General features: G+C 39.6%; 3 protein-coding genes across 4 annotated transcripts; all 3 read left to right on the top strand.

The window, feature by feature from the left end:
- Nucleotides 1–16,044: 16,044 nt before the first annotated feature.
- Nucleotides 16,045–25,954, top strand: LOC114567998 (low choriolytic enzyme). The gene is made up of 10 exons (XM_028597361.1): nucleotides 16,045–16,117; nucleotides 20,138–20,168; nucleotides 20,265–20,330; nucleotides 20,722–20,874; nucleotides 21,400–21,520; nucleotides 21,610–21,788; nucleotides 22,943–23,024; nucleotides 24,052–24,176; nucleotides 24,470–24,533; nucleotides 25,516–25,954. The coding sequence occupies exons 1-9, from the start codon at nucleotides 16,055–16,057 to the stop codon at nucleotides 24,523–24,525; spliced, it is 876 nt and encodes a 291-aa protein (XP_028453162.1). The 5' UTR covers nucleotides 16,045–16,054; the 3' UTR covers nucleotides 24,526–24,533; nucleotides 25,516–25,954.
- Nucleotides 25,955–38,817: 12,863 nt separating this feature from the next.
- Nucleotides 38,818–50,207, top strand: LOC114567835 (low choriolytic enzyme). Of its 2 annotated transcripts, none has more exons than XM_028597104.1 (10): nucleotides 38,818–38,882; nucleotides 42,027–42,057; nucleotides 42,156–42,221; nucleotides 42,503–42,655; nucleotides 43,304–43,424; nucleotides 43,514–43,692; nucleotides 46,238–46,319; nucleotides 47,818–47,942; nucleotides 48,236–48,299; nucleotides 49,278–50,207. In XM_028597104.1, exons 1-9 carry the CDS (start codon nucleotides 38,820–38,822, stop codon nucleotides 48,289–48,291), a joined length of 876 nt encoding a protein of 291 aa, XP_028452905.1. In that variant the 5' UTR covers nucleotides 38,818–38,819; the 3' UTR covers nucleotides 48,292–48,299; nucleotides 49,278–50,207. The 2 variants fall into 2 exon arrangements, with proteins under 2 accessions (XP_028452905.1, XP_028452820.1); XM_028597019.1 differs by having other exon boundaries at nucleotides 42,141–42,221.
- A 16,208-nt stretch (nucleotides 50,208–66,415) lies between these two features.
- LOC114569005 (low choriolytic enzyme) lies at nucleotides 66,416–71,778 on the top strand. The gene is made up of 9 exons (XM_028598793.1): nucleotides 66,416–66,482; nucleotides 66,606–66,693; nucleotides 67,703–67,766; nucleotides 67,898–68,053; nucleotides 69,593–69,713; nucleotides 69,800–69,978; nucleotides 71,048–71,129; nucleotides 71,459–71,583; nucleotides 71,689–71,778. Coding segments are annotated over exons 2-9 (807 nt in total). The 5' UTR covers nucleotides 66,416–66,482; nucleotides 66,606–66,615; the 3' UTR covers nucleotides 71,691–71,778.
- The last annotated feature ends 311 nt before the right edge of the window (nucleotides 71,779–72,089 follow it).

The following is a 72,089-nucleotide window of genomic DNA, read 5'->3' as shown; positions in this document are numbered from 1 at the left end:
GTTTGAACCGAAATGCAGACAGCTGAGGGTTCACACACTGAAACAAAGTGCACATTTCTTCACTGCATTCTGCTGCAGATATTTTGAACTCACCTCGGACCCTCTTTGTGGATTTGTGCAGCTGAGGTTTCACTCCAGGTTTTTACACATGTTGAAATATGCCCAAATATGGATTATCTGGGTAGGAGAAAGCTAAAGATGCTAAAGACTTGAAATTTAATGTCAAGTTGTCATGACAAATACATCTTCTGTTAATGTCAACCTGGTTAATGTCAAGTTGTCATTACAAAGACATCCCAAACACATTTAATGTCAACTTGTCATGACCAGGACAACTTCTTTGATTAATGTAATGTAAAATAATGAAGACAACCCAAACAATGGCAACTTGTCATGACAAAAACCGAATAACACTTAATGTCAGAAGTCAAAAATGTTAATCACTTGTTTATGATGTTTATGACATGTTCATGACAGTGTCATGTCATAGTTATGACAGTGTCATGTCACGATTATGTTGATACCTTCACATAAAGTGTTACCAAAGTTTGTTATTGTTCCAAGCAGTGTGATTCAAATGTTTCCCTCTCCTTACTCCTAGCTGTCCTTCATTTGTGATTAAGTTCTTTCTGCATATATATATATATATATATATATATATATATGTAGTAAGCAGGGATTTATACATGGGAATTAAGTGGACAGCATTGTGACCAGAAGACCCTAAATTTGTCCAGAATATTTGTATCTCTGGTATAACAATACACATATTGATTGAACCAGTAAAGCAGACTCAAGTTTCCAATGATTAAAATCACCTAAAATATGAAAATCCTAAAATGTTTTGGGTGTCTGTGTCCTACAACCTCTTGTTAGCTGCACTGAACAGTTTGGTCAGGCACTGAGCTGTCATTCTAAAGCACTCAAAAACAATGGGGATGCACCCCAGAAAGGCCTGCCCACGTGATAGGTTTGTGTCAGAAATACAAACAAGAAAGCCTGGAGTGTGGCTGCAAAGCTGACAGAGAGAGCAAAAGTCTTATCAGTGAGAAAGAAGCAGAGCAAATAGCTGAATATTTTTAAACAAGTAAAAGACTAATAGTTCACGATCACAAAAATAATTTGTTTACATGTTTTTACTTTTGAGATGACACTTTTTTTGCTTCAGTTAGTGATTTTTGTTTGAAGTTTTGTTTGAATATTTTGGCACAGATCTAATTCCACAGTTACAAGTAAAGGGCCAATAGTTTACGATCACACAAATTATTTGTTTGCAAGTCATGCCGACCTTACACCAAACAACTTTTCAAGCGATTCCACTGTCGCAGACTAATTTCCAATATCGGAATGAAATCCTGAGAGTCTTGCTATAATTGGGATGCTCCCATTGTCTCAATCGTTTGGTGTAAAGTGGTCATAAAACTCAGTCCCAGTCAGTCCTTTTCCCGTCTTGATGTTCCGGCAAAATCAAACGTGTTTAATACTATCCTAAGTTTGAACGCTTGGTAGTGAAGTTAAATTAGGTAAACATTGTCAACAACCAATCCAAACAGGAAGCAGCAAACGGCTAGAGCCAGTGTTGTTTATTACTGCTATGGCACCGTGCTAAGCTAAACGCTAAAGAGGCAAAGTTGACGATTTTCAACCCTTCTGAAGCGCATCATCCAACGGGAGTTTTACAGGCAGATAAACAGAGACATCCAGGTAATGCTGCCATTCATCTGCATGTACGGCAGAACAGAAAGTTGTAATGTGTGACTCTGCAAGATCCCCAGTCTTTACATATTATGATCTTTAAAGCCCATGTTGCAAGGTTTATTTTCTAACGATTTTTTGCAATTTGCTTGTTGGTAATAAACATTTAAACTGTTACCCAACAACATCAAATACAATAGATATCACAAAACGGAATAAAATACGAAAAAGTAGTACTTTTTTACAGTGGTTTCTCCTTTCCCCCACAATGCATTGCATGACATCATGTTGGGGAGACGACAGACGAAAGACCCGTCTCGGTTCACTGTCCTGGTCACGGTTTCTGCCACTGGTCTGGCAAAATATGGCTTTTGGTCTCAACCGAGTCAATGTGTCTTTATTATGTGTATAATAATATTGGGGGGGAAGTGAAAGGCAGCTTGGACGGGGATGCTATTCGGCTTGTCATAAGTTTAAACAGCTAGCTAACGCTACGCCGACGTTTTGTTAACGTTAGCGCAACAGTGTTAGCTTAGACTGCTAGTTAAATACCGGTATTACAACTGCATTCGGAGCTATGTCCACGTTGTCAACACAAGACATGTGGCGTTAGTGCTCCTTTTGTGCCATACTTTTATTGAATGAAATATTAAGCTTCGCTCCTACGAAATAGGTGTTTTTTTGTAACATTACACACAAAGCTAACTGGCTATAGTTAGCCTGTACGTATGCTAGCGGGATTAGTTAACGTTGCATAGCCAGCCAGGAACTTCGGCAATCGGCAGTAGTTTCGGCGAGCTAACCGCGACAGTATGTTGCCCACAATCAACCTCTGCTGTTAAAAGCAGTCAATCTGCAGGGATGTTTTGAAATGGAGACACATGGATGTGTTAGCTGTCGAGGTTAGCTCGCCGAAGCTGCTTGCTGGATATGCAACGTTAGATAATGTCCGCTAGCATACATACAGGCTAACTATAGCCAGTTAGCTTTGTGTGTAACTAACAAAAACCATCTCGTAGGAGCGAAGTTTAACGTTTCATTCAATAAAGTTATGGTACAAAAGAAGCACTAACGCTACAAGTCTTATGTTGACAACGTGGACGCAAATATAGGAAACTCTGAAGGCAGTTGTAATATTTACCTAGCCGGCTAGACTAACGCTGTTGCGCTAACGTTAGCGAAACGTCGGCGTAGCGTTAGCTAGCTGTCTAAACTTGTGAAAAGCATCCCCATCCAAGTAATAAATAAACACCAGGCAAATATGTTGTTACTGGAGCTAGTAGGCTACCATCAAAACGTGAGATATATAATCGTGATATCAATCATATTTATGTGTTTACAACCATCGGGGGATTTCACAGGTGGGACTGGCAAGTTAGCACATAGCTAGCATGATGCCTTGTATTTTCTAGATCTAGATAAGTTTACCGGTACATAGCTGAACTAACGGCATGATCACTGTCACTAGATATAAATAAAACATTGACTTTCACTTGGTGCTATTCACGGAGAGTAAAAAACCCTCTTCCAGGGTTTCATCTCAGTCAGTCACCATAGTTCTAGTACTAGACTGATACACGTCTCCCCAACGTGACGTCATCACCGAATTCCTGAAAAAAAAACACCATCCATCCATCCATCCATCTTCGTCCGCTTATCCGGTGTCGGGTCGCGGGGGGAGCAGTTCCAGCAGGGGACCCCAAACTTCCCTTTCCCGAGCAACATTAACCAGCTCCGACTGGGGGATCCCGAGGCGTTCCCAGGCCAGGTTGGAGATATAATCCCTCCACCTAGTCCTGGGTCTTCCCCGAGGCCTCCTCCCAGCTGGACGTGCCTGGAACACCTCCCTAGGGAGGCGCCCAGGGGGCATCCTTACCAGATGCCCGAACCACCTCAACTGGCTCCTTTCGACGCAAAGGAGCAGCGGCTCTCCCGAGCTCCTCACGGATGACTGAGCTTCTCACCCCTCTCTCTAAGGGAGACGCCAGCCACCCTCCTGAGGAAACCCATTTCGCCGCTTGTACCCTGGATCTCGTTCTTTCGGTCATGACCCAGCCTTCATGACCATAGGTGAGGGTAGGAACGAAAACTGACCGGTAGATCGAGAGCTTTGCCTTCTGGCTAAGCTCTCTTTTCGTCCAACGGTGCGATAGATTGAATGCAATACCGCACCCGCTGCGCCCGATTCTCCGACCAATCTCCCGCTCCATTGTCCCCTCACTCGCGAACACAACCCCAAGGTACTTGAACTCCTTCACTTGGGGTAAGGACTCATTCCCTACCTGGAGAAGGCATTCCATCGGTTTCCTGCTGAGAACCATGGCCTCAGATTTAGAGGTGCTGATCCTCATCCCAACCGCTTCACACTCGGTTGCGAACCGATCCAGTGAGTGCTGAAGGTCGCAGGCCGATGATGCCATCAGGACCACATCATCTGCAAAGAGCAGCGATGAGATCCCCAGCCCACCAAACTGCAAACCCTCCCCACCCCGACTACGCCTCGATATCCTGTCCATAAATACTACAAACAGGATTGGTGACAAAGCGCAGCCCTGGCGGAGGCCAACCCTCACCTGAAACGAGTCCGACTTACTACCGAGAACCCGGACACAGCTCTCGCTTTGGTTGTACAGAGATTGGATGGCCCTGAGAAGAGACCCCTCACCCCATACTCCCGCAGCACCTCCCACAGTATCTCCCGGGGACCCGGTCATACGCCTTCTCCAAATCCACAAAACACATGTAGACCGGTTGGGCATACTCCCAGGCTCCCTCCAGGATCCTTGCGAGTGAAGAGCTGGTCCGTTGTTCCACGACCAGGACGGAATCCGCATTGTTCCTCCTCAACCCGAGGTTCGACTATCGGCCGAACCCTCCTTTCCAGCACCTTGGAGTAGACTTTACCAGGGAGGCTGAGAAGTGTGATACCCCTATAATTGGCACACACCCTCTGGTCCCCCTTTTAAAAGGGGAACCACCACCCCAGTCTGCCACTCCTTTGGCACCGTCCCAAACTTCCACGCAATGTTGAAAAGGCGTGTCAACCAGGACAGCCCCTCCACCCCAGAGCCTTGAGCATTTCTGGACGGATCTCATCAATCCCGGGGCTTTGCCACTGTGTAGTTGTTTGACTACATCAGTGACTTCCGCCTGGGAAATCGACGACAATCCCCCATTATCCTCCAGCTCTGCCTCTAACATAGAGGGCGTATTAGTCGGATTCAGGAGTTCCTCAAAGTGCTCCTTCCACCGCCCTATTACCTCCTCAGTTGAGGTCAACAGTGTCCCATCCTTACTGTACACAGCTTGGATGGTTCCCCGCTTCCCCTCCTGAGGTGGCGAACAGTTTTCCAGAAGCACTTTGGTGCCGACCGAAAGTCCTTCTCCATGTCTTCTCAAACTTCTCCCACACCCGCTGCTTTGCCTCTTTCACGGCAGAGGCTGCAGCCCTTCGGCCCCTTCGGTGCCCTGCAACTGCCTCCGAGTCCTCCGGGATAACATATCCCGGAAAGACTCCTTCTTCAGTCGGACGGCTTCCCTGACCACCGGTGTCCACCACGGTGTTCGTGGGTTACCGCCCCTTGAGGCACCTAAGACCCTAAGACCACAGCTCCTCGCCGCAGCTTCAGCAATGGAAACTTTGAACATTGTCCACTCGGGTTCAATGCCCCCAGCCTCCACAGGGATGCACGAAAAGCTCCGCCCGGAGGTGTGAGTTGAAAGTCTGTTGGACAGGGGCCTCCTCCAGACGTTCCCAATTTACCCGCACTACACGTTTGGGCTTACCAGGTCTGTCCAGAGTCTTCCCCACCCCTGACCCAACTCACCACCAGATGGTGATCGGTTGACAGCTCTGCCCCTCTCTTCACCCGAGTGTCCAAAACATACGGCCTCAGATCAGATGAAACGATTATGAAATCGATCATTGACCTTCGGCCTAGGGTGCTCTGGTACCAGGTACACTTATGAGCATCCCTATGTTCGAACATGGTGTTCGTTATAGACAATCCATGACTAGCACAGAAGTCCAACAACAAACACCCACTCTGGTTTAGATCAGGGAGGCCGTTCCTCCCAATCACGCCTCTCAGGTGTCTCCATCATTGCCCACGTGTGCGTTGAAGTCCCCAGCAGAACAATGGAGTCCCCCACTGGAGCCCCATGCAGGACTCCAGTCAAGGTCTCAAGAAGGCTGAATACTCCGAACTCCTGTTTGGTGCATATGCACAAACAACAGTCAGAGTTTTCCCCCACAACCCGCAGGCGTGGGGAGGCGACCCTCTCGTCCACCGGGTAAACTCCAACACAGCGGCGCTCAGCCGGGGCTTGTGAGTATCCCCACACCCGCCCGGCGCCTCACACCCTGGGCAACTCCGGAGAAGAAAAGAGTCCACCCCTATCCAGGAGTATGGTTCCAGAACCAAGACTGTGCGTGAGGTAAGCCCCACCAGATCTAACCGGTGGCGCTCCACCTCCCGCACCAGTTCCGGCTCCTTCCCCCACAGAGAGGTGACGTTCCACGTCCCCAGAGCCAGCGTCTGCCGCCCGGGTCTGGTCCGTCGAGGCCCCTGACCTTCACTGCCACCCATGTGGCATCGCACCCGACCCCAACGGTTCCTCCCACAGGTGGTGGGCCCATGGGATGGAGAGGGAGTTGCCACGTAGCTTGTTCGGGCTGTGCCCGGCCGGGCTCCGTGGCAAACCCGGCCACCAGGCGCTCGCCGACGAGCCCGCCGTCTGGGCCTGGCTCCAGACGGGGGCCCCGGGCTTCCTCCGGGCAGGGTCACTCCATCTCTGCTTAGCTTTTGCATTCGGGTTTTTGAACCATTCTTTGTCTGGCCCCTCACCTGAGACCACTTTGCCTTGGGAGACCCTACCAGGAGCACAAAGCTCCAGACAACACAGCCCTCAGGTTCACAGAGACACACAAACCTCTCCACCACGATAAGGTGATGGTTCACGGAGAGGAAAAAAAAACACTAATACCAAAAACGACAAAAACCTGACAAAAACTGGCCTTTAACACTATTTGGAGACATTTTTAACAATGATATACATATATTGAGTGCTATATGTATCTATTAATCAACAGTGGTGGTTAACCTGCAACATGGGCTTTAAAATTTGATGTGAGATGATTGTCTTTAGATGTGAGATGGCGTCAGACTTCAGTCTTTCCAAATTCTGTTCAAAGTCTTCTAGTAGATGGTAGGCTGTATACGTTTTACTTTGAAATTACACTTTTTTGTTTCAGTTAGGGACCTTTGCACCATGACCTTGAGCCAAACACCCCCCGCGAAGCTTTTTTCACCTGGGTCTAACATTGGGAGAGTTAGCGTAGCGTAGCGTTATCAGCTGAATAGCTTAGCGCAGGGGCTAATGGACCCACATTTGTATCTGGTAAAGGACCCCACTAATAATGCCCGAAATGATACCAAACGTCTACAGTAGTACATATAGGTTATGTACTCATAAAACAATGGATTGGAAAGTTTGTAAGTACACCAGTTTATGAAAACTTGCCTGCTGGCTTCTGCTCTCTGCTGTTATTGCTGCTGCCGGCAGTAAGACGAGTGCTTAGGGCCGTCTACAAATTACAACACCGAAAAGAGATTACTTTTTTTTTTAAAGTAAGTGCTGTAGTATAACTAGCAGGAGACAAGTAATAACTGAGTTAAGTTTGGATACATTACCATATTTAATCATTAAATTAATAAATATGTTTGTTGTATCTCTTTTCGGTGTAGTAATTTGTAGACGGCCCTAAGCACTCGTCTAACTGCAGGTAGCAGCAGCAGCAGCTGCAGCAACAGAGAGCAGAAGAGAGCAGGCAAGTGTTCATAAACTTCTGGTGTACTTACAAACTTTCCAATCCATCGTTTTATGAGTACATAACCTATTTGTACTAGTGTAGAAGTTTGGTATCATTTCGGGCATTATTAGTGGGGTCATTTACGAGATACAAACGTGGGTCCATTAGCCTCTGCGCTAATAAACTATTCAGCTGATAACGCTACTCTACGCTAACTCTCCCAATGTTAGACCCAGGTGAAAAAAGCTTCTAGGGGGGTGTTTGGCTTTCTTTAAATAACCTATTTTTAACTCCTCTTTCTTTAAAATTCTTATACTGCACTGTACATTTTATTCTTGTCTTTTAATGATTTTAAATAGTTTTTAGTTGTTTTCTAATTGCTCTTTACATTTTATTTTTTTGTCTTTTAATGCTTTGAAATTGTTTTTAATTGTTTCTAACTGTTTTTTAATGTTTCATGTAAAGCACTTTGAATTGCCTTGTTGCTAAAATGTGCTATACAAATAAAGCTGCCTTGCCTTGCCTTACTTGAGTAAATTTACTTCCTTACATCCCACCACTGAGTATACAGAGCAAAACATGAGACATTTTCCTCACTCGTTCTTACATCAATATACATATGTCACAAGACAAAGCCACATAACCTCTGTTTAGAAATGTCAAATTGTGATGAGAAGTGGTTGCAGCAGAATGGATTACGTATGATGATACAGATGATGGCATAAACCATTTGACAATCTAGAAGTGAAACTATTAATTGTCAGGTTTAATACACTCTGTAATAGAAACAATTCAATAATTTCAGCAATTTTTAATGTAGTTAATTAATTAATTTGAGTTGTTTTACAACATTTAGTTAATTTGATGTGTGTTTGTTAATGTAAACAAATGAGAAGCAAATATATTGAAGTATGTATTTGAATGACATAAAATGTAGCCCTAGTCTTTATGTTGAAGGATCAGTCAGATTAAAGATGAAAATAACGAAATTGCATGATAGTTTTTTAAGGCTTTTTTGGCCTTTATTTGAAAGGACAGCTGAAGACAGGAAAGGGGAGAGAGAGTTGGGTGACATACAGCAAAGGGCCGCGTGTCTGAATCAAACCCGGCCACTGTGGTTAGAACCGAGAACATGGGGCAACAGGTGAGTGTAGAAATACTAGTAAGCATCCTGTATTGAAATACTAACTAACATTATACTTAAAGTACCAAAAAGTACTAAAAGTAAAAGTACTCATCTTGCAGAATGGCCCTTCAAATAACATATAGTATTGGATTATAATTATTGATGCATTGATATGTAAGCATCATTAATATTATAGCTGGTAAGTCTGGGGCTAATTTCAGCTACTTTAGATACTGCTGGGTAGCTTAAACCATAATATAATAATGTATTAGTTTTATTAGTATTTTGTTTTCATCTGAATCTGCAAAATAACTAATAACTAACATGATCAAATAAATGTAGTGGAGTTAAAAGTACAAAATTGGCTTCAAAATTGTAAAGGAGTAGAAGTATAATGTTCCAAAAATGAAAATAAGTAAGTACAAATCTCCCTTACATTGTACTTAAGCACAGTACTCAAGTAAATGTAATGTTGTCATTAAGGTAGTCTCAGACAATGTTTGTCTTTTTTAATTTAGGCTTTATTTCAAATTGTCATTGTTTCTGTTTTTTGCAAGACTGTGTGTAAAGCAAACATAACATATTGCAACTGTGCCCACAATTTGGAGAAGTCATACAAACAAAAAGGCTTTCACAACTCTGCACCTCTAATTCTAACCACACAGAAGGGTTGTGTAAAGATCAGTTAGAGGCACTAGCCTCCTGCCAACCCAAAAGTAGATTTCATCAATTGCCTATAACTGATCCCTACAGAATCAGTAATTTCTAACCATGAATAAAAAGGTTGCCTTAAGCTGTAATTACACGTCTCTGAAGATTTGGGAAAATGTCTTTTACTTTTACTTACTTACATGTGGTTGGCAGTTGAAATGTATCTCATGTAATGTATCTTACAAAAGACGCAAAACAGACATGCGCAGGGTAAAAGGAACCCCAGCAGTGCCTAGGAGGTAAACTGGCACCTCTCCAGACACTGCCAGTCAACAACCCATACTTGGTCCATACAGGGACTCGAAACACAACCCTCCCTTTCATAAGCCAAGACTGAGCTTCTGTCAGGGAACCTTAATGTTAGCTTTGTTGAGGTACAATAATGCTAACCATAACTGACACACAGATATACCTTTCTCTGAGACCGGATGACCCTGAAAGCCTAGCTGCTGTTCATCGTGCGTGGCCCTTCAAATAACATTGATAAATAACACATGATTAATGGTGGCATATGCAGCAATCATCTTCATGACCTCTCAAATGAAAATCAAATTGTGAAGAAATTTCAGGTGGTCAGACAATAAAAAGGTTAGCAAAAAGTAATATTCATAAATATCCTACTTGGGTGAGCATTTCTCTCAGGCATTACTGTTTAAGTGCCTTATGTTGTTGTGAATAAAGCAACTACAAAAATGTCTCTGCAGTAAATTGTATTTTGTGTAAATGTAGTGGACTTAGTATCATTTTGCCAATCCACTACTTTAATTCTTAATACATTTAATGGTATGCCACCAATTATTAATTTTAGAGATGGACCAGGTCAGCACTTTATTTGAAGGGCCACAAACATGATGAAGCAATGAAGAAGTAATGTTTAGTTAAACCTTGTGTGGTGTTCGAGTCAGTGGGACCCATTTTCAATGTTTGCTAAAAGAATTTTGCTATTTTTTATTTCTTCTAACTCAATTTCATTGGCCTTGGCTCATTTTCTGTTAAGAACATAAAAAATAACTTATTTTCAATGACTGCACATGGTACACCTCCCCCACACATAACTATTACATATGAGGTGTTCGGGTCTATCAGACCTGAGTGTATTTAAATCTAGGTGCTATGTTGTCTTTCTGCACCTGCTATTCCCACACAAAGTCACAAAATTGTTATATTTCAAGCACTTTCACCTGTTATGATTAAGTTCTAAGAAATAAGCACTAATAATGATAATGATTGATGATAATGAATGAAAAATCTTGTTTCTTTTTTTTTTTTTTTTTTTTTATAATTGAATTTCCTTGTTTACTCACAAAATCATGATCATATGATCTCACAGGAGTAAATGGCAAATATGAACCATAAATTATGTATCTATCATTGGTAATTGAGCTTAAGTAAACCTCTGTTAAGTATTTTTACATACATTTTTTATGGCTGTATTGATTTAAAAGCCTAATAATTTGGTGGGTCCACCAGACCCGGGAACATTGGCTGTGGAACAAAAATATGAACACATTAGAAGGGTTAATTATGTTTGCTAAAAAATTTAGTTACAGAAACCTTTGAAGTGCTCCACTGACTCGATGAACCAGCTGAAACATAATGATATCCTCCACCAAGAGATCTTTGTCTTCTATGCATTTCAAAGGCCTTAGACACCCAGCATTGGCCAGATAATCTGTAATAAATCTAGTATGAACAACACAAGATTAAATATATTAAACAAACTGTTCTTTCCTGGAGGCCAGGCCTGTATGTGATGATGAAATTAGGTGATGCATGAATTTATATGAATGACATCTTTTATTTAACTCCTTTAATCACAGTAGTATATTTAGCACTGACCAAGCCTGGTTTAAACATTCATATGAAAGTCAGAAACAAATCACACAGATTGCAGAAATATAAAAACAAATATGTGGCTTCACCACACTTAATCAGGGCTCTCAAGTTTTGAAGACAGGCAAGAGTGACATTCTAAAATGCTTAATAAGCACTTGAGAGCCCTGCTTAGTAGTATTTAGATTATTATTCACTGTAATAAACATATGTAAACATATATTGCACTCTTTAATAATAATAATAATAATAATAATAATAATAATAATAATAATAATACATTTTATTTATATAGCGCTTTTCATGGTACTCAAAGACACACAGGCTAAATATTGTCACCCAGTCAGATGATTGCAACTCAGCTAGCCAGCCAGCCGATGCAAGACCGAGCATTCTTATTTAACCTATCTTTGCTGTAAAACGCCTACGCCTTCTCTCTCTTTACCCAAAGATAGGTGAAATCCAATAAATGCAGAACTATATTGCAATAAGCTGCGCACTGAATAGCAAATTACAATGTGTTTGAAATGTAATAACAGGAGCGCAGCAATGGGTACTATAATTACCAATATGCTTCCATAACTGCTGCTGCTAGCTGCTAGCTTTTTCTCCTTTTCAAAGACAAATGTATATTGTACAGTACAATATAATGTGGTTAATCAAAGGGCTTTACAGACAATGTGTCGTCTCTCTCATGTAAGCAGATTTAATTCGGAAACCTGATTTCTGAAATTATTTCACACAGCTTGCTCAAACTTGCGTGATCATATTAAATAGCACTAGCTAGCTAGTGGAGATATTGCAAAGTTTTCAATGGAAAATGGCTAGCCCGTGTTATATGTGGGTAGCAACTAGCTAGCTGCTAACCATGCTAACATGAATTTGGGGGGGACACTGCAGATAGGATGACGTTAATAAAAAAGGGGTCCTTGGCTATTCTTTTTATCAACTTACCTCTTCCTGGATTTCGACGACGATCCACCGAAACGCTGTCTCGTCTGGTCACGGGTTCCTCCGTGTTCCATTGAGCTAGCTAGAAGTAGCAGTGCTAGCCTGGAGCCAGGTCTGACTGGATTTGCAGTTCCACCCCTGAATAATCTCTGCATCTCCGAATCAGAGCTCTGTTGGACTTAATTTAATTGTCGAGACATCGTTGACAATAGCTCACCATTTCCTAAAATATTATTTAGAAGACCCATAGCTTCAGTTAGCCTCTCTCTATCCATTACAGCTCCACTTCAGCCAAACTATTATAATGACAGTGCCGGAATTTGACCGTCAAATACCGCTTCTTCTTTGTCAACCAATCAGGAGCTGAGTAATCAAACTCCCTTCCGTTTCAATCAAACTCTCTCACGCACACTACTATACTCTCTCACACACACTACTATACTCTCTCACACACACTACTATACTCTCTCACATATACTACTATACTATCTCACATACAATGCTATACTCTCACACACACACTACTATACTCTCTCACACACACTACTATACTCTCTCACATACACTACTATACTCTCTCACTTATACTACTATACTATCTCACATACAATGCTATACTCTCACACATACACTACTATACTCTCTCACATATACTACTATACTATCTCACATACAGTGCTATACTCTCACACACACACTACTATACTCTCTCACATACACAACTATACCCTCTCATACATACAAGGATTATAATAGCGTGTGTGTATGAGTATAGTGGGGTATATGCAAGATTATGATAGTGTGTGTAAGACAGAAGTATGAATTACCTCCTCTCATACCAAAACACAACCACACAAAACAATAAAGACAAAAAAAAATTATAAATGTGATCTCACAGGGATAAATGGCAAATATGAACCATAAGTGATGTATATATCATTGGTAATTCAGCTAAAGTAAACATCTATTAAGTATTTTTACATAAATCGTTATGGCTGTATTGATTTAAATGCCTAATAATGTGGTAGGTCCACTAGACCCGGGACGATTGGCTTTGTAACTGTGATTATAACACTACAATTCAGTATTCTTTTGTCTGTCACTTGAACTACAGACTTTCCAATGAAAAAGACATGAGCATCATCAATAGTGGGGTGGTGATGGGGCAGTGAATATGACACATGCCTTTGGTGTGGGATACCGGGGTTCGATTCCCACTGCGATACATCAACCAATGTGTCCCTGAGCAAGACACTTAACCCCTAGTTTCTCCATAGGCGTGCGACCTCTGACATATATATAGCAATTGTAAGTTGCTTTGTAATAATGTAATGTAACATAATTGTAATGGGTAACACTTTATAATAACCATCATTAATAGATGGTAAATTAATAGTTAATTCATCTTTAGTTAATTGTCATTTAACTGTTAGCAAACAGCAATTTTACTGTTAACAAACAATGAAATTATAATTAATAATGTTTACTAGTTATCAGTAGTGCTGTAAATTAACAGTTTATTGTAACACACATTATATCCCTCAGATACTATATTAGGTATCAGGTAATGATAAAAACATGTTTGTTAACCTTTAAGAAACCATTTTTAAAACATCTATAAACATTACATTGATAGATGGACCAGATATTCCTAACACTTTGTTAAGGGTTACTAGTTGGTTTGTAAACCGTCTAGAAACAGTGTCTGGATGGTTATTATAAAGTTGCAACAGATGACTATAATACCTTGTTAAATAGTTAATAAATACTTTGTAAACCATCTATAAACATTATTTAGATAGATAGTTAATACTTTGTCAGTGGTTACTAGTTGGTTTGTGAACTGTCTATAACCAGTGTCTGGATGGTTATTATAAAGTTAAAACAGATGACTAATACCTTGTTAAATAGTTAATACTTAGTAAACCATCTATGAACATTGTTTGCATGACTATTGTAAAGTTGCGACATGACATGTGACACAACAGATTACTAATAAAACCTTTATTACAAAATGACATGTAGAATTTTACAAACATGTACAAGTACCAGCATTGGTTATCAGCCCAGTACCAGTAAAAAATTCGGGCTGTCCTGATACTGTACTTCAAAATGTAACCGTGTACAAATTGCCACACAGAATAAAGTAACTGTTCAAGATCCATTGAGTAACTTATAAAAATAATATTATATTTGCATAAACTGTCACTATATCCCGACACTAGCACATTAGACAGATAAGCTATGAAAAAAATCATGTTCCTCTGCCTCCTTCTGGTGCTCCTAATGGCATAAAAAAGCAACCAATCAGAGCTGGAGTTTTTAACATTGTCAGTGAGAGCTTGTGATTCTCAATCAAACTGTCAAACTAGACATGGCTGATCAATTATGAATAAAGATTCTGTTACTGTATTGCCTATTGCTTGCCTCAAATGTTTTCAGAAACATATTTTAAAGTTTAGCTTTAAAATGAGAAAGTCACCACTAAAATATGTTTCTGAAAAATAATAGGCAATACACTAATGGAAACCATTGATTCAAATTTGATCAGCACTGCCTAGTTTGACAGTTTGATCACAGTTCAAGAGCTCTCATTGACACTGCGTTGAGACTCAGCCACGATTGGTTCTTTTCTTCGGGCACGGTGGAAACTTGATATGCCATTAGGAGCACTAGGGGGAGTATGTGAAATAGGATTTCTTCACAGATTATCTGTCTCATTTTCTGCTGTCAGGATAAAGTGACTAGGGTAAGTTTCAGCAAATATGAAAAAAAATATGATCAAAGTTACTTACTGAAACTTTACATTTTTTAAACATCAAGTAAAGTGCTATTCGTAAGTTTTTCATGCTTGTATTGAAAAAAAGTGGTATTGGTGCACCTACAATTTTACGGTGTGGTCTAAAATTTAAAAAGGGCAATGACCATACATGAACAATAAATGAACATGCTAAAACCTTTACATTGCATAGTCTTTTGTGCACATTACAATGTCAACATCACTCCAGTCAGCTGCCCAACCGATTACTTCTGCTCCCTCTTATTATAGGCTATGAGCTTACCCACCGCTTTAATTTTAGCTATATTGGCCCATACTTGTGGATCGTTGTTAATGTCTTCACATCTGCTGAGGAAGTCAGCTATTTTATGTCTTTTGTTGTATCCTTCCATTAGTTCTTCAAACTTGTGGGAAGATATGGCAAGCTCTGGAATCACCGCTTTAGACCTCACTGTCAGCTCTGTCATTGTGCACATGCTTCATTCTCCCAATTTCATTCCATGGTTGAATGCCCTCAACACCCTCTTGATTTACAAAGTATTTATTAACTATTTAACAAGGTATTATAGTCATCTGTTGCAACTTTATACTAACCATTCAGACAGTGTTTCTAGACAGTTTACAAACCAACTAGTAACCCTTAACAAAGTGTTAGGATTATCTGGTACATCTATGTAATGTTCATAGATGTTTTAAAAATGGTTTCTTAAAGGTTAATACCTAATATAGTATATGAGGGATATAATGTGTTACAATAAACTGTTAATTTACAGCACTACTAATAACTAGTAAACATTATTAATTATAATTTCATTGTTTGTTAACAGTAAAATGACTGTTTGCTAACAGTTAAATGACAATTAACTAAAGATGAATTAACTATCAATGTATCTATTATCATAATCTATTAATGATGGTTATTATAAAGTGTTACCATGTAATGTAATAATCCAGCCTATCACCGACAAGATGGTTGGGGGAGGGGGTGGGGGTTAGTGTGCTGTAACTGCCACTTTCAGTTCATCAGAACATGTCTTTGGTGAGCAGTATGCCATATTAGGAAGAAAGTTAGTTGGCTTTCACACCCATATAAGTTGGAACACTCCCCAGTTCTTTCTCAGTCTGCTGCTGCTGCTGTCCTTTAACCATGATGCTCCAGGCGGCTGTGCTCAGTGTCCTCTTCTTCTCTGTCCACAGTTTTACTATACAGGTAAACCTCATCAGACACTTTGCATTACTTTCTCTATAATAAGATAAACACAATTTGAAATGAAATGTAATACATTCTGAAATTTAACAGTGCATAGTTTAATTTGTCTAGGATCTGCAGTACAGTCTGCCTGCTCAATGTACAGTATCAGGGACTTTTTGTATTTAATTGTGTGGTAATTTATATGGAAACTGTTTGTAAACAAAGATAATTTGGTAAATTGTGTGGAAGCCCTGTAAGGCAAGGTGAAAAAAAAAATTGCGATGTTGGTCAAACCAAAATCAACTTTAAGATTATCTCTCGTGAGATACGGAAGAGGATTAGGGCCTCATATAAAAAATGTATTTGAGTTCTGAGTTTAAACTTGTAATTCTGAGTGATAGTCAGACTTAAAACTTAGATACAGTAAGTGATTGCAAGAAATTAGCTTTTTCTGCCTCGAAAGATTTTCATTGCAATTTTGAAGAAAAAAATGCTAGTTTTCAAAGTCAAGTCAAGTCAACTTTATTATCAATTCTGCAATATGTGCCAGACATACAGAGCAATTGAAAATACGTTTCTTTCCAACCCATGGTGCAATAAGGACACGTACAACAAGTATAATATAAAAAGATAAGAAATATATACAAATAAGATAAAGAAAGATAAGTTATATATACAATTAAAAAGATAAGTAATATGTACAATACAGTAATACATTCTGAATAGTGCAACTGTAAGGCAAAATCAACACTGTAACACTGTAAAACTTTACAGTCACTTCTTGTTCTAACATTTTACAAAGTTTAGCTGTATATCACATTGTGGGTCCAAAATAATTATACTAGCTGACAGCATTTTTCCATGGTAACATATTGTTAAATTACAGGCAAGTTGCGTTCTGACTGTAAATTATGCATATACAGTTTAATATTTGTAATACTGTGTTGCACAAGACGGGTTGAAACAGGAGCATCTGACAACTGAAGAAGAGGAGCAACGGTCACAGTGCTTTATTTTTCCATAATGTAAGTAAGTAAATCTAAAGTTAAGTAATAATGTTACAGTGACTGCAATTTCACATTATTTTAGCTAAGGTGTTTTATAGACCTAGCTAGTCATCAGCACAAGCTCAATTTGCATGTTTTCTTTAGAAAACATTTAGTGAAGCTAACGCTAGCTAGCATTAGCCTACATTCATTAACATTAACCCTTTCTCCTGAAGTATGGGGACTGCCCCATCTGTATTCTGAATAGTTAAAAAAAAATCTAATGGACCGAAAACCCATAATGTTAGTCCGATGTCCCGCTACCCTGAAAACAAAAGATAACTGCTTTGAATGCCCGTTGTTCCGAAAACACAGTAAGTCCAGTGACTTTCCAGACTCCTTTGAGATATTGCTCAATTTAACAGCTAAATCATAATACAATATATAAATCATAGCGTAATCATAACATTCGACTTTGTATGAAAAAAATTTCCAAAATCGTTTTAGTGGTTCATCAACTCGTAATAGGGAGAACAGCACTTCTGCATTCGCTTTGCGGCCCTCTATCAGCTATAACTGCACTATGCAAGTTTGCCAGATTGGGTAGCGGATCTGTAGTTCGAATGAATGAAAGAATGTTGTTTGGTAATGGGCAATTCTGCTTCCAACCTGTAGGGGGACCAAAGAGGAAAAGTGCTTTGGTGTTGCTTAAGAAATACTTGTAATGTCGGCTGATGTTTAACTTCTACAGCTCTTCTGCAAAAATTAAGTTACTTAACGTCAGACAATATGGGCTTTTGATTTTGGGATAAAGGGCCGTCGTACTACAGGCTTTTTGGTCCAATGTAAAGGTTTTTGAATGTATATTAGAAGAGATAGGTTGAGTCATCACTGATATTATTAGACATTAGCTCCATTAATTAATGTTGGCTGCAGAGTTCTAAGTTACACAACCTTATCGGTAACCGAATGTGACGCTAATCTAACATTTCGTGTGTCATCTAGCTACAGGTGCAGAGGGAAGCACGACCAGTGGGCGCCACAGCTGAAGACAACAGTGATGACTATCACCTACATTTCCTTATAAACAGTTTCTTTTCAGTTTCTTTTTGTGATTTTGTGATTTCAGATATTTAATTGGAATTAACCCAACCATTCTATTGATTTTAATAAAGATTTTGTTTTGTTGCAGCTCTGACTCTGGTTTTAATTAACAGGTGAAGAGAATCTAATGCAATGGTGTAATTCAAAACACTTAACACGCATAATTTGCATGGCTGTTAATGTAAAAAAAAAAGTACTACATATTGTATTGTGTAGTATTAACGCTATGTAATGGCAACTCAAGTTGCCAGGTAACTTGTGTAATTTAAATAGAATACAAGATCATGTTGTAACCAAGATACAATTAATTGTTTCTGTTAAAAAGTAATTGCTGTAATTTATACACAACAAAAACCTGTAAAAGGTATCCTGTAATATACTGTAATTTTTTTCTACAGTTATTAACAGCACTTTTACAAGACTTTATTGGCAACTTTTTTGCCAGGTATTTACTGTAAAATCTACACTCAAATACATTACAGTGAAATAGTACAGAATACTTAAAGCAACACCAAAGCACTTTTCCTCTTCGGTCCCCTTACAGGTTGGAAGTGGAATTGTCCATTACCGAACTACATTAATTCAAACTACAGATCCGCTACTCGATCTGGCAAACTTGCATAATGCGGTTATAGCCAATACACGGCCGCAAAGCGATTGCAGAAGTGCCGTTCACCCTGTTACAAGTTGATGAACCACTGAAACGATTTTGGAAACATTATTTTAAAGGGGAACTATGATGTTTTTTTTTAGCTTAATTTACGTTAACTGAACGGCTTCAGAGTCATTGGAACTTTTTTATTTTTTATTAGACTTTTTTGGGGGTTGAATGGTGGTCGTCTCGCTTTCCCCTAGCACCTGTGAGCAAAATAAATACCCTTGCAACTTTGGGCCAGCAGGCTGCTTGCCTCAGCTTAGGGAAGTATCACAGGATATCAGGTCTTGCCATGTAACAAATTGCTTCACGGCACTGCACACATACAGGAACCGGCTAGCTATAAGAACAAGGTAGCAATGGGGTTTTTCACACTATCGTCATGGCTGTGTCGGGATAAAAGAAGCAGAAAGCTAGGAAAGCATCGTCGGAGGAAGAGAGAAAGAGGAAACGGCAGACTGACCGAGTGAGGAGTCAGACACGAGTAAGCATCGTAAGCACCAAATATCTTTTCCAAAGCTGTTGGGGGAGCTCTATAGAGAAACCTGCGAGCAAAAACGAGAAAACAGCGAAGAAATGGCCAAAACTGCATAGCGCCCCTTTAAGGTACAAAAGAATCTTTGGTGTTGCTTTAAGATAAATATTGTGAAATATAAAAGGAAGAGTCCTGACTGTCTTCATTATAAAGTGGCTGGTGCTGATCCTGATGGGAGGAGGAGGGGTTCAGAGTCCAGAGTTCTTGGGAGCAAAGGTGAGAGGGATGGAGAGAGGGGAGGGTGTTGAGCTTCCTGACTGCCTGGGGAATGAAGCTGTTTGCCAGTCTGGTGGAACAGGCACAGATGCTCCAGTACCTTCTCGCACATGGCAGGAGGCTGTTTGAGGGGTGGCTGAGGTCACCCACAATGCTGGTTGCTTTGCGGGTGAGGCGGGTTTGGTAAATGTCCAGGAGTGAGGGGAGTGGGACACCAATGATCCGCCCAGCAGCCTTCACTATGCATTGCAGGGTCTTATGATTGGAGGCAGCGCAGGATGCTGGACAGGATGCTCTCAATGGTGCCCCTGTAGAAGGAACACATGATGGGTGGGGGGGTCTCGCTCTATTCAGTTTGCGGAGGAAGTAGAGGCGCCGCTGATGATTTTTATTTCTGCCTACATGCTATTGTTATAAGACCAACCATAGTAGTCTTGGATTAAAAGTCAAATCACTGACTGAACTAAACACTTTCTGAAATTCAGTGTCTCTATAACGATTCAACTGTATTTAACCAACGATTACTTTTTGTCTTATTACAGGCTTCATTTGAAAAAAGTGAGGAGAGCTCTGGTAAGACTTGGCTACTTTTCAGACGGTAAAAATTCTGTAAAAATATAGTCGGGCATCATGTAACTGATACATGACCAAATAGTTTCTTCTCCACAGGCAACACCATTGAAGATGACGATTTCAGTGTGTCCACGCTGTTGGAGAAGGCCAATGTTAATCTTGGTATGTTCATCTCCACTGCAACTGCTTTATTCATTCCCTTTGGTGACATTATCACTCAAGCAGCAAATCAGAGTAAACTAATCACTGATCTCATTTCAGGTATCTCTTTATTTTCAATCAAGGGAACAAATGTACATATTCATGTTTTTCATCTTATTACAGTACAGTAATACTTATCTAACCTTACATATAGAAATAATAAATAATGCTGGTGTTACAGTACATACCTGAAAGTATACAGCAGAGATACTGCATTTTGGAAGAAGAGCATACTGTATCAGACCCAGATTTGACCTGCTTTTAACGCAGCAGTTAAATAAAAAATATTATGAAATGCAGTTCAATAAGAATAGATGAAAACATTAATTGATCTTGTCATGTGATTTTGCAGGAAAGAACGTTGATGACCCTCTGGTGTTATTTGGAGACATAGCAGTGCCAACAGGTCTACAGAACGCTGATCCCTGCACAGCACGAGGCTGCCTGTGGCGTAAAGCCACCGACGGCAACGTCTACGTACCCTACCGCATCTCCAACCAGTACTGTGAGTACTGAAGGCTTGGCTTTTACTTTGCTTCTGTATTCAGCAGTAAATAATAGCCTAGTAGAAGCACAATTTTAGAAGTAGCAGCAACAAACTAGTAAATGTAATATATTTGAAATATGCACAAAACAAGACATTTGAGGACGTCATCTTGGGCTTTGGGAAACACTGATCCACATTTTTCGCCATTTTCTGAGATTTTATAGACCAATCTATTAATTGAGAAAATTATCAACAGATTTATCAACAATGAAAATAATTGTAAGTTGCAGCCCTAAGTAGTAGATTTGTACAGTAGTAGCAAGAGCAACAACACTAGTATTGCAATAGGAGCAGCAGTAGTAGTTGTAGTGGTAGTTGTGGTACCAGAATAGTAGTAGGGGTAGTAGTAAAAGTAGTAGTATAGTAGTCTACTTGTATAGTTAAAGTGCTAAACGTCCCCTTTTAATATGAAAGCAGAGTGAATTAGAAGATGACAGCAATAAAACCCATTAAACTGATAATGTTGTTTTTCTTACTGTCAAGCCACAAGAGAGAGACAAACCATCATCCAAGGCCTCCGCTCATTTGCTGAGTCCACTTGCATCCGCTTCATCCCCTTGACTAACAGACAGAGGGACTTTGTGGACATCCAGTCTCGCGATGGGTATGGACCACACAATGCACATAACACACATATGCCTGCACAAATACACTCTTAGTTAGTCAAAGGTTTGGTTTACTTCTATCTTTCAGGTGTTTCTCATATATTGGGCGTCGTGGTAGAGGCCAGGTAGTGTCTTTGATGCGCCAGGGCTGTGTTTTCCTGGAGGTCATCCAACACGAGCTGCTCCACGCCCTGGGCTTCCACCATGAACAGAACCGGTCAGACAGGGACCAGCATGTTCGCATCCTGCTGCAAAACGTCGAGCCTGGTGGGTCGAGTAACAGACTTTCTTTATGTCAAATATAGATGGGGCTTTAGAAATGCTTTAAGCAAAAGATACAACAACCAACTATGGTCTTACAATTAATACAACTGGCCTTTATTACTCTAAACTTCTAAGTGAAAAATCCATCTATCCATCTTCATCCGCTTATCCGGAATTGGGTCGTGGGGACAGCCAGTCCTGGGTCTTGAGGCCTGATGCCTTCTGCCAGCTGGACATGCCAGGGGGCATCCTTACAAGACTCATTTCCTACCCGGAGTAGGCACTCCATCGGTTTCCTGCTGAGAACCATAGCCTCAGATGTAGAGGTGCCAATCCTCATCCCAGCTGCTTCAGATCCAGTGAGTGCTGAAGGTCACAGACTGATGATGCCATCAGGACCACATCATCTGCAAAAAACAGCTCATCAAACTGCAACACCTCCCCACCACAACTATGCCTCAATATCCTGTCCATGAAAATCACAAACAGGATTGGTGTCAAAGCGCAGCCCTGGCAGAGGCCAACACAGCTATTGCTTTGGACGTGCAGGGATTGGATAGCCCTAAGAAGGTACCCCATACTCCTGCAGCACCTTCCCGCAGTATCTCCTGAAGGACCCGGTCATATGCCTTCTCCAGATCCACAAAACACATGTAAACCTAATGGGAATACTCTCCAGGATCCTTGCGAGAGTGAAGAGCCGGTCCGTTGATCCACGACAAGGGCAAAATCTGCATTGTTTCTCTTCAATCTGAAGTTTGACTCTTGGCCGAACCCTCCTTCCAGCACTTTGGATTAGCCTTTACTAGGGAGGCTCAGAAGTTTCATACCCCTGTAATTGGCACACACTCTGATCTCTGTGCCACTCTTTAGGCACAGTACCAGACTTCCACACAATCTTGAAAAGGAGTGTCTAAGTGAAAAATGTTAAGTGTCATATCATTGTTGCAGTTATTCAGTAGCAAGGGATGTCAATTATGTAGTTATCAAGACCTCTAAAATGAACAGCCATGTGTACAGAAAATGTGACATGTAGTTTACTGCAGATATACCTATTAAGTTAACCCCTTTACTTATTGCACTTTTCAGCCATTTTGATTGACAAGTTAAAAATGTTGACTGACAAACATTTGATTAAGCTGTGTGATCGCCTGCAGGATTGGAGTCCCAATTCACCAAGGTCCAAACAAGGAACCTTGGCACTCCCTATGACTACGGCTCTGTCATGCAATATGACAGGTAAAATTCACTCACTGAACTTAATTATAACATTCTACAACAATGTATTTATGATATGTTAACTATGAAATAATGTATAACATATAACATAACTATGCATTTTTAATGGAGGATTTTCCATTTTCAATTATTTCTTGAAACAATACTCACATGCCCATATGTACGTTGAACAAGTTACTGGACACTTTAGATACTCTTCATACATGAAGAGATCCTCTTCTAATGAAATTCCACTGAAAGAGACAAAATCCACATCCTTCTTCTTTGCAAATCTTAAACTCAGTTTAAAAAAAAGAAATTGTAAAATAGTCACAGTTTGGTTAGGTTTAGGCAAAGAACTACTTGGTTATGTTAGGGAACCAACATTAAGTATTTAAATTTAGAAAAATATTGTGGTTTGGGTTAAAATTAGGGTTGGGGGGTTAGGATTAGGGGGTTAGTGTGAGCCCTAACCCCTCACTTACTTTCAGTTACGCACGTGACACAGAAACTGACAAATATGTGTCTGGTCAGTAAAGTTAAAAAAGAAAAAAAAACTTGCCATTTACTTTTATTTTCAAACAGGACATGGACCCCAGTCTCCTGGGTGAAAGTACTGTGTTTGTTTGACCCACCACCCCAATTTACCCTCTTACATGGAAATGTGGCACTCTTATATTTTTTAACTTATACTTTGTCACCTCACTTCCGGCTTTGCTGCCATTATAACTACTACGGCCACTGGAGGACGATAACACTATAAATGTAAATATGGGTCGTAATTGCTGCTTCAGCGTTTTTCTGGGGGAGGCAGTCTCAAGGAAACATAAAGGGGAATTTAATTTAAGGACTATAACTTTGGAATATACTCCATTGATTTGTCTATAACTGAGACTGTTGAAGAATGCATTTTTACAAAGAACAAGCACTGTGGATTTTGTCCCTAAATCACTTACAATCGCTTCATGCCCAGTATGGATCCATACATCAGCTTCCGTTGTCATTCAACAATACAGTTTAAACCTCTCATCCCTACTGTGTACCACAGGTTTGCCTTCTCTAGAAATAGGCAGCCAACCATCGTTCCTATCCCCGACAACAATGTATCCCTTGGCAGAGCCACCCAGATGAGTCCTAATGACATCCTTCGGGTGAACCGCCTGTATGGCTGCAGTACGTACCTTTTTACCTATACAGCCTATCATCTCCCTAACTAAATAACTTCCTGCTTGTTTCTGTATCCATCGTGTATTTTCTCCGAGTTGCTTACATTCTCAGTTGTCTTTCTACCTGACTACCCCCTACCAACAGTACTCTCTCATGCTGTCTTTCTACTGTAAAAATTGACAGACTAGGTCAGACTGAACAGATACCTTGGAAGACCATACTTATGTTCATGTGCATTGTAGCAGTACCATAAAGAAATCAAGCAGGTTTTACAGATTTAGCTCTCTTTCTGATTTCAGATTCGACTGCTTCCAGACGTCACCTGAAACCTGGCCAAAGAAAGCATTTCCTCTAAAAATGAAAGTAAGTTGTGTGTTTCGATGTTTTTTCGAACTTGCTATGTACGCGCTATCCTTAATGTGATCTAACTTAAGTATAATAATAATAACATTTAATTGAACCTAGCTGTTAATTCTGTCTTCAGATGGAAGTTTTCCTCTCTTTTTGTGTTTTGTAGCTTTTCTTTATGATTCATTCCATTTATCATGCATTTTGTTGTTTATCTGGGATAGGACAGATACAGAGAGGAAGCATGAATGTACCTTTATGTGCATGCATGTTTTCTGTTATTCAGACATTAACCTATGATATACAGTTTATGTTTATTTGTAAATTTGGGCATTATTAAATTACATCCTTCAGTTAGTAAGAGTAAGTAGTAAGTAGTAAGAATAAGTAGTAAGAGTTTTTATTTTACTCCACAAAATCATACATTCCACAAACACAAAAACAAACAACAGAACAAATACATGACAGATCAGGTCGAACCAGAAGTTAAGAACCAAACACAAGATCACAAGATGAAATAAAAATAGAAAAAATAGAGGTGAAAGAAAATAAATAAATAAATAATAGTTGCATAGTTAGTAAGAGTTTATTTGCAAAACCCTGCGGTGGAAGGCATACACATGAATAAAAACAATTTTAGAAAAAGAAAAAAGAAACCTGGGAAGTGAGAGAGCGGCCTGACATTGAAACAGGGGTGTTAGGGTTATGTGATGGTCAGGGGCCTAGCACAAAATTCTGGGCCCTGTAGAAAATTCTGGGCCCCTCGCCGCATCCACAGCTATTCATTCTAGCATCTTTTTGGGCCCTCCTCACATGAGGGCCCTTGGTCCCCTTTTTCCCCCCAGTTCGACGCCCCTGTGATGGTCGTCAACAGACCTGTAACTTAGGGACTTCAATTGTCCTAGGGTATGTGCATGCCCATGTGTGTGTGTGTGTTTGTGTGTGTATGTATATTAATTTGATATTTTTTAACAAATTCCCTCTTTTTTTCCAACAAGAAATCCAGAGCAAATGAGGCAAACAGATGCAATGTTTTACAAGCAAAACCAGAAATGCATCTTGTGCTTAATGAATGTGCTTTTATTCAGAATTTGATCAAATTAGCTTGCATGCTGTCCTAATGAGAAATGAAGTGTCCAATGACATCATCACAAATGCAAATATCCGCTTTGAGCTTGATTACTAAAAATAAATAAAACATGCTTATTTGCATCATAACCTTAGCCTGTGTCCTGTATTGTGACCTGAGGAGATAGAAGTGTTGTACCAGCCCCAGCAGTCACCATAAGAAAATATTTAAGCCAGAAACAAGGTCAACATTCATGTAGAAGCAGAACTCAGTGAAAAGCCACGCAGGTGATCAGCAATATTCACAGTTTCTGTCATTCTCACATCGATGGCCTTCATGAACAGAGCCCAGTGACAAACACACAGGTGATCAAACGCAGCACATACTGTACTGTAGTTGATAAGGCTTTTTTTCTTTACCGGAACACCAGACGTACAGTTCTCACACACGCTTGTGCCAATAAGTCACTTTTTAATTCTGAAAATTAATATTGTACCATCCCATAAAATATTGGATTTGTGAAAAAATGACTTCATTCTACATTATTGCAATTTGTAATCATTTAGTAACAGTCTTAGATTGTAAAGTGTTCCTTTAATTTTGTCCATGTCTTTTTTGATAAAGTCTCAGAGGGTGCATTTCATTTCATTACACTGCACGAGTGTTCCTTTTATTTTGTCCACGTCTTTTTGGACAAAACGTCAGAGGCTACATTTCATTACACTGCACAAGTTTTATTTTTTATTTTTGTCCATGTCTTTTTGGAGAAAAACAGGTGTTCCTGTTATTTTGTCCACCTTTGCATGTGTAAGGTGTCATGCTGCGGCATCACCTTTGTATTCACAGCACATAAATATGGTTTCATTTATAATTTACAAAAACAGCTGAGGTCAACGAATAACAGTGGCTTTTGTTTCTTTCTTTCCGTGTGTTTGTACACGATGGTGATTGGTTTTATATATATATATTTAAAAAAGGAGCACCTTGTTTAATTGTATTTGTCTGTTCTGTATGTTCTAAAATATAAAATAAAAAGTTGATCTAAAAAAAAAAAAGAGCACAAAACGGCATAAACAACCATTGGATGGGAAAGGGGTATTTTACAATAACTTTGAATGCACCACGAGGCTTGCGAGGCGAGGCTGAGTCTGTGTTTTTCAGACAATGGCAGCTACAGTCTGGTGTTAGAAGCCTCTCCAGTGAAATACAGTCACACTTTACATCGTTTAGCTGTCCGAATTTTAACCGTATTTACTCCAGCTGCTAGCTAATGGTAGGCTAACGTTACCTGCTGCTAAGTGTAGTGTTAACTAGCGTCCAGTACGGCGATATTACAGTTCCCTCTAACGTCCGTTTTCGGAGCATCAGAGAGAAGCGCAGGCATTTCAGTGGCGCCTAAATAAGTTTTGGTCCAGTAGATTAAGGCACTGGTGCCGTATTAGCACCGGGTCTCCAAATAAAAACTCTTCGCATCTACACGATTCACGTGGATGACATTTTCCCATTCAAAACTGCGATTTTCGCCAAAAAGCGACTAGTTTGCAGGTATGTACTACTCTTTGGCCGGCTCGCAAGCCCAAACAAGTGTGTGCAGCACGCCTGTTGTTTTGTTGCCGGTCTAGCTAGATCCGGTGTGGTGTTGTAGTTTTTGTAACGTTACTAGTTGTTGCAACAGCATGTGAAAAAACTACAAAGTTTATATATATATTATATATATATATATATATATATATATATATGGCATATGGCATACGTTGAAGTACAGAATAGAATTTCTTAAACTTTCTTAATAACTCACACCAACAACAGAGTAACTTTGTGTTTAACAGTAGTGTATTATTCGTTCTTTTTCCTGTCTTTCTTCTCAGTTAGAAAATAACATTGCATATGTATTTTAATTTACAGCACTATGCTTTCCATTTTGCTCACAGAAATCATCTAACTCGTACTTTGGGCATGAAACAAATTCCACCCACAACCAGTAGGCTACTACTTTCAATTTGAGATTATGCAAAATAATCTTTTACCAGAAGTCTAGCATGGCTAAACTAAATGATTCAGTATGGTAATCAAAATAAGATAGGCCAATTAAGTTTAAACCCAATGTACTCAAACCACAACTTAAATATCAAAAACCCGACAAAGAAAATAAAAGATATAAAAACAAATTAACAAAAACTGAGATCTCAGAATGAAACAGGTTTTCGTAGAGATAACCAGGGGAATACTAAATCAGTCTTTATTTGTTCAACCCTGTTTCATTAGTTTGAGTGCACTCAAGTTCCTACCACCACCCTTAGCAGGTACAACTGTCCATCCTGGCTCCTCAGAGAATGGATTAGATGACGGGAAAATCTTGTAGTGGAGATGATGATGGCGAAGATCCAGTGAGCGGTAAGAATTTGGTGATGATAAAGATGAAACCCAGGAGGCAGTATGACGACGGTGACTTGAGCAGCACAGTTCTGTCTCTAGTAGAGTCTCACCAAAAAAAAACACATATTCACAAATAATCACATAGTTGTCCATAGTAACAGTTCACTTGTGTTTCTCCTCGAAACAAAATACTCTTACATACCACACATTTTAACCACATTTCACTTAACAATGTTCGCTTAAACTCAATCTTATTTGTCCATCTTAATTAACTAGCATACAGAAAACATAGCAGTCACAACAAATGGACAGAAAATACACGTGTCTGTAGCTGAATTAACCAACAGTTAACATTTTCCTAAATATACAATGCCAACAATTTTAATATTAACCGTACCCTTTGTAGCTTCATCAGGTTAGTAGCTAATTCCGACTGGTTTTAAAACACAAATCAAACAACAATTCTCAAGATTAACAAACATCGATAGTGCTAATTTGCTGTTAATTAGCTCACTGGAATATTCAATTCACAAGCCGTTTGGATGGCGTCAGCAGCTCCACGGCATTGCATAACTTCTCTTTCACACTTTCAAGAATCTCTCCTTGTTTATCGTTGCTAGTTTTCTACTTTAATTAAAGTAATTGGACCATTTCAACTACACAAGAGCTACCTGCTGGCGCTACTATTGTGTTCACATTCTCTCTCTTGTCTCTCTTTTTTTCAAGCTTGTTCTAAAAAAACAAACACTCTTACTACCCTCCACCCGCGGCGCTACCATTGGGCATTTTAGGTCCGGGCCCACCCATTTTGACCCAGGCCTATAGTGAGTAGTGAGTGATTTTCATTCTAGCAGTTCATCCAATAAGCAGCCTAAGGAGTGAAAGCTTCTCAGCCAATAAGCAGCTTCTACCCCACGTGTTTACTCTTAAGCCTGCCCACAGGCTGCATCGTCATCAGCAAGTGATCCAATGAAATTAATGACGTTTGCGCGCAAGCTTTTCAAGCAAGCTCAATGAGACAGACACAGACTGTAGCTACTAGCTAGCTAATATGAAATGCAAAGCAAAGCAAACAGCTTGTTTTCATTTAAATTCAGCAAGAAACGCTCCGAGGAGCAGGAGGAGGAAACTCCTGCCATTTTAAGTAACGCGGTTACAAGTGACGAGTTACCATCCGTTCGGCCGCCCTCTCCCCAACAAGTCCTCCCGTAGCCACCCCCTCACACCAGCAAGGCAAGTAGGCTAACATTAACGTTAGTGTCTGGCTGTCTGTATGCAGGGGGAACCTGTTTTTTTTGGCTTATTTTAACTGGCCATCCAGGTTTCTGGAGGCCCAACTACAATCAAAATCCTGGCACCGCTACTGCTATCCTCTCTCAATTACACCACTAGGGGGAGCCAATGGACCACAATAACTGAGGAAGTAATTATTCTAAAACTATCACAACTGTCTGATGAGATGTGGCAAGTTTGATAATAATAAAAGTTTAATAAAATAATACTATCATCACTGTAAGATGACATTACTCTTAAAATGAATGCTCAGACTACCTGGCTACACAAACAAGAGAGCTGGGAGCATGTCTGAAAAGCTGACAGAGAGAGCCTTATCAGTGAGAAAGAAGCAGAGCAAAAAGCAAAATAGTTTTAATATAACAAGTAAAAGACTAATAGTTTAAGATCACACAAATAATTTGTTTACACGTTTTTACTTTTGAGATGACACTTTTTTTGCTTCAGTTAGTGATTTTTGTTTGAAGTTTTGTTTGAATAATTTGTCACCGATCTAATTCCATAGCTAAGAGTGAAAGGCGAATAGTTTACGAGCACAAAAATAATTTGTTTGCAAGTTATGCCGACCTTACATCAAAATTCATTCAGGCGATTCCACTGTCGCAGCGGAACGAAATCCTGAGAGTCTTTCTAGAGCCGGAGCGCTCCCATCGTCTCGATCGTTTGGTGTAAGGTGGTCATAAAACTCAATCCAAGTTAGTCTTTTTCCTGTCTTGACGTTCCGACAAAATCAAACGCTTGGTAGTGAAGTTAAATCATGTGAACGTTGTCAACAACCCATGGGTGTGCTAGCCTCGTGAGACCGTCCTGATCTCGCGAGCTCAAGTTTTCCACTCGCAGATCAGTCTGGCATCTTGAGGTAGAGAAAATTTCGAACCGTTAGCCAAATGACCGAGCCAATCAGCGTTGGTTTTGACGTGGTAATAGACAGATGGTTTATCCAATCAGCTAACCAGTATTTTCAGACAGCGGTATAGCCCTAATTCTGTTAGCCGCTCGCTAATGCTTTTTTTCTCTTGGATCCTTCTTTTGGAATATGGTCCGGGAACCTGAAATGGTGCCTTTTATTCCTAAATTCTAGTTACACAAACTGCAAATATCCTTTACCGACACGTTGCTTGCATGCTGAGCTAACGAGCTATGCTTTGCCTGCAGCAGCATGGGCGGGCTTGTGGTTGTATTTTCATACGCTTCGCGGATCTGATTGGTTGATTTGGCCCGTCTATCACCAACATAGGTGATGGACAGATGGTTCATCCAGAAAATCAGCAAACTTTACCTTAAGTTACCAGCTAACGCTAGCGATAGCTATCTAGCTTGGTGAATTTTTCCCAAAAAAATCAAGTTGTAGTCTTGCAATGTGTGACCCTGCAAAATCCCCAGTCTTTACATATTATGACAGCCTTTAAAGTTAGATGTGAGATGATTGTCTTTAGATTTAAAAGATGGTGTCAAAGTCTGTTCAAAGTCTTCTAGTAGATGCTAGGCATTATACAGCCCGGTCTCATGGCAGTTCGTGTAAATGTGACGTTATTGTAATCTATTGATACGTGTTCACGAAGACGTTTTTGTCGGTTTTTACGTGGCGGACAACACGAAAATGTGAAGTAATGTATTTCAATGGGAAGCATATTTTGTGGCCATAGCACAAAAATGGTAGGGAGTAATGTAAAAATCTGAAAATCCGCATAGGGAGGTTGGTCGGGGTGGCGGATGGGTCAAACAAAACAGGACTTTCACCCGAGCGAGTGGGGATCGCGTCCCGCATGTGGTGCTTTGTTTGGCGTTTTGTCCCGCGTGTTACTGTGGCGCGTCTCCCGGCATTTAAGGCGCCCTTTCCCCGTAAGGTTTTTCCTAAACCCAACCTCCACCGTCCCGTTTTTGTGGCGACTCTCCAGCGGGCCGCCTTGCGGGCCGCCTTGCGGGCCGCCTTGCGGGCCGCCTCGCGGGCGCCTCCCAGCTTATGGAGCGTCCTTTTTGGCCGCCTCTCGGCGTCCTTTCCCCGTAAAAAACGAGAAAAACATCTCTGTGAACATAAGAAAAATAACGTCACATTTACACATAAAAAACGAGAAAAACGTCTTCGTGAACACGTATCAATAGATTAAAAATAAGGTTGACATTTACACAAACTGCCGTGAGACTGGGTTGCATTATACGTTTTACTTTTGAGATGACACTTTTTGTTGCTTCAGTTAGTGATTTTTGTTTGACGTTTTGTTTGAATATATTGGCACAGATCTAATTCCATAAAGTCTACACATGCTTGCAGCTCTGTGAGGCTGTATCAGGCACAGCCATAAATGCTAACATCAGCATTGCTAACATGCCAACAACAATGTTTCAGGTATGATTTCGACCATGTTGCCCAACATTTGCTAATTGGCAGTAAACATAATGTCCATCTGAGGCTGATGGTCATGTAGTTGTACTCATATATGGTCATAAACCAAGATCTTGGACAAATTAAAGATTTGACTCGATGATGGTGCTATATGAGAAATCATGGGGTCAGCAAATTATTACGTTTCAGGGGAACATAAATGTCTGTTTCAAATTTCATGGCAATCCATCCCATTGTTGTTGAGACATTTTACTCAATACCACAAATGTCAACCCTGCTGGAGGCACTAGAGGGAAAATTCATCACCAAAGTCAGCAGGTTTCATCATCTGGAGACCATGAATGTCTGAACCATATTCTGACAGTAACTGACATATTTCAGTCTGGACAAAAACTCGGTGGTCTAACAGACAGAATCATATATTGCCATCCATAGAGCTCCATTGCTAGTATGGCTGAAAACAGTTCTACAGCTCAGATCAATAATAAATTGGCAGTATGGAGCAAGGTTATTATAGTTTTGCATTTTCCATTAGTTTTTATTTTTATTTCATTTTGACTTTTTGTTTTCAAATTCAGTTTAGTTTTAATATTTATTTAAAATTTTTGGGGGGCATTTTTAGGCCTTTATTTTTCACAGGACAGATGAAGACATGAAAGGGGAGAGAGAGGGGGAATGACATGCAGCAAAGGGCCGCAGGTCGGAGCCGAACCCACGGCCACTGCGTCGAGGAGTAAACCTCTCCATAAACAAACTGCTCTACCAACTGAGCTAACGCTGCCACGAATGTTGTGTTGAATTTAACATGGCATGTCGGAATTTCTGGGTTCCCAGTCGGAAACTATACATGTCTACGGGAAATGTCATTGTCAGAAAGATATAACGTTATTTGCACTGTGAAAGACATTGCAAAGAAAATATATATATATATATATATAAACTGCCCACAAAATCCTGAGCCACAATCATAATATTAAAACTGTGACTCTGAGGTAATTATGGTTACCCAGTGATGTCCAGTAGTGTATTTTGTGAGTGATGGACTTCAAAATTGCTACTAGCAAAAGCAGAGGATAGTTTCTTCTCCATTGGGGCTACAGTTTGACGTAGGTTTTTGCAAAAAGTAGAGTGATGGACTTCAAAATTGCTACTGGCAAAAGCAGAGGATAGTTTCTTCTCCATTGGGGCTACAGTTTGACGTAAGTTGCGACGTTGTAGCATGTATGGTTAATTTGTTATATATTTTTGTGTGTCGAATTTTAGATGGCTGTTGTAGCGCCACCATCAGGACTTTTAGCACACAAATCACACTGCTTAAGTTTGGCATAGGACTGGACTTGGTGCAAAGTTTGGTGAGTATGCATGGGAACATGGATTTTTCTCAGCCAATAATTACAGTAATTGAGTAAATGTACTTTTTACATTCCACCACTGAGTGTACAGAGCAAAACATGCAATACTGAGACATTTTCCTCACTCATTCTTACATCAACTACAATAGACATGTCACGCGACAAAGCCACATTACCTCTGTTTAGAAATCTGAGTCTAAGTGTAATGAGAAATGGTTGCAGCAGACTGGATTGCATATGCTTATACAGATGATGACATAAACCATTTGACAATCAAGAAGTGAAACTATTAATTGTCAGGTTTAATACATTCTGTATTAGAAACAATTCAATCGTTTCAGCAATTTTTAATGTCGTTAATAATTTATTAATTTTAGTTGTTTTACAACATTTAGTTAATTTGATGTTTGTTAATGTAAACAAATGAGAAGCAAATATATTGAAGTATGTTTTTGAATGAAATCAAATGTAAACCTAGTCTTTATGTTGAAGGATCAGTCAGATTAAAGATGAAAATAACGAAATCTCATAATTTGTTTTAGGCTTTTTTGGCCTTTATTCGAAAAGGCATAGGGCACATGCTCAGCAGGTGAGCTACCAGGGTACCCCTAGTACTCAGATCTTTTACTAAAGTAAAAGTAGCAATACAACAGTGTAGAAATACTAGTAAGCGTCCTGTATTGAAATATTAACTTAAGTAAAAGTACATATGTATTGGCATCAAGTTATACTTAAAGTACCAAAAGTAAAAGTACTCACCTTGCAGAATGGCCTTTCAAATAACATATATTATTTGATTATAAGTATTGATGCATTGATATGTAAGCATCATTAATATTAAAACATAATATCATCATTTATTAGTTTTATTAGTAGCCTATTTTGTTTTCATCTGAATCTGCAAAATAACTAATTACTAACATGATCAAATAAATGTAGTGGAGTAAAAAGTACAAAATTGGCTTCCAAATTGTAATGGAGTAGAAGTATAATGTTCCAAAAATGAAAATAAGTAAGTACAAATCTCCTTAAAATTGTACTTAAACATAGTACTCAAGTAAATGTAATGTTGTCATTAAGGTAGACAATGTTTGTCTTTTTTTAAATTTAGGCTTTATTTCAAATTGTCATTGTTCCTGTTTTTTGCAAGACTGTGTGTAAAGCAAACATAACATATTGCAACTGTGCCCACAATTTGCAACAAAAGGCTTTCAAAACTCTGCACCTCTGATTCTAACCACACAGAAGGTTGTGTAAAGATCAGTTAGAGGCATTAGCCTCCTGGCAATCCAAAAGTAGATTCCATCAATGGCCTATAACTGATCCCTACAGTATCAGTAATTTCTAACCATGAAACAAAAGGTAATTATGGTGTAATTACACGTCTCTGAAGATTTGTGAAAATGTCTCAGCACACTTTTTACTTTTACTTACTTACATGTGGTTGGCAGTTGAAATGTATCTCATGTAATGTATCTTACAAAAGACGCAAAACAGACATGCGCAGCGTAAAAGGAACCTCAGCAGTGCCTAGGAGGTAAACTGGCACCTCTCCAGACACTGCCAGTCAACAACCCATACTTGGTCCATACAGGGACTCGAAACACAACCCTCCGTTTCATAAGCCAAGTCCCAAGAGACTGAGCTTCTGTCAGGGAACCTTAATGTTAGCTTTGCTGAGGTACAATAATGCTAACCATAACTGACACACAGATATACCTTTCTCTGAGACCGGATGACCCTGAAAGCCTAGCTGCTGTTCATCGTGCGTGGCCCTTCAAATAAAGAGCGGACCTGTTCATCTTTAACATTGATAAATAACACATGATTAATGGTGGCATATGCAGCAATCATCTTTGTGACCTCTCAAATGAAAACAAATTGTGTAGAAAGTTCAGGTGTTCAGACAAGTTGGCAAAAAGTAAAATTCATAAATATCCTACTTGGGTATCCATTATTCTCAGGCATTACTGTTTAAGTGCCTTATTTTGTTGTGAATAAAGCAACTTCAAAAATGCATCAGCAGTAAATTGTATTTTGTGTAAATGTAGTGACCTTAGTATCATTTTGCTAATCCACTACTTTAATTCTTAATACATTTAATGTTATGCCACCAATTATTAATTAATTCTAAAGTAACTTCAGGAAACAGGTATTAGTTTAATTAAAAATCCATCTAGAACAGGCATCGAGATTGGTCTCCTGGTTTACGCCTGGCTGCATCATATACCTCAATCATCAGGTATCAATCATCTTCATTTTGACCACAGACACAATGTCAGCGAGCTCTTTGTACTATTAGGCGGCTGCATATATGAAAAAAAAACACCTAACCTTAAAAAAATTCTAACAAAAGGTTTCTCAGCTGTTTTTTGTAGTATTAGGTGTCCTTAATAACATACTAAAAGTTTACCAAAGTTTGACCACTATAAAAGTGTAATTTTCAAGATGGCGTCCAAGATGGGCAGGAAGCCCTCAAAATATCCTAACTCCTTCATTATTGGACCTAGCCAAGTAATCTTGGTGTCTAACCACATGTTTTCTGGGTCTATGAATCCATTGGACTTGTCTAAATTGCACTGACATGATGAAACACTTATGGAATACATTTTGTGAGATTACTGTAAGGTTTTATCTTTTTTGGGGTGAACCAGAGATGTAAACGATTTAGCCTATGTCATGTAACTCCTATTCAGTATGCGTTTTTGGACACATGAAAGAATAGAACAAATGAACAATTTAAGTTAAAAAAAGAAGTCATGGAATCAATTTATAAACCAAAATGTAGTCTAAATTTTTGCCATATTTTGGCAGATATAACTGCTGAACACACTCGTGGAATTCTTTCTACAATGGAAATCAAATATTCTTCAGAAAGTTCTTCCCAACTCTGTTGCAGAAGTTCCCATAAATGTGTGGCACTTGTAGGTTGCTTTGCTTTCACTTTTCTGTCCAGTTCATCCCAAACCAGCTCAATGGGGTTTAAGTCTGGTGACTGTGCTGGCCACTCCATGTTTTTAAGCTTACCATCTTGTTCTTTTTTGCTAAGGTAGTTCTGGCATAGCTTGGACTTATGTTTTGGGTCATTATTTTGCTGTAGGATGAACCTCTGACCAACTAGGCACATACCAGAGGGTACTGCATGGCGCTGCAAAATGCTGTGGTAGCCGTTTTGGTTCAGGGTGCCTTTCACTCTGTACAAATCACCGACCCTGGATCCAGCAAAACAGCCCCAGACCATCACGCTTCCTCCTCCATGTTTGACAGTTTATGTCACACACTGAGGAACCATCCTTTCGCCTACTCGACGGCGTACAAAAATCCTGCGTGATGAACCAAAGATTTCACATTTTGATTCATCAGTCCATAACACCTTCTTCCAGTCTTGAGTAGTCCATTGATGATGTTTCTTGGCCCAGGCAAGCATCTTTTTCTTATTCTGACGTCTTAGCAATGGCTTTCTTGCTGCAACTCGACCTATCAAACCTGCAGCTCCAAGTCTTCTCTTTCCAGTTGAAACTGAGACTTCTTATTACGACCACTATTAAGCTGTGTTTGAAGCTGTTGTCCTGTGAGCCGCCTATCACGCAAGCTGTTGACTCTCAGAAACTTGTCTTCTGATTCTGTTGTGGCTTTGGGTCTGCCAGACCTCTTCCTGTCAGAGTTTGCCCCAGTTTCTAAGTGCCTTTTGATGGTGAAGAATACTGTACTCACTGACACCTTGACTTTCTTTGCAATTTCTCTGTAGGAAAGACCAACATTCTTAAGTGTTATGATGGTCTGTCTCTCTTCCATTGTTAATTTTCTTTTTCCCGCCATTTTTATAGCAACACACTACTTTCTGCCGTACAATACTGTTCATACAATGCTCACGAGGGTACGGTACCACAGTGTGTTCCAACAATACTTTTATCCAAACAGAGGGGGATGTAAGTAATCCAGTGAACACCTGGGGGAATTGGTAGCACCAACTTTCAAAGCTTGATCAACCTCCATTGCTGCAGAACAGCTTTAAGTTGTTAACCCATTTCTTGTTCCCTGAAAAAGGCCTTTTTGTAAAATTCGGAACACATTATTTTTCAGTTTTGAGTAACCTTACTTATTTTTTTAACCTCAAGCAGTTCACTACTTACCTTTGGACCATTTCAAGCTATTAATTGGACTTGAACTGCTAAAATTTCAATAAAAAAACTAAAAAGATTGGGTGTTCTAAAACCTTTGACCGGTAGTGTATATTACACCACAAATGTCTTATTCTCAGACACATGCTCAATGTCATTTTATGGGGGTGTCAAAAGAACATTAGAAAGATTTCTAATACATGACAAAGGCCAACAATGTGAGTGTATTAAGAGAGGATGACATTGTTGGATTAGCTTGAGAAAAAAGTACACTCCAAATGCAATTTTGATCATGAGTCATATTGTTGTAAACCAAGAAATTTGCCCCATTTGCTGTAAAAACTTAAGAGATGGCTCTGATGTGGTAGAGGTTCATCAGAAGGGAGCTGATGGACAGAAACCATCAACACTAGGCAAAACGATATGGGAAATATGCAATTACTTAAGGGAAATTTTATTATTAAATTGTAATTGTATTTGCCCTTATTTTTCGCAGAAATATGCTTGTAACCAATTGCTTATATATATATATATATATATATATATAATTGTGCTTGTAATCAGTTATTTATCATACAAATATGCTAATTAGATTATTAAATGGCCAAAACATGTATAAGGTACCAGTATTAATGGTGGAGCAGGAATACAAAGGAGTAATGGTCTTTTTAAGGACCTGGTGGCCGCCATTTTGAAAATGGGGCCTTTCTTGAAGTCAAACTTTGGTAAACCTTTAGTATGTTTTTAAGTACATCTGATACTACTGTAAACCACTGAAAAATCTTTTGTTAGAATTTTTTTGGGGTCAAGCCATATTTGCAGCTGACTATATGGATTCTTCAGGACAAGTAATAAGTTTAAGAATGGGAACATATATATATATATATATATATATATATATATATAATTTTTTTTTTTTTTTTTTTGGGGGCATTTTAACCCTTTATTGACAGTCTTGACATGGACTTGACCCTTTTTGGACTTGGTCTTGACTCGGTCTGGACTAGTCTTGGTCTTGGACTTGTCTTGGACTCAACAAAGGTGGACTTGACTACAGCCCTGCGCTTAAGTAGTGAAAGTTTAGTGTTCTCCCCAGGACATGAACTCTGTTCCCTTGCTTGGAAGTCCTGTGTTTTACAAGTCAACCAGAGTGGTCTTATACAGCATCTGTTACTGTGGTTCATACAGCAATAAATACAAATACATACATACATACAAATGGCAATGCTTTACTTTTTGAAGCTATATGTACAAATGGTTCATGAGAAGATCCTGAAAATACATAGTATATGTCTGGCGAAATTTTTGAGAAACTGAATGGGTTTTAGTTTTTCAACTTTAGGTCTGGGATTTAAAACCTTTCCTAAAAAATAAATAAAAACATTCCTTTCTGCCGTTTATACCTTGTGACTACTAATTTAGGATTTGTTTTTCATGTTGTAGTCTAAAAAGAGATAGACGTTTTTGTCAGTAAATTGATCAATTTGACCTTTTTTTGTATCATTGACTGCTAAAATGTTATCTGCTCCTGCCTGGGGACAGACAGCCGGAAACAAAGCCCACATCTTACAGAAACTACTGTCCCTTTTAGCAATACCTGCCACTTTCAGTTGATCAGAATTTGTCAACATGTCTTTGGTGAGCTGTATGCCATATTAGGAAGAAAGTTAGTTGGCTTTCACACCCATATAAGTTGGAACACTCCCCAGTTCTTTCTCAGTCTGCTGCTGCTGCTGTCCTTTAACCATGATGCTCCAGGCGGCTGTGCTCAGTGTCCTCTTCTTCTCTGTCCACAGTTTTACTATACAGGTAAACCTAATCCAAGACTTTGCATGCATATGCACAAACAGACACTTACTTTATCAATAATGAGATAAATACAACAATTTTAGGACACAATTTGAAATGAAATGTAATACATTCTGAAATTCAATAATATACAAGGATCTGCAGTATAGTCTGACTGCTCAATATACAGTATCAGGGAACTTTTTGTATATAATTGTGTGGTAATTTATATGGAAACTGTTTATAAACAAAGATAATTTGGTAAATTGCGTTGAAGCCCTGTAAGGCAAGGTGAAAAAGATAATGTTGGTCAAACCAAGATCGACTTTAAAATTATCTCTCGTACATACGAGATATACAAAGAGGATTAGGTCCTCATGTGAAAAATGTATTTGAGTTCCGAGTTTAAACTCGTAATTCTGAGTGATAGTCAGAATTCTAAGTTTTAAGTCAGAATTATGACTTTAAATTCAGTACTCTTCCGTAGCAATAACATCTTTTAATCAGGAGATATGCCTTTCAGGGCTTCCTTAAAAAACATTCTTTTTATGCTTTGTAGGTTGAGGATTGCATTGCATTCTAATACAGTGCGTGATTGCAATAAATTAGCTTTCTCTGCCTCAAAAGATGTACATTGCAATTTTGAAGAAAAAAATTCTAGTTTTCAAAGTTCAGATCAAGTCAAGTCAACTTTATTGTCAATTCTACAATATGTGCCAGACATACATAGCAGTTGAAAATACGTTTCTCTCCGACCCATGGTGCAATAAGGACACGTACGACAAGTATAATATAAAAAAAGATAAGAAATATATACAAATAAGATAAAGAAAGATAAGTTATATATACAATTAAAAAGATAAGTAATATGTACAATACAGCAATACATTCAAATTCGAAACCTAAATCAACTCTGCCTTCAATCCTCACTTCCCAAGGTACGAACATTGAATGTGTTTCTAAGTACAGATAACTTGGTATTTTAATTGATGAATCTCTTTCTTTTACCTATCATATTCAGCAGCTATCAAAAAGATTACAACTTAAACTAGGGTTTTATTTCAGAATCACATCCTGCCTTTCGTTTGAATCTAGAAAGAGGCTGGTCATTGCCACTTTTATGTCTGTACTTGACTATGGTGATATGGTTGTATACATGCCTGCTTCATCTCAAAGTTTACATGCACTGGACACTGTATACCATGGATCTCTGAGGTTCATCACTGGTATTAAAGCCCTCACTCACCATTGTGAACTGTATGAACGAGTTGGATGGCCTTCTCTATCAACACGGAGACTTCAACACTGGCATATCTTCATATACAAGGCTATTTTAGGTCTCCTTCCATCCTACCTTCTGACCTATATCACTGTAAATTGTACCGGGACTTACAATCTTCATTCCCAGGATCTTTTCCTTCTGTCTGTTCCAAAGGTTAGAACTGAGCCGGGGAAAAAGGCCTTTAAGTTTGCTGCTCCCTCTGCATGGAACAAGTTACAGAAATCCATGAAACTTACTGAGCTGTTTTCATTGGTCGCTTTTAAGAGGATGTTGATTGACTTGGAGGCAGTCACATCTGGCTGTAGATGCTTTGCCTGATGTGTTTAGGATTGTGGTTGACTTTGAAGGACTTGTTTCAGTTGTTTCAGTTGTTTTATATTTCTAGTGTTTTTGTGTATTTTGTGTTTGTATGTACTGTATGTGTGGTTGTACTGCTGCCTATCTTGGCCAGGACACTCTTGAAAAACAGATTTTTAATCTCAATTAGTCTCTTCCAGGTTAAATAAAAGTAAAATAAAAAAAAATAAAAAAAAGTAGTGCAAATGTAAGACAAAATCAAATGGTACAGAAAACCTAAAGGAACACGCCGACTTATTGGGAATTTAGCTTATTCACCGTAACCCCCAGAGTAACACAAGTCCATACATACCCTTCTCATCTCCGTGCGTGCTGTAACGCTGCCTGACGGTTCCAGCATTAGCTTAGCCCAGCACAGATCATGCAGGTAACTGGTTCCAACTAGCCTACTGCTCCGAATTGTGACAAAAATGACAAAATAACGCCAACATGTTCCTATTTACGTGTTGTGATTTGTATAGTCACAGCGTGTACAAAAAACAACGTAACATGAGACACAGCCGTCTTCTAACAGTAAACAAACCAGGAACTTTATTCTCTGACAGGCTTGCTGCGAGCATATCACTCCGCCCAAGTACTATATTCTTCCGCCTGAGAATATAGTTCACGGTTTGTTTACAGTTAGAAGACGGCTGTATCTCATGTTACGTTATTTTTTGTACACGCTGGGACTCACATCACAACATGTAAATAGGAACATGTTGGCGTTATTTTGTCACTTATTCGGAGCAGTAGGATTACTGGAAACATTACCTGCATGTTCTGTGCTGGCCTGATGCTGCTGGAGCCGTCAGACAGCATAACAGCACGCACGGAGATGAGAAGGGTATGTATCGACTTGTCTAACTCTGGGGGTTACGGTGAATAAGCTAAATTCCCAATAAGTCGGCGTGTTACTTTAAGATAAAGATTGTGAAATGTGCAATAGAAAGAGTTATTGAGGGTAAATGGAAGGGGGAGGGAGAGAGGGGAGGGTGTTGACCTTCCTGACTGCCTGGGGGAATGAAGTTTGCCAGTCTGGTGGAACAGGCTTTGATGCTCTGGTACCTTCTCCCAGTTGGCAGGAGGCTGAAGAGGTTGTTTGAGGGGTGGCTGAGGTCACCCACAATGCTGGTTGCTTTGCGGGTGAGGCGGGTTTGGTAAATGTCCAGGAGTGAGGGGAGTGGGACACCAATGATCCGCCCAGCAGCCTTCACTATGCATTGCAGGGTCTTATGATTGGAGGCAGCGCAGGATGCTGGACAGGATGCTCTCAATGGTGCCCCTGTAGAAGGAACACATGATGGGTGGGGGGGGGTCTCGCTCTATTCAGTTTGCGGAGGAAGTAGAGGCGCCGCTGATGATTTTTATTTCTGCCTACATGCTATGGTTTTAAGACCAACCACAGTAGTCTTGAATTAAAAGTCAAATCACTGACTGAACTAAACACTTTCTGAACTTAGAAGCAAATTTTCACATCTTAAATTCAGTGGCTCTATAACGATTCAACTGTATTCAACCAACGATTACTTTGTGTCTTATTATAGGCTTCCTTTGAAAAGCGTGACGAGAACTCTGGTAAGACTTGGTTACTTTTAAGACAGTAAAAATCTGTAAAAATATAAAGTTGTAAATTTTGTAACTGGTACACTGATGAACAGATTTCTACACCACAGGCAACACCATTGAAGATGACGATTTCAGTGTGTCCACGCTGTTGGAGAAGGCCAATGTTAATCTTGGTATGTTCATCTCCACTGTAACTGCTTTATTCATTCCCTTTGGTGACATTATCACTCAAGCAGCAAATGTACAGTAATATTTATCTAACCTTACATGTAGAAATAATAAATAATGCTGTTGTTACAGTACATGCCTGAAAGTATACAGCAGAGATACTGCATTTTGGAAGAAGAGCATATATCTGACCCAGATTTGACCCGCTTTTAACACAACAGTTAAATAAAAAAATTAGATAAAAATAGATGAAAACATTAATCGATCTTGTCATGTGATTTTGCAGGAAAGAACGTTGATGACCCTCTGGTGTTATTTGGAGACATAGCAGTGCCAACAGGTCTACAGAACGCTGATCCCTGCACAGCACGAGGCTGCCTGTGGCCTAAAGCCACCGACGGCAACGTCTACGTACCCTACCGCATCTCCGACCAGTACTGTGAGTACTGAAGGCTTGGCTTTTACTTTGCTTCTGTATTCAGCAATAATATAATAATAGCCTAGTAGAAGCAGAATAGAAGTAGCAGCAGTTAAGGTAATAGTAGTAGCAATTGCAGTTTTAAATCTAGTGATGGTAGTAGCAGTGTAGTAGTAGATAAAAAAACTAAATATTCTCTGATTACAGCTTGTTAACTGAATATTTTCTAGTTTCTTCTGTCCTAAACTAGTAAACTAAATATATTTTAAATATGCACACAATATATATTTGAGGACGTCATCTTGGACTTTGGGAAGCACTGATCCATATTTTTCACCATTTTCTGAGATTTTATTGACCAATCGATTAATCAAGAAAACAATCAAAAGATTAATCAACAATGAAAATAATTGTCAGTTGAAGCCCTATGTAGTAGATTTGTACAGTAGTAGCAAGAGCAACAGCACTAGTATTGCAATAGGAGCAGCAGTAGTAGTTGTAGTGGTAGTTTTGGTACTAGAATAGTAGTAGGAGTAGTAGTAAAAGTAGCAGTATAGTAGTCTATTTGTATAGTAAAAGTGCTAAACGTCCCCTTTTAATATAAAGGCAGAGTGAAGATGACAGCAATAAAACCCACTAAACGATAATGTTTCTTTTTTTACTGTCAAGCCACAAGAGAGAGAGAAACCATTGTCCAAGGCCTGCGTTCATTTGCTCAGTCCACTTGCATCCGCTTCACCCCCTTGGCTAATGGACAGAGGGACTTTGTGGACATCCAGTCTCTCGGAGGGTATGGACCACACAATGCACATAACACACATATGCCTGCACAAATACAATCTTAGTTAGTCAAATGTTTGGTTTACTTCTATCTTTCAGGTGTTTCTCATATATTGGGCGTCGTGGTAATGGCCAGGTAGTGTCTTTGATGCGCCAGGGCTGTGTTTTCCTGGAGATCATCCAACACGAGCTGCTCCACGCCCTGGGCTTCCACCATGAACAGAACCGGTCAGACAGGGACCAGCATGTTCGCATCCTGCTGCAGAACGTCATTCCTGGTGGGTCGAGTAACAGACTTTCTTTATGTAAAATATAGATGGAGCTTTAGTAATGCTTTAAGCAAAAGATACAACAACCAGCTATGGTCTTACAATTGATACAACTGGCCTTTTTTACTCTAAACTTTTAAGTGAAAAATCCAACATCATCCGCTTATCCGGAATCGGGTTGCGGGGACAGCAGCTAGTCCTGGGTCTTCCGAGATGTCTTCTCCCAGCTACACATGCCAGGGGGCATCCTTACCAGATGCCCAAAACCAACTTAACTGGCTCCATTCCACACAAACGAGCAGCGGCTCTACTCCGAGTTCCTAACAGATGAGCTTCTCATCCTATCTCTAAGGGAGACGCCAGCAACCTTCTGGGAAACCCCATTTCTGCCACTTGTACCTGGGATCTGGTTCTTTCGGTCATGACCAAGCCTTCATGACCATACAATGTTTCCCACAGGTTGAGAATTTACTTGTGGTGGTAGGTGGTGCAGGATGTGACGGTGCGTGATGGCTGGGTTTAAACAAAGGTTTATTGACTATTTATAAAAAAAAAAAAAAAAAACTAAATAAGATTAACAATTAAGATTTAATTATTTACATATCAAACAAACTAGAAGACTAGAAGATAATTCAGATCGATTTAGATCAAGTGAAACCTTTGATGTGCTTTGTCAATCAAATCTGGTTGGTTTGTTAAATAAATGTTATGGTCCGGCAGATAAAATACCTGATTACCTGGTGTTTAAACGTTATATAGGCCTATATTAACAACTTCATGAGGGGGAGGGGCTGGATTGTGGAAAAGATTTAATTCGGATTTTATCTACCTGGGCGGGTTTTAATGTACCTGGGCGGGACACCCAACTAGTACCTATGTATGGGAAACACTGCCATAGGTGAGGGTATGAACAAAAATTTACCGGTAGATCTAGAACTTTGCCTTTTGGCTCAGCTCTCTATTCATCGCAACGGTGCGGTAATGCAAATGCAATGCCGACCCTGCTGCTCCGATTCACCAGCCAATCCCCCGCTCCATTGTCCCCTCACACGCGAACAGGACCCAGAGGTACTTGAACGCCTTCACTTGGGTAAAGACTCATTTCCAACCCAGAGTAGGCACTCCATCGGTTTCCTGCTAAGAACCATGACCTCAGATGTAGAGTTGCCAATCCTCATCTCAGCTGCTTCACACTCGGCTGTGAGTGCTGAAGGTCACAGGCCGATGTCCGTGAATATCACAAACAGGATTGGTGTCAAAGTGCAGTCCTGGCGGAGGCCAACACAGCCATCGCTTTGGATGTGCAGGGATTGGATAGCCCTTAGAAGGTACCCCATACTCCTGCAGTACCTTTCCGCAGTATCTCCTGGAGGACCTGGTCATATACCTTCTCTAGATCTACAAAACACATGTAAACCTAATGGGAATATTCCCAGGCCCTCTCCAGGATCCTTGCGAGAGTGAAGAGCTGGTCCGTTGATCAACGACCAAGACAAAATCTGCATTGTTTCTCTTCAATCTGAGGTTTGACTTTCGGCTGAACCCTCCTTCCAGCACTTTGGATTAGCCTTTACCGGGAAGGCTGAGAAGTTTCATACCCATGTAATTGGCAAACACTCTGATCTCCCTTTTTGAACAGGGGAACCACCACCTTGATCTGCCACTCCTTATAGCCGGGACACACTTAGCCGATTATCGGCCGTTAGACAGTCTGGTGACGTGAATCTGTTCGGTGTGTCCCGTGCCGTCGTCAGTCTGGGGGACTGTTGGCGTTCATTTTGGGCGACCTGACATGTTCGGTCGGCGGCAGGGCAGTCAGGACTCACCCGGAAATGGGGAGCGGAATGAGGTGACTAGAGTCTCTCAAAATCTGACGAAAATCTTTCAAACTGACCTTGAGCTGTTGTTGAGCTGAAATGAAGACAGATTCAGCAACTGCATGGCCTATTTCTCACTTAAAATGTTTTCAGAAACATGTTTCAGTGAACTATTTCAGTACAATATGAGATCGTATTCTGAACGGCCGCCATGACAGTCTGGCTTTGAATTTCCGGAGAAAACAAGCCCATGTGACGCGTTCGTCCAATCAGCTGCCGGTTTTCATTTCCTGGGCAACAATACAGATTAGCGCCTCCTGCTGTTATAGAGATGTATTACGTCTCGTCTCGTCTTGTTGGTGTGTTCTGTGGCACTATTTGGACCAACACAGGGGGAATGATCATTCCGACTGGCTTTTCTGTCAACGGTCGGCCGTCGGCTATATGTGTAAGCAGCTTTAGGCACTGTCCCAGACTTACACACAATCTTGAAAAGGAGTGTCTAAGTGAAAAATGTTAAGTGTCATATCATTGTTGCAGTTATTCAGTAGCAAGGAATGCAAATGATGTAGTTATCAAGACCTCTAGAATGAGCAGTCATGTGTACAGAAAATGTGACATGTAGTTTACTGCAGATATACCTATTAAGTTAACCCCTTTACTTATTGCACTTTTCAGCCATTTTGACAGGCCAGCTGTTATAAAAACATTTGATTAAGCTGTGTGGTCGCCTGCAGGATTGGAGTCCCAATTCACCAAGGTCCAAACAAGGAACCTTGGCACTCCCTATGACTACGGCTCTGTCATGCAATATGGAAGGTATAATTCACTCACTGATCTTAATTATAATATACTACAATAATGTATTAATGCTATGCTACCTATGAAATAATGTAAAACATATAACATAACTATGCATTTTTAATGGAGGATTTCCCATTTTTCAAGTATTTCTTGAAACAATACTCACATATATACTATATGTACGTTGAACAAGTTACTGGACACTTTAGACACTCTTCATACCGGCCATGAAGAGATCCTCTCCTAATGCATTTCCACTGAAAGTGACAAAATCCACATCCTTTTTCTGTGTAAATCTTAATCTCAGTTTTTAAATAAAGTTAACATTGTGAAACGGTCACAGTTTGGTTAGGTTTAGGCAAAGAACTACTTGGTTATGTTAGGGCACCAACACTAAGTATTTAAATTTAGAAACGTTTTAGTTAAATAATAATAATAATAAAGTTAAAATCAGGGTTGGGGGATTAGGATTAGGGGGTTAGTGTGATCCCTAACTGTTCACTTTCAGTTACGCACATGACACAGAACTTGACAAATCTTAAAAAAAAACTCAACATTTACTTTTATTTTCAAACAGGACATGGACCCCAGTCTCCTGGCTGAAAGTACTGTGTTTGTTTGACCCACCACCCCAATTTACCCTCTTACATGGAAATGTGGCACTCTTAAGGCCTTTTTATAGTTGTGCGTCGAATTGACGGCGCAGAGGGGTCTGCGTCTACGCCGGACCCTACGCCGTAGCATGACGTGCACCTCTCAAAAAATGTAACTACACGTCGCATGGACGCACGTAGCTCGGCCGTGGCTTGGTAGCGTTGCATTTTCCCCCGACTCATTTCCTGGTTCTCCTTCTCCATAAACAACATGAAATGAAGGAGAGGGTTAACTTTTCCTTCTACAGATTTCCCACCGTGGTCAGAAAGCTCAAGGGAGACACTTTGTTTCTCTCACTATGACTCTAGAGTCGCTACTTGCTCCGAAGATAATCGCCGGCATTCTCTCACTTCTCCCTCTACCACACACCCCCCACACACACTCACACATGCGGCTCACAAGTATAAACATCAGGCCATTTTTTAAGGCTACGGCGAGAGCTCTGCGTGGAGCCTCCTCACAACTGTAAAACGGCCTTTATACTTTGTCACCTCACTTCCGACTTTGCTGCCATTATAACTACTACGGCCACTGGAGGGCGATAACACTATAAATGTAAATATGGGTCGTAATTGCTGCTTGGGCGTTTTTCTGCGGGAGGTCAGTCTCAAGGAAACACGGTCCATGAAAACATTAAGGGGGGATTTTCTACTAAAAGGACTATAACTTTGGAATATACTCCATTGATTTCTCTATAACTCAGACTGTTGAAGAATGCATTTTTACAAAGAACAAGCACTGTGGATTTTGTCCCTAAATCACTTACAATATCTTCATGCCCAGTATGGATCCATACATCAGCTTTCCGTTGTCATTCAACAATACAGTTTAAACCTCTCATCACTACTGTGTACCACAGGTTTGCCTTCTCTAGAAATAGGCAGCCAACCATCGTTCCTATCCCCGACAACAATGTATCCCTTGGCAGAGCCACCCAGATGAGTCCTAATGACATCCTTCGGGTGAACCGCCTGTATGGCTGCAGTACGTACCTTTTTACCTATACAGCCTACCATCTCCCTAACTAAATAACTTCCTGCTTGTTTCTGTATCCATCGTGTATTTTCTCCGAGTTACTTACATTCTCAGTTGTCTTTCTACCTGACTACCCCCTACCAACAGTACTCTCTCATGCTGTCTTTCTACTGTAAAAATTGACAGACTAGGTCAGACTGAACAGATACCTTGGAAGACCATACTTATGTTCATGTGCATTGTAGCAGTACCATAAAGAAATCAAGCAGGTTTTACAGATTTAGCTCTCTTTCTGATTTCAGATTCGACTGCTTCCAGACGTCACCTGAAACCTGGCCAAAGAAAGCATTTCCTCTAAAAATGAAAGTAAGTTGTGTGTTTCGATGTTTTTTCGAACTTGCTATGTACGCGCTATCCTTAATGTGATCTAACTTAAGTATAATAATAATAACATTTAATTGAACCTAGCTGTTAATTCTGTCTTCAGATGGAAGTTTTCCTCTCTTTTTGTGTTTTGTAGCTTTTCTTTATGATTCATTCCATTTATCATGCATTTTGTTGTTTATCTGGGATAGGACAGATACAGAGAGGAAGCATGAATGTACCTTTATGTGCATGCATGTTTCCTGTTATTCAGACATTAACCTATGATATACAGTTTATGTTTATTTGTAAATTTGGGCATTATTAAATTACATCCTTCAGTTAGTAAGAGTAAGTAGTAAGTAGTAAGAATAAGTAGTAAGAGTTTTTATTTTACTCCACAAAATCATACATTCCACAAACACAAAAACAAACAACAGAACAAATACATGACAGATCAGGTCGAACCAGAAGTTAAGAACCAAACACAAGATCACAAGATGAAATAAAAATAGAAAAAATAGAGGTGAAAGAAAATAAATAAATAAATAATAGTTGCATAGTTAGTAAGAGTTTATTTGCAAAACCCTGCGGTGGAAGGCATACACATGAATAAAAACAATTTTAGAAAAAGAAAAAAGAAACCTGGGAAGTGAGAGAGCGGCCTGACATTGAAACAGGGGTGTTAGGGTTATGTGATGGTCAGGGGCCTAGCACAAAATTCTGGGCCCTGTAGAAAATTCTGGGCCCCTCGCCGCATCCACAGCTATTCATTCTAGCATCTTTTTGGGCCCTCCTCACATGAGGGCCCTTGGTCCCCACCACCCCAGTTCGACGCCCCTGGTGATGGTCGTCAACAGACCTGTAACTTAGGGACTTCAATTGTCCTAGGGTATGTGCATGCCCATGTGTGTGTGTGTGTGTGTGTGTATGTATATTAATTTGATATTTTTTAACAAATTCCCTCTTTTTTTCCAACAGGAAATCCAGAGCAAATGAGGCAAACAGATGCAATGTTTTACAAGCAAAACCAGAAATGCATCTTGTGCTTAATGAATGTGCTTTTATTCAGAATTTGATCAAATTAGCTTGCATGCTGTCCTAATGAGAAATGAAGTGTCCAATGACATCATCACAAATGCAAATATCCGCTTTGAGCTTGATTACTAAAAATAAATAAAACATGCTTATTTGCATCATAACCTTAGCCTGTGTCCTGTATTGTGACCTGAGGAGATAGAAGTGTTGTACCAGCCCCAGCAGTCACCATAAGAAAATATTTAAGCCAGAAACAAGGTCAACATTCATGTAGAAGCAGAACTCAGTGAAAAGCCACGCAGGTGATCAGCAATATTCACAGTTTCTGTCATTCTCACATCGATGGCCTTCATGAACAGAGCCCAGTGACAAACACACAGGTGATCAAACGCAGCACATACTGTACTGTAGTTGATAAGGCTTTTTTCTTTACCCGGAACACCAGACGTACAGTCTCACACACGCTTGTGCCAATAAGTCACTTTTTAATTCTGAAAATTAATATTGTACCATCCCATAAAATATTGGATTTGTGAAAAAATGACTTCATTCTACATTATTGCAATTTGTAATCATTTAGTAACAGTCTTAGATTGTAAAGTGTTCCTTTAATTTTGTCCATGTCTTTTTTGATAAAGTCTCAGAGGGTGCATTTCATTTCATTACACTGCACGAGTGTTCCTTTTATTTTGTCCACGTCTTTTTGGACAAAACGTCAGAGGCTACATTTCATTACACTGCACAAGTTTTATTTTTTATTTTTGTCCATGTCTTTTTGGAGAAAAACAGGTGTTCCTGTTATTTTGTCCACCTTTGCATGTGTAAGGTGTCATGCTGCGGCATCACCTTTGTATTCACAGCACATAAATATGGTTTCATTTATAATTTACAAAAACAGCTGAGGTCAACGAATAACAGTGGCTTTTGTTTCTTTCTTTCCGTGTGTTTGTACACGATGGTGATTGGTTTTATATATATATATTTAAAAAAGGAGCACCTTGTTTAATTGTATTTGTCTGTTCTGTATGTTCTAAAATATAAAATAAAAAGTTGATCTAAAAAAAAAAAGGAGCACAAAACGGCATAAACAACCATTGGATGGGAAAGGGGTATTTTACAATAACTTTGAATGCACCACGAGGCTTGCGAGGCGAGGCTGAGTCTGTGTTTTTCAGACAACGGCAGCTACAGTCTGGTGTTAGAAGCCTCTCCAGTGAAATACAGTCACACTTTACATCGTTTAGCTGTCCGAATTTTAACCGTATTTACTCCAGCTGCTAGCTAATGGTAGGCTAACGTTACCTGCTGCTAAGTGTAGTGTTAACTAGCGTCCAGTACGGCGATATTACAGTTCCCTCTAACGTCCGTTTTCGGAGCATCAGAGAGAAGCGCAGGCATTTCAGTGGCGCCTAAATAAGTTTTGGTCCAGTAGATTAAGGCACTGGTGCCGTATTAGCACCGGGTCTCCAAATAAAAACTCTTCGCATCTACGATTCACGTGGATGACATTTTCCCATTCAAAACTGCGATTTTCGCCAAAAAAGCGACTAGTTTGCAGGTATGTACTACTCTTTGGCGGCTCGCAAGCCCAAACAAGTGTGTGCAGCACGCCTGTTGTTTTGTTGCCGGTCTAGCTAGATCCGGTGTGGTGTTGTAGTTTTTTGTAACGTTACTAGTTGTTGCAACAGCATGTGAAAAAACTACAAAGTTTATATATATATTATATATATATATATATATATATATATATATATATATATATATATATATATATATATATATGGCATATGGCATACGTTGAAGTACAGAATAGAATTTCTTAAACTTTCTTAATAACTCACACCAACAACAGAGTAACTTTGTGTTTAACAGTAGTGTATTATTCGTTCTTTTTCCTGTCTTTCTTCTCAGTTAGAAAATAACATTGCATATGTATTTTAATTTACAGCACTATGCTTTCCATTTTGCTCACAGAAATCATCTAACTCGTACTTTGGGCATGAAACAAATTCCACCCACAACCAGTAGGCTACTACTTTCAATTTGAGATTATGCAAAATAATCTTTTACCAGAAGTCTAGCATGGCTAAACTAAATGATTCAGTATGGTAATCAAAATAAGATAGGCCAATTAAGTTTAAACCCAATGTACTCAAACCACAACTTAAATATCAAAAACCCGACAAAGAAAATAAAAGATATAAAAACAAATTAACAAAAACTGAGATCTCAGAATGAAACAGGTTTTCGTAGAGATAACCAGGGGAATACTAAATCAGTCTTTATTTGTTCAACCCTGTTTCATTAGTTTGAGTGCACTCAAGTTCCTACCACCACCCTTAGCAGGTACAACTGTCCATCCTGGCTCCTCAGAGAATGGATTAGATGACGGGAAAATCTTGTAGTGGAGATGATGATGGCGAAGATCCAGTGAGCGGTAAGAATTTGGTGATGATAAAGATGAAACCCAGGAGGCAGTATGACGACGGTGACTTGAGCAGCACAGTTCTGTCTCTAGTAGAGTCTCACCAAAAAAACACATATTCACAAATAATCACATAGTTGTCCATAGTAACAGTTCACTTGTGTTTCTCCTCGGGAAACAAAATACTCTTACATACCACACATTTTAACCACATTTCACTTAACAATGTTCGCTTAAACTCAATCTTATTTGTCCATCTTAATTAACTAGCATACAGAAAACATAGCAGTCACAACAAATGGACAGAAAATACACGTGTCTGTAGCTGAATTAACCAACAGTTAACATTTTCCTAAATATACAATGCCAACAATTTTAATATTAACCGTACCCTTTGTAGCTTCATCAGGTTAGTAGCTAATTCCGACTGGTTTTAAAACACAAATCAAACAACAATTCTCAAGATTAACAAACATCGATAGTGCTAATTTGCTGTTAATTAGCTCACTGGAATATTCAATTCACAAGCCGTTTGGATGGCGTCAGCAGCTCCACGGCATTGCATAACTTCTCTTTCACACTTTCAAGAATCTCTCCTTGTTTATCGTTGCTAGTTTTCTACTTTAATTAAAGTAATTGGACCATTTCAACTACACAAGAGCTACCTGCTGGCGCTACTATTGTGTTCACATTCTCTCTCTTGTCTCTCTTTTTCAAGCTTGTTCTAAAAAAACAAACACTCTTACTACCCTCCACCCGCGGCGCTACCATTGGGCATTTTAGGTCCGGGCCCACCCATTTTGACCCAGGCCTATAGTGAGTAGTGAGTGATTTTCATTCTAGCAGTTCATCCAATAAGCAGCCTAAGGAGTGAAAGCTTCTCAGCCAATAAGCAGCTTCTACCCCACGTGTTTACTCTTAAGCCTGCCCACAGGCTGCATCGTCATCAGCAAGTGATCCAATGAAATTAATGACGTTTGCGCGCAAGCTTTTCAAGCAAGCTCAATGAGACAGACACAGACTGTAGCTACTAGCTAGCTAATATGAAATGCAAAGCAAAGCAAACAGCTTGTTTTCATTTAAATTCAGCAAGAAACGCTCCGAGGAGCAGGAGGAGGAAACTCCTGCCATTTTAAGTAACGCGGTTACAAGTGACGAGTTACCATCCGTTCGGCCGCCCTCTCCCCAACAAGTCCTCCCGTAGCCACCCCCTCACACCAGCAAGGCAAGTAGGCTAACATTAACGTTAGTGTCTGGCTGTCTGTATGCAGGGGGAACCTGTTTTTTTTTGGCTTATTTTAACTGGCCATCCAGGTTTCTGGAGGCCCAACTACAATCAAAATCCTGGCACCGCTACTGCTATCCTCTCTCAATTACACCACTAGGGGGAGCCAATGGACCACAATAACTGAGGAAGTAATTATTCTAAAACTATCACAACTGTCTGATGAGATGTGGCAAGTTTGATAATAATAAAAGTTTAATAAAATAATACTATCATCACTGTAAGATGACATTACTCTTAAAATGAATGCTCAGACTACCTGGCTACACAAACAAGAGAGCTGGGAGCATGTCTGAAAAGCTGACAGAGAGAGCCTTATCAGTGAGAAAGAAGCAGAGCAAAAAGCAAAATAGTTTTAATATAACAAGTAAAAGACTAATAGTTTAAGATCACACAAATAATTTGTTTACACGTTTTTACTTTTGAGATGACACTTTTTTTGCTTCAGTTGATCAGTGCTTCAGTGATTTTTGTTTGAAGTTTTGTTTGAATAATTTGTCACCGATCTAATTCCATAGCTAAGAGTAAAAGGCGAATAGTTTACGAGCACAAAAATAATTTGTTTGCAAGTTATGCCGACCTTACATCAAAATTCATTCAGGCGATTCCACTGTCGCAGCGGAACGAAATCCTGAGAGTCTTTCTAGAGCCGGAGCGCTCCCATCGTCTCGATCGTTTGGTGTAAGGTGGTCATAAAACTCAATCCAAGTTAGTCTTTTTCCTGTCTTGACGTTCCGACAAAATCAAACGCTTGGTAGTGAAGTTAAATCATGTGAACGTTGTCAACAACCCATGGGTGTGCTAGCCTCGTGAGACCGTCCTGATCTCGCGAGCTCAAGTTTTCCACTCGCAGATCAGTCTGGCATCTTGAGGTAGAGAAAATTTCGAACCGTTAGCCAAATGACCGAGCCAATCAGCGTTGGTTTTGACGTGGTAATAGACAGATGGTTTATCCAATCAGCTAACCAGTATTTTCAGACAGCGGTATAGCCCTAATTCTGTTAGCCGCTCGCTAATGCTTTTTTTCTCTTGGATCCTTCTTTTGGAATATGGTCCGGGAACCTGAAATGGTGCCTTTTATTCCTAAATTCTAGTTACACAAACGGCAAATATCCTTTACCGACACGTTGCTTGCATGCTGAGCTAACGAGCTATGCTTTGCCTGCAGCAGCATGGGCGGGCTTGTGGTTGTATTTTCATACGCTTCGTGGATCTGATTGGTTGATTTTGGTCTATCACCAACATAGGTGATAGACAGATGGTTCATCCAGAAAATCAGCAAACTTTACCTTAAGTTACCAGCTAACGCTAGCGATAGCTATCTAGCTTGGTGAATTTTTCCAAAAAAAATCTAGTTGTAGTCTTGCAATGTGTGACCCTGCAAGATCCCCAGTCTTTACATATTATGACAGCCTTTAAAGTTAGATGTGAGATGATTGTCTTTAGATTTAAAAGATGGTGTCAAAGTCTGTTCAAAGTCTTCTAGTAGATGCTAGGCATTATACAGCCCGGTCTCATGGCAGTTTGTGTAAATGTGACGTTATTGTAATCTATTGATATGTGTTCACGAAGACGTTTTTGTCGGTTTTTACGTGGCGGACAACACGAAAATGTGAAGTAATGTATTTCAATGGGAAGCATATTTTGTGGCCATAGCACAAAAATGGTAGGGAGTAATGTAAAAATCTGAAAATCCGCATAGGGAGGTTGGTCGGGGTGGCGGATGGGTCAAACAACACAGGACTTTCACCCGAGCGAGTGGGGATCGCGTCCCGCATGTGGTGCTTTGTTTGGCGTTTTGTCCCGCGTGTTACTGTGGCGCGTCTCCCGGCATTTAAGGCGCCCTTTCCCCGTAAGGTTTTTCCTAAACCCAACCTCCACCATCCCGTTTTTGTGGCGACTCTCCAGCGGGCCGCCTCGCGGGCGCCTCCCAGCTTATGGAGCGTCCTTTTCGGCCGCCTCTCGGCGTCCTTTCCCCGTAAAAAACGAGAAAAACGTCTCTGTGAACATAAGAAAAATAACGTCACATTTACACATAAAAAACGAGAAAAACGTCTTCGTGAACACGTATCAATAGATTAAAAATAACGTTGACATTTACACAAACTGCTGTGAGACTGGGTTGCATTATACGTTTTACTTTTGAGATGACACTTTTTGTTGCTTCAGTTAGTGATTTTTGTTTGACGTTTTGTTTGAATATATTGGCACAGATCTAATTCCATAAAGTCTACACATGCTTGCAGCTCTGTGAGGCTGTATCAGGCACAGCCATAAATGCTAACATCAGCATGCTAACATGCCAACAACAAGGTTTCAGGTATGATTTCGACCATGTTGCCCAAAATTTGCTAATTGGCAGTAAACATAATGTCCATCTGAGGCTGATGGTCATGTAGTTGTGCTCATATCTGGTCATAAACCAAGGTCTTGGACAAATTAAAGATTTGACTCGATGATGGTGCTATATGAGTCATGGGGTCACCAAATTATTACGTTTCAGGGGAACATAAATGTCTGTTTCAAATTTCATGGCAATCCATCCCATTGTTGTTGAGACATTTTACTCAATACCACAAATGTCAACCCTGCTGGAGGCACTAGAGGAAAAATTCATCACCAAAGTCAGCAGGATTCATCATCTGGAGACCATGAATGTCTGAACCATATTCTGACAGTGACTGACATATTTCAGTCTGGACAAAAACTCGGTGGTCTAACAGACAGACTCATATATTGCCATCCATAGAGCTCCATTGCTAGTATGGCTGAAAACAGTTCTACAGCTCAGATCAATAATAAATTGGCAGTATGGAGCAAGGTTATTATAGTTTTGCATTTTCCATTAGTTTTTATTTTTATTTCATTTTGACTTTTTGTTTTCAAATTCAGTTTAGTTTTAATTAGTTTTTAAAGCGGGGTTTGCTAGTTTAGTTTAGTTTTAAGTTTTGGAACATTTTTAGTTTTAGTTAATTTTTAATAGGTTTTAATCTTTTTTTGTAATATGGGTTATTTCTCAGGGGCAAGATTAGAAAAGGTTATTGTGTAATAATAACTCAACAAAAACATCATACAATTTTAGAAATATGTATTCACAATGTATTCAACAATAACTACATTTCATGTACTGGTGGTACATGAAATGTAGCCTACATATGGTCATAAATATTTAACAGTCTACACAAGACGCCGCAGTAAGTGCAAAAGGTGTTTGCGACATGTTCCAGGAAAAAAAACTAAATAGCCAATAGACTAAAGAAGACATACATGAACAGTTGTTTTGAACTTTGGTTCAAGTAAAGTGGCGAACTTTAAGAAGTCAATCTACTCACACAGTTGTGTAGACATCCCAGTATCAATATACATATTAACCCACGCTTCTTCCCGCTTTTGGTGTTCCTGCCTTATTTATTAACCAGCAGCTATTAGCCTCCTGTAGTGTTCTCTGTCCTGTAGCCACACATCCCTGCCCTGTACCGGGGTTACCTTCTGTTTTGGAGAAAGGGGGCTTTGCGTTCTGTTCAATTACATTTATTTTTTGGGGGGCATTTTTAGGCCTTTATTTTTCACAGGACAGATGAAGACATGAAAGGGGAGAGAGAGGGGGAATGACATGCAGCAAAGGGCCGCAGGTCGGAGCCGAACCCACGGCCACTGCGTCGAGGAGTAAGCCTCTCCATAAACAAACTGCTCTACCAACTGAGCTAACGCTGCCACGAATGTTGTGTTGAATTTAACATGGCATGTCGGAATTTCTGGGTTCCCAGTCGGAAACTATACATGTCTACAGGAAATGTCATGGTCGGAAACATATAACGTTATTTGCACTGTGAAAGACATTGCAAAAAAATATATATATATATATATATATATATATATATATAAACTGCCCACAAAATCCTGAGCCACAATCATAATATTAAAACTGTGACTCTGAGGTAATTATGGTTACCCAGTGATGTCCAGTAGTGTATTTTGTGAGTGATGGACTTCAAAATTGCTACTAGCAAAAGCAGAGGATAGTTTCTTCTCCATTGGGGCTACAGTTTGACGTAGGTTTTTGCAAAAAGTAGAGTGATGGACTTCAAAATTGCTACTGGCAAAAGCAGAGGATAGTTTCTTCTCCATTGGGGCTACAGTTTGACGTAAGTTGCGACGTTGTAGCATGTATGGTTAATTTGTTATATATTTTTGTGTGTCAAATTTTAGATGGCTGTTGTAGCGCCACCATCTGGACTTTTAGCACACAAATCACACTGCTTAAGTTTGGCATAGGACTGGACTTGGTGCAAAGTTTGGTGAGTATGCATGGGAACATGGATTTTTCTGCTCAGCCAATAATTACAGTAATTGAGTAAATGTACTTTGTTACATTCCACCACTGAGTGTACAGAGCAAAACATGCAATACTGAGACATTTTCCTCACTCATTCTTACATCAACTACAATAGACATGTCACGCGACAAAGCCACATTACCTCTGTTTAGAAATCTGAGTCTAAGTGTGATGAGAAATGGTTGCAGCAGACTGGATTGCATATGCTTATACAGATGATGACATAAACCATTTGACAATCAAGAAGTGAAACTATTAATTGTCAGGTTTAATACATTCTGTATTACAAACAATTCAATCGTTTCAGCAATTTTTAATGTCGTTAATAATTTATTAATTTTAGTTGTTTTACAACATTTAGTTAATTTGATGTTTGTTAATGTAAACAAATGAGAAGCAAATATATTGAAGTATGTTTTTGAATGAAATCAAATGTAAGCCTAGTCTTTATGTTGAAGGATCAGTCAGATTAAAGATGAAAATAACGAAATCTCATAATTTGTTTTAGGCTTTTTTGGCCTTTATTCGAAAAGGCATAGGGCACATGCTCAGCAGGTGAGCTACCAGGGTACCCCTAGTACTCAGATCTTTTACTAAAGTAAAAGTAGCAATACAACAGTGTAGAAATACTAGTAAACGTCCTGTATTGAAATATTAACTTAAGTAAAAGTACATATGTATTGGCATCAAGTTATACTTAAAGTACCAAAAGTAAAAGTACTCACCTTGCAGAATGGCCTTTCAAATAACATATATTATTTGATTATAAGTATTGATGCATTGATATGTAAGCATCATTAATATTAAAACATAATATCATCATTTATTAGTTTTATTAGTAGCCTATTTTGTTTCCATCTGAATCTGCAAAATAACTAATTACTAACATGATCAAATAAATGTAGTGGAGTAAAAAGTACAAAATTGGCTTCCAAATTGTAATGGAGTAGAAGTATAATGTTCCAAAAATGAAAATAAGTAAGTACAAATCTCCCTAAAATTGCACTTACAGTTTTTCACAATCGCTATGACACTTTTTTCAATACTTTTAACAACTTTCCTAAACACTTAACGCACCAACACACCTACAACACACGATTGGCAAAACAGTTGATTTCATGCTCAAAATCACACATTGTAAACTAAACTCCAACACCAATTTTCAAAATACAATAATACACTAACACAATACACTATGTCTAACAAAACACTGCAAACATGTTTCAAAATCAAATAATTATTCAAAACACTAACACATGTTCTCTTCCAACAGGAACATTTAGTCAATCATAACACAATGACAAAAAAAACACTATCATCAGCTGAAATTACAGAAACTGCATTGTTTTATGTATCAGGTCTGCCCTTATACAATAGACAGTATATTGTATTGATCATAGATTGTGTTTTGCACTGCAGTTACTTTTGATGCCTCTCTACATTTTTGTTTTGTTGGGTTTAGTAAATGCATGCATTTTGTTTCTTTTGCTGCTGAAATTCAATACAAAAAATGAATGACCATCTTAGAGTAGCTGTATAGAATGTACAGTTTATGAAAAAAAAAAGACAGAGACAGAATTGCTGCAGTAAAGACTTTATTTGCAAAAGGACATTGCTGCAAGATATACAAACAGAAAAAGCACTGGAATAATAATAACAAAAACAAAGTAATCTTCTAATCTGCCCGGTCTTCTGCATTTGGCCACATGTTCTCATCCACATCACACCTGATATCTTCATTGGCAAGGCATCGTGGGAAGAATCGTTTGGCATGCCTTATCCACCCCTGGCAGTGTTCAGCTGTGATGTCTTGGCATGCAGCATCAATTGCATCCAGGAGGGACATTTGGTCATGTGGACGATGGTCAAAAACTTTCCATCTCCAGGCTGAGAAAAACTCCTCAATGGGGTTGAGGAAAGGGGAGTAAGGGGCAAGGAAATGGGACATCATCCTTGGATGGGCGTCAAACCAGGCTGTGACTGCCCGGGAATGGTGGAATGCCACATTGTCCCATATGATCACATATATTGGCAAGTGGTCTCCCACCTGTCCCCTTTCTACCTCTGGCACCAGTCTTTCGTGCAGGTCTTCTAAAAACAGGAGAAGGCGGGCTGTGTTGTAGGGGCCAATCTCACATTTATGCAGGAGTGCACCGTTGTTGGAGATTGCGGCGCACATGGTAATTTTGGCTCCTCTCTGGCCCGGCACGGTAACTGTGGCCCTTTTGCCAATTATGTTTCTCCCACGGCGACGCCTTTTTGCCAAGTTGAAGCCAGCCTCGTCAACATAGATAATTTCATGTGGGACTTGATTGGCCTCCAACTCCATGACTCTCTGAAAGTAATTAGACACAGTGTATGTAAATGCTGTGCTGTACTGTATATCTACTGTATGTCCTAATGTACTCCGGGTTTATAGAGTAGTTTACTGCAAAACACACTGTGTATAGTACAGTAATGACTGTATTGCATAACCTTACCTGGACGTATTGGTGACGGAGTTCTTTGATGCGCTCACTGTTCCTTTCAAAAGGAACTTTGTATAGTTGTTTCATTCGGACTCTGTGTTTAGCTAGAGTCTGAGAAATGGATGTTATGCTGATTGCTGCAATGTTCCCAAAGACAAGGTTGTCCTCTACAACTCTGGACTGAATGTCCTTCAGTTTTATTTCATTGTCAGCAATCACCATGTTGACAATAGCACGTTCCTGTTCTTCATTCAGGAGCTTTCCTCTGCCCCCTGAGGGAGGTAGACGTTGAATCCTTAGAGGGACAAAATACAGTTACATTTTAGAGACCGGAGGCATACAGTCACTCTAATACTGTAAATGGTAAAATTACTGTATTTACACTTTGCTGTAGGAAAAGCAATATCCTACCTGTTGGTTTCTCTGAAAATACGGACAATGGATGCCACTGTGTCCCGGCTGAGATTTGGCTGTACTCGTTCACCAGCCTCTCTGTATGATAGCCCGTGGTTTATGACATGATCAAGGATAGTAGCTCTTATTTGATCAGTTACCCTAGCTCTGGTCCTTCTTTGAGCACCACCACGCATTCTAACTCCTCTCCCTCTACCTTGCCCCACTCCTCTCCCTCTACCTTGCCCCACTCCTCTCCCTTGTCCTTGCCCCACTCCTCTCCCTTGTCCTTGCCCCACTCCTCTCCCTTGTCCTTGCCCCACTCCTCTCCCTTGTCCTGGTACTCGTCTTCCTCTCCCTCGTGCAGGCATTTCTTTCTTTCTTTCTTTCTTTCTTTCTTTCTTTCTTTCTTTCTTTCTTTCTTTCTCTCTCCAAATTGTTCCTTTTCCACACAATATCAGCCCAAAGAGTACTCTTTTAGAACATATGATCATGCGATTGAAAGAACTTCAACACCTGAGTGTGCTTCCTAGATGGGAATCAGCTGTGATTTATACATTTGCATAACTTCAATCAGCTGTTTCTCATTAGCAATGGAATAAGATACAGGGAATATATTTGTGTTTCAATTCACAATATAAACAGCTGTTTACCTTGACTTTAGCCTGTAAGGTTAGGTTTAGAACATGGTGTTATCTGTTCTGACATACAGTGTGAAAGCATTTGTAAATTTGACTGTAATATTACATTGTTTTGGTCTTGGTTGAGCTTGTGTGTAAAGGAAGTTCAAGCATTTTAAATTTGTGTTAACTGAATGCCTTTTGTGTCAAAGCAACAAGAAATGTGTTAATTGTATAGCCTACACAGACGGATGTTGTGCTAACTGTGTTAAGAGCTTAGGAAAGTTGTTAAAAGTATTGAAAAAAGTGTCATAGCGATTGTGAAAAACTGTAAACATAGTACTCAAGTAAATGTAATGTTGTCATTACAGTTTTTCACAATCGCTATGACACTTTTTTCAATACTTTTAACAACTTTCCTGAACTCTTAACGCACCAACACACCTACAACACACGATTGGCAAAACAGTTAATTTCATGCTCAAAATCACACATTGTAAACTAAACTCCAACACCAATTTTCAAAATACAATAATTCACTAACACAATACACTGTGTTTACCAAAACAATGTAATCATGTCTCAAAATCAAATAATTCTTCCAAAACACTAACACATGTTCTCTCCCAACAGGATCATTTAGTCAATCATAGCACAATCATAAAAAACACTAACATCCCATGGAATAACAGAAACTACATTATTTTATGTATCAGGTCTGCCCTTATGCAACAGACAAAAGTGACTGTATTGATCATAGATTGTGTTTTGGACTGCAGTTCCTGTTGAAGCCTCTACATTTTTGTTTTGTTGGGTTTAGCAAATTTTTTTAAAGATTATTTTTTGGGGTTTTCTGCCTTTATTCGACAGGACAGCTAGTTGAGAAAGGGCAAAGAGAGAAAGGGGGAAGACATGCAGGAAATAGTCGGATTTGAACCTTGGATATCTGCGTCAAGGCATAAACCTCCAAGTATATGTGTGCATGCTCTACCCAAGGTAGACAATGTTTGTCTTTTTTTAAATTTAGGCTTTATTTCAAATTGTCATTGTTCCTGTTTTTTGCAAGACTGCGTGTAAAGCAAACTAAATAAAATATTGCAACTGTGCCCACAATTTGCAACAAAAGGCTTTCAAAACTCTGCACCTCTGATTCTAACCACACAGAAGGGTTGTGTAAAGATCAGTTAGAAGCATTAGCCTCCTGGCAATCCAAAAGTAGATTCCATCAATGGCCTATAACTGATCCCTACAGTATCAGTAATTTCTAACCATGAAACAAAAGGTAATTATGCTGTAATTAAACATCTCTGAAGATTTGTGAAAATGTCTCAGCACACTTTTTACTTTTACTTACTTACATGTGGTTGGCAGTTGAAATGTATCTCATGTAATGTATCTTACAAAAGACGCAAAACAGACATGCGCAGGGTAAAAGGAACCTCAGCAGTGCCTAGGAGGTAAACTGGCACCTCTCCAGACACTGCCAGTCAACAACCCATACTTGGTCCATACAGGGACTCGAAACACAACCCTCTGTTTCATAAGCCAAGTCCCAAGAGACTGAGCTTCTGTCAGCGAACCTTAATGTTAGCTACGCTGAGGTACAATAATGCTAACCATAACTGACACACAGATATACCTTTCTCTGAGACCGGATGACCCTGAAAGCCTAGCTGCTGTTCATCGTGCGTGGCCCTTCAAATAAAGAGCGGACCTGTTCATCTTTAACATTGATAAATAACACATGATTAATGGTGGCATATGCAGCAATCATCTTTGTGACCTCTCAAATGAAAACAAATTGTGTAGAAAGTTCAGGTGTTCAGACAAGTTGGCAAAAAGTAAAATTCATAAATATCCTACTTGGGTATCCATTATTCTCAGGCATTACTGTTTAAGTGCCTTATGTTGTTGTGAATAAAGCAACTTCAAAAATGCATCAGCAGTAAATTGTATTTTGTGTAAATGTAGTGATTCATTTTGCCAATCCACTACTTTAATTCTTAATACATTTAATGTTATGCCACCAATTATTAATTTTACAGATGGTCCAGGTCAGTACTTTATTTGAAGGGCCACAAACATGATGAAGCAATGAAGAAGTAATATTTAATCATGATTATAACACTACAATTCAGTATTCTTTAGTCTGTCACTTGAATTACAGACTTACCAGTGAAAAAGGCATGAACATCATCAATGAATCAGAAATCATGATGATTCAAATATCTTAATTGATGCATTAATTAATGTATTGTTCCTGCATTAAGTCTTGTCTCGGACTCGGCCATTGGACTCGCCAAATATTCTAGTTGGTCTCGACTGAGTCCAGCACTATATGCTTTAATTCGAAAGTAACTTCATGAAACAGGTATTAGTTTAATTACAGTTTTTCACAATCGCTATGACACTTTTTTCAATACTTTTAACAACTTTCCTAAGCTCTTAACACAGCACAACATCCGTCTGTGTAGGCTATACAATTAACACATTTCTTGTTGCTTTGACACAAAATGCATACAGTTAACACAAATTTAAAATGCTTGAACTTCTTTTACACACAAGCTCCACCAAGACCAAAACAATGGATCTTCACTGCCAAATTTACAAATGCGTTCACACTGTATGTCAGAACAGATAACATCATGTTCTAAACCTAACTTATAGGCTAAAGTCAAAGTGAACAGCTGATCATATTGTAAATTGAAACACAAATATATCCCCTGCATTTTATATATGCATTTATTGAGAAACAGCTGATTGAAGTCATGCAAATAGATCGATCACAGCTGATTCCCTTCTAGGAAACACACTCAGGTGTTGAGGTTCTTTCAATCGCATGATCATATGGTAGTACAGTAAAAAAGGACCTATTTGAACAATATACTGTAGATGAACACAGAAAATAAGAAAAATGCCTTCACGAGGGAGAGGAAGAGGAGGACCAGGACAATTCTGTCTCTGTCTCCTTTTTTTCACAAACCGTACATTCTATAAAGCTACTCTGAGATGGGTCAATCATTTTTTGTATTGAATCTCTGCAGCAAAAGAAAGAAAATGGTGGCCGGGTTGGCTCAGTGGGTAGAGCATGTACACATATACTTGGTGGTTTATGCCTTGACGCAGATATCCAGGGTTCAAATCCGACTTGTGACTATTTCCTGCATGTCTTCCCCCTTTCTCTCTCTGCCCTTTCTCAACTAGCTGTCCTGTCGAATAAAGGCAGAAAACCCCAAAAAATAATCTTTAAAAAAATTTGCTAAACCCAACAAAACAAAAATGTAGAGGCTTCAACAGGAACTGCAGTGCAAAACACAATCTATGATCAATACAGTCACTTTTGTCTGTTGCATAAGGGCAGACCTGATACATAAAATAATGTAGTTTCTGTTATTCCATGGGATGTTAGTGTTTTTTATGACATTGTGCTATGATTGACTAAATGTTCCTGTTGGGAGAGAACATGTGTTAGTGTTTTGGAAGAATTATTTGATTTTGAGACATGATTACATTGTTTTGGTAACACAGTGTATTGTGTTAGTGAATTATTGTATTTTGAAAATTGGTGTTGGAGTTTAGTTTACAATGTGTGATTTGACCATGAAAATAACTGTTTTGCCAATCGTGAAAAACTGTAAGACCCCCTGCTGTGTTTATGGTCCCGCTGAACCAATAGGAAGACTCAAAACTCTTGAAAGGGTGAAGACTACAATCTTGTAGTTCTTTGACTTCCTGAGTTGTTGAGTTGTGAGGCGTTTCCCTTCTGGCTGGCACTTTCGCATAGAGGTGTGAATTACTCTGGCTTTGGGGTTTACATGCAGGCCAAGATTCTTTTGTCTCTGAGCACATGTGTGTCCTGTATCCAGAGGTCAGTTTAATCTGAGGCCTTTTGGTTAAAATCAGGTTTAACCAGACTCTTGGTCCCCAACAATAGTAAGAGTTTGTTCGCAAAGTTGCAGTTGCAAGGAATACAAATGAATAAAACAATTGTTGAAAAAGAAAAAAGAAACCTGGGAAGTGAGAGAGGAGGTTGACATTGAAACAGGGGTGTTAACACCCCTGTTTTAGGGTTATGTGATGGTCAGGGGCCTAGCACAAAATTCTGGGCCCTGTAGAAAGGCATTTTCTATGGGCACCTCCCCGCATCCACAGCTATTAATTCTAGCATATTTTTGGGCCCTCCTCACATAAGGGCCATGGATATTCAGTCCCCTTTTTACCCCCAGTCCGACGCCCCTGGTGATGGTCGTCAACAAACCTGTAACTTACGGAATTCAATTATCCTAGGGTATGTGCATGCCCATGTGTATGTGTGTATGTATATTCATTCAATATTTTTGAACAAATTCCCTCTTTTTATTCCAACAGGAAATTCAGATCAAATGAAGCAAACAGATGCAATGTTTTACAAGCAAAACCAGAAATGCATCTTGTGCTTAACGAATGTGCTTTTATTCAGAATTTGATATTATTTAAAATTAGCTTGCATGCTGTCCTAATGAGAAATGAAGTGTCCAATGACATCATCACAAATAACGCAAAAATCCGCTTTGAGCTTGATTACTAATAATAAATAAAACATGCTTATTTGCATCATAACCTCAGCCTGTGTCTGTTTGTTTTATTGTGACCTGAGGAGATAGAAGTGTTGTACTAGCCCCAGCAGTCACCATAAGAAAAGATTTAAGCCACAAACAAGGTCAACATTCATGTAGAAGCAGAACTCAGTGAAAAGCCACGCAGGAGATCAGCAATATTCACAGTTTCTGTCATTCTCACATCGATGGCCTTCATGAACAGAGCCCAGTGACAAACACACAGGTGATCAAACGCAGCACATACTGTACTGTAGTTGATAAGGCTTTTTTCTTTACTCGGAACACCAGACGTACAGTCTCACACACAAACTGTGTGCCGATAAGTCACTTTTTAATTCTGAAAAGATAACACACAACCTTGTAAAATATTGTACCATCCCATACAATACCTTTATATTTGTAAAAAAAGAAAAAAAGGACGTCATTCTACATTATGGTAATTTGTAATCATTTAGTAACAGACTTTCTTAGATTGTAAAGTGTTCATTTAATTTTGTCCATGTCTTTTTGGATAAAATTACAAAGGGTGCATTTCATTACACTGTACATGTGTTCCTTTTATTTTCTCCACCTCTGCATGTGCAAAGTGTCATGCTCCAGCAGCACCTCTGTAATCACAGCACATAAATATGGTTTCATTTATAATTTACAAAAACAGCTGAGGTCAACGAAACATTTCATGTGCTGTACTGAACACTCATCACACTTTTTAGCAAAGCTATGATAAATGAATACAGTCCACAGAAAATGAGCAAATAATAAGAACAAATCAAAAATGACAGGGACTTTTGTTTCTTGCCTATTTCCGTGTGTTTCTACAGTATGATGTTAAATGCAACAAGTGTCGCTTTTCCCACCCACAGTGGCATTGAGATGTTTCTGTATGCCTGATAAGTCTGTGAGTTTAGCTGATTCTTTGGCTTTCTAAGTCTCCAGATAATCCATATTTGGGTTCAGTGATGCATTTGAACATGTATAAAAACATGGAGTGAAGCTGCACAAGTCCACACAGAGGAATCCAAGGTGAGTTCAAATGTCTGCAGCAGAATGCACTGAAGAAGTGTGTGAACCCTCAGCTGTCTGTATTTTTTGGTTAAAACTCTGTATATCTTTCCTCTGAGTGGAAGCTGTGTCTGTGTCCTGCAGGTCTGCTAGGATGGCTCGTATGTCTGTTTTCAGATTCTCAGCTCTGGCTCTGCTGCTGCTGTCTGCCTGCTGTTGGGCCGACAATGAGGTAGGACCATTATGGAAAAGGAACAATCAGCAATGACAGCACAGTGTGATATCCGGTCATTCGTCATGTAGCAGCAAAACACTTCTAGGAGTTATAGAATGCATGTTTAACCTTGCCTGTCTTGGTCACAAACATGGAAAAAAGGAAAATCTTACACACTGCCCTTGCTGTATACTCTTGACGATATTAGGTATTAAGTAATAAATATTTAATAATTAAGTATTATAATACTCCTGACGAAGGTCCAAAGGGGCCGAAACGTTATTTTTCTTTAATAAATGGTGATGCTGGAGCAAGAGCAGTGTGCGAGATTTCTGTGATATTTCCTAACGTACCTGCACAGAAGAAATGCTGGATGTGCCAATTTTTTCATCAAAACGGTCACAAACATGAAAGTAAGGCTCATCATAATTCCTTCTAGATCTTAGAAATAAGAAAGAGTGGAGACAGAAAACAAGCAAAAAGAAGAAAAAGACACAAAAAAAATAAATAAAAACGTAATTAAAGTTAGTTATCAGTTTCTGCATGTATAGTCAGAGAGTCGATGTATACTAGGAAGGGCTGCCAAATCTTGTATAAGATATTTAAAGAACATTGCAAGGAGAAACTAATATTTTCTCATGTGATACAGAGCAGATTTTTTTTTTTTAAGCACATTTCTTTAGTACTATTTTGATAATTTCTCATAGATGATGATACAGCTTGGATGACAACCCTAACCCTAACATACACAATATTTTAGGTTCCACGATGCTGAACTCTGTTTTCTTTGTGCTTTGCTACTTTAAATCACAGAATTTGGTTATTTGGCTGAAAAAGGATTATTCTGTAAACTTTTAGCTGTCATTTCAAGTCATTTCTTTCAATCTATCTCTAACGTGTTTTTTTTTTTTTTTTCTAATCCCACGCTGAACCTGCAGGCAGGTATGTAATCTGTTCTAATGATCAGACCTATTGTGCTGTGACTGCTGTATTTTTACACAAAGTGAAATGGTGTTGTTGTTGATGTGCAGAGGATGACTCAGCGGAGCTTTCTGTCTCTGAACTTCTGGAGAGAGCCAACAGTAATCTGAGTGAGTGTGAGCCGCTGCAGCCACCGTGTTCCTCGTCATATTTCCTTGTTCTATCAGTAGCAGTTCAACATGTTTCTGAGTGTGTGTGTGTGTGTGTGTGTGTGTGTGTGTGTGTGTGTGATGTGTTTCAGTCCGTTCTGACGATGATCCCATCCTGACTGGAGGAGACATCGCCATCGACAGCGAGGACGAGAGAAACGCCGACCCCTGCACCAGCCGGGGCTGCATGTGGGGCAAATACACTGACGGGAAGGTCTACGTTCCTTATTACATCACTAACCACTTCTGTAAGTGTCACACACATCTCACGCATATGCTCTGTCCATATACAGCAGACTTCCTCATTTAATGCAGCCTGTTGTAGCAACAACTTTGAAAAAAGGTTTGAGAGTGAGAACAAACTGTTCATATACCAGAATCAAACAGACAGCGGCCTGTTTGCTGCTCACTGTTAAAGTAAAGCCATCAATAGCAGCAGTTGAGCCAGAAGCTGTAAACATTCGGGGCTCAGCCCAAACTTGGAGGGGTCTGGGGGCAGCTATTTGCACTTTTTTTTTCAAGCCATTTCAGATAATAGAATGCCTAAAAATCATTTGAGAAAAATTTGATACCCAAAGACAAGAAATCATCCTGTAGAGCCAACATCCTGTTTTGTATCTAACTGTTCTCCACTTGTCTTCATCATTCTGAAACCAGATTTCTTCATTTTCACTCATGCCACAGGAAAACATTGTCTGATGTTCCTATTTTTATTTGTTAGGCTACATAGGTAGCGTATGAATTTGGCGTAAACAGCATTACTCATCTTGAAATAAATCTGCTATATTTGAATTCATCCCAAAATAATCAGGGCTGCTCCAACTGTAAATCACGGATCCCCAAAAGAACATTTGCTTATATTAGATTTCTTTAGGGAATAGCTCGTAGTAGTAGTAGTAGTAGTAATAGTAGTAGCATTAAACAGTTGACGTATTTTAGAAACCTCAAAGATTCAGGCAATTGGAGAAAACATTCGGGGCTGGAGCCCCAGTGCAACAGTCAAATCGAACACAGTAAGGATTCAAAAAAGCAATAACTTAGAGCCGCTGAGTCACTCATCAGTCATTTATTTCTTCCTCTGAAGCAACAAAACATGTCACATGAGCTGTCAGAAACTCACTAAAACATTTAGCTAGGGCTGACTGACTCTACATCACTTTAAATAGACGGTAAATAGTGTCGTTTAAAGAAACTACACTCCATTCTAAAAGAATAACTACTGTTATTAATAATAGGATTTCCTTTTTCAAATGTAATTTCCAAAAAAAAGAAAAGTAGTCAAATAATTGGGGCCAGTATGTCACTGTGTTGTTTTCGTGCTGTGGCATGCTAAGAAGCTAAATATTGTGTGCTATGGGATGGTAAGAAGCTAAATGTGTGACTGTGGGATGCTAAGAAACTAAATGTTGTGTGCCGTTGGATGCTAAGAAGCTAAACCTAAATGTTGTTTGCTGTGGGATGGTATAAAGTTAAATGTTGTGTGCTGTGGGATATTAATAAGCTAAATGATTTGTGCTGTGGTATGGAAATAGCTAAGCTAAATGTGTGCTGTGGGATGCTAAGGAGCTAAATGTTGTGTGCTATGTGATGATAAGAAGCTAAATGTTGTGTGCTGTGGGATGCTGAGAAGGTAAATGTTGTGTGCTGTGGAATGATAAGAAGCAAAATGTTGTGTGCTGTGGGATGGCTAGAAGCTAAATGTTGTGTGCTGTGGGATGCTAAAAAGCTAAATGCTGTGTGCTATGGGATGGTAAGAAGCTAAAAGCTGTGTCCTGTGGTCCTGGCAGCTGACCGGGAGAAGGCCATCATCATCCGTGGACTGGAGTCCTTCTCTTCCTTCTCCTGCATCCGCTTCAGGCCCACCCAAAGCAACGACCGCGACTGGCTGAGCATCGAGTCCCAGAATGGGTAAGAAATTGATGTTATAGAAGACTTTGAGTTGAAAGCTTTGCTCACACTTGAGTGTTCTTCAACTCCTCTGTGCTCCTGTCCAGCTGCTACTCCTTCGTTGGCCGTCGTGGTGGGAAGCAGGTGGTGTCTCTGGCCCGGAGTGGATGCCTTTACCATGGCACGGTGCAGCACGAGCTGCTCCACGCTCTGGGCTTCAACCATGAACAGACCCGCTCTGACAGGGACAACCACATCAGGGTCATGCTGCAAAACGTTCAGTCTGGTAAGGGAGCTGGTTATTATTCAGACTGGTTTCAGAAGAAACCCAGTAAACTGCAGACAAGTACAATCAAATAAGACACACTCATAAGATTTTTAGACCATTTAAAAGTGAGGCACCAGGCTGGGGCCACATGCAATTTTAGAGGTACCAAATACATTTAGGACAAGTGTTACATACCACTAACCCTCCATAGGTTTGGTTTTACAAAAGACTAACGCTACTCATATAACAATAAACACAAGAATAATTATCTGTCATAATCATCAGTGTTAACCTACATTTTATCTATCACTGCACATGAATAATATTCCCTCTTTGGGGATAAAGGTGGGGTTAAAATTTATGAAAATATTTGCCACAGTTAGCGGGGCCAGGCGGGAGTCCAGACTTAATATTACAGGTGCACTGGCCACCCTTGAACTACTGAATTAAATGGGAAGAAAGCATAAATTTCCATCAAATGTCGTGACATTGAACAACCGAAACTGAACGGACCTGACATGAGACCGTGCTGTGTGTAACATCGGACATTAAAGTTGCACAATGATTAAACATTAAAAATCATAGCCATTTTCCAACAATGTATTTTGTATGTAATGGGAACTAACCACAACTAAACTGAAAATCAAAAAGTCAAACGTTATGTCCCACATTACAAACTATTATACCATTGCCTTACAGACAGGCAAGCTTGGTGATATTAGACAGTTCTGCTTTTGTTCAACTCATGTGCTGTGTTCATTCCCATGAACCACATTCTGTCACTCTTTAAGGAGGGCTAACTGCAAATGGTCCCTGGTGCCTCCTAGTGGACAAAAAGAGCCTGAACATCACACTGCCAGGGGGAACGCCACATTTTAGCAAATGCCTGATCCTTCATGAAACAGAAGCTCATTGTGTGACTGCACTTCTCTGAACATAAAACCATCAGCACCATACCACGGAGCTCTGCAGATTATTGGGATCTTTCTCCAGCTGCTGGACTCCTTTCTGTCCAGAGACAAAGTGAAGTCAAACCAAACAAATGTAACTTTAAACTTAACTTTATTCATTTCTTTTTTCTTTTTAGGAATGGAGCACAACTTCAATAAGATCGCCACCCTGAACCAGGGCACTCCCTACGATTACAACTCTGTCATGCAGTACCACAAGTAAGAAAAGCTGACTTCACTTCTGTGTTGTGTGTGCATGATAATAATAATAATAATAATAATAATAATAATAATAAAAAGAAGAATTATATCCACCAAAACAGGTTCCTTCCCAAGCCTATTTTGCAGCGGCTCCGTCATTGTGTCCGGCGCTTAGCATGAACTACCTTTTTGAGGCCGGGCTGTCACAATGTTTTTGATTTTGACGTGGTCCTGACAACTTTATTCACGTGTGGGATGAATGTGAAGTCTGAATCCAAAATGACACTGACAGTAAGTTTCCCAGGATGTGCTGTGCTCCAGTCTAACTGCTCCGTGTCCTCTTGCAGGTACGCCTTCTCCAAGAACAACCAGCCCACCATGGTCCCCATCCCCAACGCCAACGTGTCCTTTGGCAACGCCAAGGAGATGAGTCGCAACGACATTGCCAGGCTCAACACTCTCTACAAGTGCTGTGAGTGTCCACATGAGCATATTATAAAAAATAAATATACGTATACACCTGTATTCAGCATTGAGTTTGGACCTAATCCCCCTCTGTGCTGTTTCACTGTTACAGAAGAAGTGTTTTCAGATGTGCTGACAGACGATCAGAGGCTCCCTGACCAACAGAAGCTGCAGCCCTGAACTCATCAGCACTACAGCCACTGATCATTCTATAAAGTTACTTTGACTGGAATGAAACGCTGACTCCACTGACTCATTACTGTCTCCATACATAACCTAACTTTTTTGGTCAGAAAATCCTCATGTTCAAACAATCAAAACCTCACTCAAATATTTCTATTTTTAGAGAATCTGGTAGTTTTATTAACCAGACCCAGATGGAAGTTGAACATTGCGTGACTTTCTCTTATCTGGTCGTGAATGTATTTTATTTTCTGAGTATGTAGTAGATGTATAGAGTACATTACTAGTTCTTTACTGCCTGGACTGCAACTTGTTTTGGGCTTTGTATGT

The sequence above is a fragment of the Perca flavescens genome, chromosome 1 (genome assembly GCF_004354835.1).
Source record: "Perca flavescens isolate YP-PL-M2 chromosome 1, PFLA_1.0, whole genome shotgun sequence".
In the NCBI taxonomy this organism is placed as follows: domain Eukaryota; kingdom Metazoa; phylum Chordata; class Actinopteri; order Perciformes; family Percidae; genus Perca; species Perca flavescens.
Note: the sequence above shows the minus strand (reverse complement) of the source record. Positions and strands in the feature narration are given on the sequence as shown.

What these genes read in the sequence shown, in the direction of transcription:
- LOC114569005 (XM_028598793.1), top strand. Translation starts at nt 66,616, where the DNA reads ATGGCTCGTATGTCTGTTTTCAGATTCTCAGCTCTGGCTCTGCTGCTG. An exon ending in GAGAGCCAACAGTAATCTGA is followed by an intron (nt 67,767 to 67,897) that starts GTGAGTGTGAGC and finishes GATGTGTTTCAG; the next exon opens with TCCGTTCTGACGATGATCCC. An exon ending in TTACATCACTAACCACTTCT is followed by an intron (nt 68,054 to 69,592) that starts GTAAGTGTCACA and finishes TGGTCCTGGCAG; the next exon opens with CTGACCGGGAGAAGGCCATC.
- LOC114567835 (XM_028597019.1), top strand. Translation starts at nt 38,820, where the DNA reads ATGATGCTCCAGGCGGCTGTGCTCAGTGTCCTCTTCTTCTCTGTCCAC. An exon ending in TCCACAGTTTTACTATACAG is followed by an intron (nt 38,883 to 42,026) that starts GTAAACCTAATC and finishes GTCTTATTATAG; the next exon opens with GCTTCCTTTGAAAAGCGTGA. An exon ending in GACATCCAGTCTCTCGGAGG is followed by an intron (nt 43,425 to 43,513) that starts GTATGGACCACA and finishes TCTATCTTTCAG; the next exon opens with GTGTTTCTCATATATTGGGC.
- LOC114567998 (XM_028597361.1), top strand. Translation starts at nt 16,055, where the DNA reads ATGATGCTCCAGGCGGCTGTGCTCAGTGTCCTCTTCTTCTCTGTCCAC. An exon ending in AAAAAGTGAGGAGAGCTCTG is followed by an intron (nt 20,169 to 20,264) that starts GTAAGACTTGGC and finishes TCTTCTCCACAG; the next exon opens with GCAACACCATTGAAGATGAC. An exon ending in GAAGGCCAATGTTAATCTTG is followed by an intron (nt 20,331 to 20,721) that starts GTATGTTCATCT and finishes GTGATTTTGCAG; the next exon opens with GAAAGAACGTTGATGACCCT.